General features: G+C 49.1%; 1 protein-coding gene across 4 annotated transcripts; it reads right to left on the reverse strand.

Annotated features, from left to right (window-relative positions):
• Nucleotides 1-3,663: 3,663 nt before the first annotated feature.
• MAMLD1 (mastermind like domain containing 1) lies at nucleotides 3,664-59,454 on the reverse strand. Of its 4 annotated transcripts, XM_064482575.1 has the most exons (6): nucleotides 59,257-59,454; nucleotides 40,201-41,913; nucleotides 38,173-38,295; nucleotides 12,027-12,270; nucleotides 6,046-6,130; nucleotides 4,970-5,057 (listed from the first exon to the last, which is right to left on the reverse strand). In XM_064482575.1, the coding sequence occupies exons 1-5, from the start codon at nucleotides 59,350-59,352 to the stop codon at nucleotides 6,090-6,092; spliced, it is 2,217 nt and encodes a 738-aa protein (XP_064338645.1). In that variant the 5' UTR covers nucleotides 59,353-59,454; the 3' UTR covers nucleotides 4,970-5,057; nucleotides 6,046-6,089. The 4 variants fall into 4 exon arrangements, with proteins under 4 accessions (XP_064338643.1, XP_064338644.1, XP_064338645.1 ...); XM_064482576.1 differs by lacking the exon at nucleotides 38,173-38,295; XM_064482573.1 differs by lacking the exons at nucleotides 12,027-12,270; nucleotides 38,173-38,295 and having other exon boundaries at nucleotides 3,664-5,057.
• Between the last annotated feature and the right edge of the window lie 11,809 nt (nucleotides 59,455-71,263).

Here is a 71,263-nt window from a genome sequence, read left to right on the forward strand (position 1 = left end):
CGGGCAGCCACTGGCAAGCTCCTCTGGAGTGTCGGCAGCTGAGCGCCTCCAGCCTCCCAGGCCTCCCAGGGAAGGACCCATGCAGGCTGGGGGCCTGGGAGGGACTCCGGTCAAGGCTGTTGTCTGAAGCAGGCTGAGGGTGAGCCCTCTCTGTCGGGGGCATCCAGCAACCTCCAAACTCTTTCACTCTTTCAACAAGGGGCCTAGAAGGCTTAAACCCAACGTGCAGACTGGTCCAGCAGCATTCCCCTGGGGCCTGAAACTTAGGGCCCCAAAGCTTAAGGCCCTGCTCAGACACACCATGCTCTTTGTGACTGGGCTGTCAAGATGCTGAGATGCTGGATGCCGGGATGCAGCCTCATGAACCCACATATCTCCCCGGGGAAGAAACTGGAAGCGAGGGAAAGGGGGAGGGGGAAGAAGTCCTAGTCGAGTGAGAAGAAGCAATGGAAGGAGCAACGCCTCCTGGGAGAGGACAGGAGAGAATGGACCTCAGAGGGGAGGGGAGTCCCAGGGGACTGGGGCTCCCAGGAGCCAAGGGGCAGTGCTGTTCCGGAAGAGGGGAGAGTCCAGTGCTACTGAAGGGGCAAGTCCACTCAGGACTGAGAAACCTCCATTGAGTTTATGGCCGGGAGGGAGTTAGTACTTTGGCCAGCGTACTTGGGAAGGAGCGGGGTGGGAGCCAGGTGGCTCTGGGCTGAGGAGTGAGTGGGGGAAGGGGCGGCAGGGCGTCAGAGCTGGGGCTGGATGGGCTGAGGTGGTGAGGATCTGTTTTACGTGGCCCAGGTGATTGCCACTGGGAAGAATCCAGCCGAGGAGAGGCTGACGGGGCAGGGGTGCAGGAGAGAGGGGAGCTGAGCGATGGCTGGATGGTGGGAGCTAGCATCTCTGGGAAGGAGGGACGTTGAGGGAAAGGCTTGCGGGAGGGCAGTGAGGCCAGACTGGGGTTGGGTGGCAGGAAGTGCTGGGGGGGGGGCGCTGTCCACACTTCTGCCCACACTGGTTCAGCCTAGAGGTCACCACATGTTTGGGGTGGGAAGTGAACCCTCTGGGGGTGGAAGATGGAACCAGCTCAGTAGGCCAAGCTCAGCTTTTATTTTGGGACTCTGGAGGCCAGCAGGGCTGAGTGCGGTCCCCTTAAGTGACCCCTAAATCTCTCTGGCTGGCTTAGGAGGCCCCACTGGGAGGGCTGGGTTTCAGTGCCCTAACTGGCTGGCTGTGAGCAACAGTTTCTGAGCAGGTGGGCCAGCCTCTGCTGCCCCTGGGCCCACTGGGGAAGCCGGGGCCTGCCTGGGCCTGGCACCACTGGAACACTTGAGTCGACACTTGAATCACAGCAGTGATGGCTCCTGGCGAGGCATCGCCTGCCTGCAAGGGGCAGGGGGACAGAGGCAAAGCCAGCGGCACGGAGTCGTGACTGGAGTTGAGGGAAACCTGAGGCATGTATCCCTTCCCCAGACCTACAAGGAAGGCTCTGCAGGAAGCAGGAGGGGGCTGTGTGAACAGGTAAACCGAAGCCTGGGCTTTTGGATGATGACTGTTTCCACCACCCCTCTGGCCCACGGACAGGGGAGGCCTGTTTCACCCCCGGCGATCTTTGCCCTCAGTCACAGTCATTGAGAGTGGTGGGTGCGAGCATCTTCTTAGAGCATTTTAGGCTCTGCTGAACAGGACAGGCCTGCCTTAGGTACCTGCCTCCCTCAGCCCCCACAGTGTGTGCTGTTGTGTTGGAACATTGTGTACCTTGAGGATGAGGATATAAACTCTCACTGCCAGTTACGGGGATAAATGTGTGTATTCAATTTGACCACATCAGATCCCAGCTGGTGCTTCAGCTGCGCTCTTACAGCACATGGTTTGTGTGTGTGTGTGTGTGTGTGTGTGTGTGTGTGTGTCCCCAAGTGGCTTCCTCGCCATTTTTGGGGAGATGTGGTCTATCTGCAACCCCTAGCCACCAACACACCACCTGGCCACCTCGTGGGAGAGGCACAGGTCTCAGCCATCTCTTTAGTGTCCCCTTCAGAGTGAGGCCACGTTTAGATGAAGCTCTGTGGAAGCCACTTTCTTGCTTGGGGGGGTGGCCCTAGGGTAAGGAGACAGGAGTCCCCGTTGTTTTCCTGCACTTTAAATTGGAAACAACCTGCAGCCAAGACATTAGCGGCAACTAACAGCTGACGTGGAGGGCGGGGAGAGGAGGCCCCCCCGGCGGGGATTGGACAGCGAGTCAGGATTGACGGCCCGGAGGCGGCCCCAGAGGCGGGGCCCCAGGGGCGGGGGAGGAGCTCGACGGGGCGGGGCAGCGGGGTCCGCCTCTCTCCTCCGGCCTCTAGCGCTGGGGACGAACAGGGCTGGCTGTAGCTTAGGCTTTGGGGGAAGGAAGGGGGGATGGGGAGGCGGGAAGACCCTTCTCTCCCGGGCGGCAGTCCTGAATCAGCCCTCCCCCTAGCCCCCATCCCATTCGCCCTATGTGGGTATCCATTACATGGGAGGAGCTGGATCTTTAATTGGATCTGCCATCCTTTCAGTGGAAAGAGGACGGTGGTAGGAGAGTCTAGATTCTCAGCGCAGGCCTCCCCCTGTCCTCAGCATTCCAGTGCAGAGTCACCCTAGTGGCCTCCCCTATTTCTTCCTCTGTAAAATGAGGGGCTCAAAAATGACGTGCTTCTATGCTGTGATGCTAAAGGATCGCAGCACGTGCTGCCCAAACTTCTTATCCCTCTCCCTTCGGTGCCCAAGAATCCCAAGACACGGACTGGTCTTGGAAAGGACCAAAGCCACTGGGAGGCTTAGCTGACAGGACTCTGTAGGTCCTGAATGCTCCCTGGAAAAATGAAAACATAGAGGCACTTTTCTCCTGGCTGTTTATTACAGAACGAAGGAAAAACGCACTGGCTTGAAACAGACGCCAGATTTCAAATGTAGAGGCGAAAATACGAGATGGCGATTAAAATGTGATTACACAGAGTCTGGACACTGAGAAAAGTTTACAGGACAGTGGGTGTGGGTTTTCTATAACAGACACTTAAATATACATGACGATAATTGCAGAGAGAAACCATCAAAGACAAACCCCAAATCAACTATTAATGTTTACAGACTCATTTTCCCCCAAACCACAGAGCCTCACAATCAAAACATACTGAAAGGCTTGAAACCAGGAACATCTCACCTCCACCCTGCAAGGTGCTGCTGGAGTAGTGCAAACTGTCTGAGGGATGAAGAGGGGATACTCAACATCCTCAAGGTGGACAGCTCAGACAGTGCTCAGCCCACAGGCTAGCTCTTCGCTTCTCCCAAATCTACAGAACTCTCCAGCCTCCTGGCAAATAATTCCTTGACAGGGCACTTACGATAAAACGGCTTCTGCTATAACATGCTCATCAGGAAAGAGCTAGCAGAGACTGAAAGGTTTGCAAAAGAGATTAAGAATCACACAGGGTGATGGAAGTTTTAGTGGAAATGGAAATAAATGGCCAAGTGGCTTTCTAGTTGGCATTTGTCAGTTTATACACCGCCTCTTGGTCACCTTCACATTTCTTAAAGCATCAAAACTATACTTGACTTGGCCACCTGGCTTATAAGGTATGGCGGGCAGGTGTGGGCGACAGTCTGCATATTTGCAACAATGTGTAATAAACACAAACAATGCATAATAAACACAACTCTACTGAAACAAAAGCCGTCACTTTATTTACAAAGTCACAAAATGAAGTATAAATACTTCTGTCATTAATGTTTAGGAAAACCATTTACAAAATTTTCAGGTATGTACAGGTAGCTTGAAAAATCACCAGCTTTTCCATTTTCTCACAGGCAGACAGAGGGATGGGCGCGGGCTGACACCCCTCAAATTGTAATGAGGAAACAACCGTGTGGCCGTGTGGGGCCAGCTGTGAGTTTGCTATGGGTTCACGCCACTCCCTGGAGTGATGTCACCACGGGGGTTCCTACGGGCATTTAAAGCTCACCGGCACTCGGGGCGACGTGGCCAGTGCTCTGGGCTGCGGCGTTTCGAGCCGCAGCATGCTGCTCTAGAATGTCATCGATCAACCGCAGGTTACACACCCAGTCTTCCTCTGGGCTCCCTCTAGGGCCTTTCGAGCCAGCTTCGGTGAAATCCACCTCGCTGCAGTCAGGCGGCGAAATCAGATCGTTTAGTGGGGGCTGGGACCAAATGCCGCAGGGGGGCAGCCCAGGGGGGCTGCCCATTCTGTCAACGGGACCAGGGCACTGGCTGGTAGCAATGGTGGAGGCTGTGGCAGCAGTGGCGGCAGCGGCCATATAGATTGGCAGCTTGATGCCCCGGATGGGACTCATGGGACCAAAGCTGGCCATGCTTTCGTGGAGGGACTTGGTGGCGTTCAGCATGGGCACAGGACCCCACACTGGGCTCTGTCTGAGGTTCTGGGTGCCCAGCAGGCTGAAGCTGGGCTTGGCTGGGGCAGCACTCACCTTCGGGCCAGGCCTGCCTCCTGGGGCCACCTGACTGGGGGGCACACCTGCCTGATGCGACGGAAATGCTGGGGCTCCCAGGGGGGCTCTCATGGGGGCCTTGGCAAAGATGGAGTTGTTATCAAAATGCTGATGGATGCCATTAGCTGCTTGGCTTGGGGGTGGTGCCCTCAAGACTGCTGGGGTGGCAGCTGCTGCCGCTGCCACCCAGGCAGCATTGTTGAACACAGTGGGCATTCTTGGCACAGAGGGCTGTCTGAGCTGGTGGGGACTCAGGGGCTGGCTGCCCAGGGGGCTGGGACAGAACCCCGGCACGGCCTCAGGAATCTGCCTATGCTGGCAGATGGAGCCGAGGCTGCCCAGGGGGGTGTGGCCCGAGGGGGAGGGTATGGGAAACGGGGGGCTAGAGTTGAAAATTCCTTGCTGCTTGCCCAGAGTGGGTGAGATCATGCCCACGCTCTCACGGCTCTGGTGCCTGGTGGGCGGGATCATTTCTGGACTCGGATGGTTCTGAAGGAGCCCAGCTCTGGGTGGCATCAGGTACTGGCTGGAGGGGGAGCTTGCCTTGGTCCGGCTACACTTGGAGGTGACTTGATCTTGGACGGCTACAGAAAGAGACAAGTGGGGGTCAGTTCCAAAGGTGTCTTCACCTTGGGCTCCAGCTGCTGGTGGGGAGCCACTGGCCCACCACTGACCTCTCACCTTCTGCCCCCGGCTCCTACTGAACATCCCCCGCTCCCTCTGTTCCTCCATCCTCAGCCTGGACCGCGGTTCTTGTGGGAAGCCTGCCTAGACGTGCTGGGTCTGTAGTCTCAGCTCCCCCTCCATCCGAGAGCAGACCACGTTGGACTGAAAATGCCAGCTTATCTGTCTGTCTTTTCAAGTAGATTGTAAACTCCATGAGGCCAGGGTCTAGGGCTGCTTTTGTACTCAGCCTCTGTCACTGCTCATACCCTTGACACTGGCTTTCCTGGAACTTGTCTGCCCTGCCCCTAAAGCCTGCCTGACATGCTGCTCCGGCCTGGATGGCTGGACATTCAGCTGGTACCAGGCCCAAAGGAACAGGGGTTTTTGCAAGAGAAAGGAGGACCAATAGTATGATGGCGGCACTGGGCTCAAATGAAGATGCCACACATCTCCTGGCGGGGAAGCAGCCTCCCCTGAGCCCCAGGCAAGAATGCCCTTGGCCTGGCCCAGTGTCCTCACTGGCTGGTGACGACTGCTTTACATGTGTCTCCCCAGCTAGTCTGGAAGCTCCTTGAAGGAGAGACCATGTCTGGTTTTCTGCTAACAGCTATATCCCCAGCCCATAAATCTTGATTACAGTCCTAGCTGCCATGGTTGAATCAATCTCTTGAATAAGGCAGTGATTTCAGAGCCGTGAAGACTGGGACTTCGACTGAGATCCTACTTAAGTTTTCAATGGGACAGATCCAACCTGGGTGCTATGGAATCACCCTGCGGACCTCCTCTCTTTCCCACAATGCTTTCACAGACATCTCAGTAGCTGTTTATTCCAGGGTGAATTCTCCCCTAACCTCACATACACACCCCCAGCCCACCCCTTTGAGAACATTGACCTTAACTGCTTACCTTGAAATTGACTCATCTGTTGAGCGACATATGCACTCTGCTGTTCAGGGGTCATTGCCATAAGACCTGATCTCTGCTTCTCTTGCTAAACAGAAGATGAAAAAGAAGGGTTAGATGAGAGCTACCGAGAAATACCAGCCTTGGGATCGCTGCGTGAGGACTCAGGACTTGGCTTTGGTGTAGCAGATAGCATGAGTGAACACACCGACACACACTCACATGCATGCCCCACCCTCCCAAGCAAAACTTCACAGGTAAATAAAAGTAAGATTCTGCACCTGGGTTAAAAAACCAATTGCGGCAGCATAGGATGGGGCAGGAGACACAGAGCTTAACAGCAAGAGCACGTAGAGAAAAGGCTGAGGCATTTTTGGATGTCCTTCTGCTCAGGATGGGTCAGCAGTGAGATGTGGTCACCAAAAGAGCAAATGTAACATTAGGCTGCATTAATAGAAGCAGAGTAGAGAAGGAGGGAGGTGACAGTCCTACACTGCTCTGCCTTGGCCAGACCCTGTCTGCGGTCCTGACAGCAGTGTGGGCATCCCAGTCTCAGGGAGACCCAGACAAACTGGCCGCATTCAGAGGACAATGGAGGTAGGGCTTGGACTCTGAACCACGCAGGCAAACAACAGCTGAGCCAACCAGGGGTGTCAGGGCTGGGGCACAGCAGACTCTGGACAATGCTGTGGTGGGGTGCCCAGCCTCTCCAGGGCTGTCATGGAGGACGGGCTAAGGCTTGTTCTGGGTGGTCCTGGCATGAAGGGCAGGATGATCTCAGGGTCAGGTGGACGCACTGTATGACACCTGAACTAGTCACTCACTGCCAGCTTCCCTTCATTGTCCTGACTGGCTGCATCAAGGACAACTAGGATGAGCTCCCCAGACTCCATCTCCAAGCTGGGTGGGCAGGGGGCGGGGCTGAGCTTCCGGGCTGCAGTCCCAGCACTGAGTCTGGGAGCAGCTCAAGGGGACGCTGGGAGAGAACCAGCTGAGGGCTTGGAGAAGGCGCGACTTGCCCCCAAACCCTCAGCACTTTGTGCCAGGTTGTGACTGGGAACCAGGTCTGACTCCCAGTCCAGTGCTCACCCGCTGCCATCTCGCTCCCTTTCTCAAGAAGTCTGTTCCCTAGTGAGCCGACCACTACCGGCATCTCTGCCAGGGAGCACACCTCTCTGAGGCCACTTGGGAAACTGCATCCCCTCCAGAGGCCAGGAGACTTGACCCTACAACACAGGCTGCCTGGTGTTGGTGTGGGAAGGGGGCGGGGCAGGGCAGAGGGCTGGCGTTTGGAAGAGTGCCCGGCTCCCAGGCCTGGTGGCAGTTCCTGGCCTGGGTTCCTGCCAAGGCAGAGAGGACCAACACATGGCAGTGGGCGCACTACATCACAAGCGATTTCTCCAGCCCGCCCTTAGCCTGCTTCCTGTCAGGGCTCTTGTCCCCACTCCCCCTCCCCTGGGGCTGCTGGGATGTGGGTGGTGGGGATGCTGTTCTCCAGCCCTGGAGCTGCCCTCTTCCTGCTAAAGTGTGGGGTTGGGGGATAGGACCTGAAGAGCACAGGGGTCACGTGACCATCCAAAGCCGTGCCATCAGGAAGTGAGGGAGCTGTAGGATCTGCCTGAGACACTCAGGGTGGGCTCGTATTTCTGAAGGCAGCTTTCTCTCTTCTGTTCTTCCCTTCGACCCTTCCACCAGCCCTAGGAGGTCTGTGCAGATCCATGGTTCCCCGCTTCCCGATGTGACAACTGAGGCTCACAGAAGGGAAACGACTCGCTGAAAGCCACCTGGCTGGGAAGTGCAGGCTCTCCTAACTGCAGACCCAGTGCTTCTGCCTCTCCAGCCCGCTGCTTCTGGGGACTGGCTCCTGTGCCCTGCTGTCTCCACCGACCCTAACTCCATCCCCACCGGCTGCTCCATTCATTTCATCAAATAACATAGTTGTACAGAGTAGGGGGGTGGGCTAAAGAGTGCCACCAAAGAAAAAGCAGGGGCAGTGGGGCAGAAGAATCCAAAAGGAAGGAGGTGGAGAGGAGAGCTGCCGCCGGGGCATGGGAAACACAAGGGAAGGGTGAAGGCTGGGCTGGGGCAGGAGTCAGGTTGGAGGAAGTGGGCAGGGTCTGGCAGATGAAAGAGAACGCTTCTCAAACGGTCCTTGGTTACAGGGACAACTGGATGGTGGTGAGTGTTTATCCAAGGAAGCACCCAATCCAGAGCATCCAGAGTTTAAGGGAAGGTCTGGGCAGCGGCACGGCTACAGAAACTCCCCTGTCCAAACAGCACAGCTGCCGCCAGCCTGGGGGACAGGTCTCTGACATCCTGGGGTGCTACCATCAAGTGCGGTCTCTTCATGCCGCTGGGGCCTTGGGGAAGGGACCTCCAGCCTTCTGCTCTAGGCCTGGTCCTGTTGTTCCTGGCCCAGCAGCCAGAGCATTCTCTCTGGGCCTCCCGAGGAGGCGGCTTCCTTTGTTTTGCAGATGGAGGCCCCCATCCTTTGTTCTGAATCTCAAAATGTGCTCCAGAGATAAGCCCCAAGAAAACGGTTGTTGCCTTTTGACATCGACAATTAGAAATTGTTGGAAAATGGAGAAAACAGGAAATGACAAATGTTTTCAGTGACCAGGAGGAAGCGGTGGCTGAAAGTTGCTGCTTGGTGACAGGACACGCTGAAGGATGGCCCAGGACACGCTGAAGGATGGCCCAGGCCACCTGTGGCTTTTTGCAATCGCGGACTATGGAGTTCACCCAAGGGCTGCTTTACCCGGGGCTGCGGTTGTCACGGCGCTCGGTACTACTGTACCAGGTGACACCGATGGGCCACGTCAGGTGGGCCCTGTGTGAGCTCGGTGTACTTCCCCATGCTGGTCCCTGGAAGTCTCCTTGAGAACCATGGCCCTGGCTCTTCCCTGTCACGCCTCCTCCCACTGAGCCAAGACCACCCTCAGACAGACCTGCGCTCGGGTGGCGATCCAGAAAGTCCTGAGGCTGCCTTCCTAGAAGCTTCACGCTGATGCCCAAGAAGCTGCAAGGCCCCCCCCTCCCCGTCCCTGGGGACTCACACCAGGGCTAGCGCTTCATCTGTGTGCGCTAGGCAGGAGAGAGAGGCAAAAGGCTGGCCTGAACCCCACCACTGTCCCCCCAAGCCCAAAACAGGACCCACCGGGAGGCCAGGCCAGGCCGCCCTGTCAGTGTCACCCTTCAGCCGCCACTGGCGGATGTCTCCTGGGAGCCCGGGTATGATCACCTGGTGTGCGTGACCTCTCACCGCTGCAGGCGAAGAACAGTCCCATGAGTGATTCCACCACTTACTGAGGCTCAGGGACCCTCTAACTGGATGGGGCTGGGGCAGAGGCAGAGGGCAGAAGAGCATCAAGACTCTCACACAGGGCGGCCACACATGGTTCCTGGGTCTCAGGAGGAGAGCATTCTGACTGGGAAGCGGATTCCAAAGGAATGGCTCTGGGGGAATGAAGGCGATGGACCCGAAGCCTTATTTTCTACAGCACGTTGTGGTCGGGATGTGGAGAGAGAAGCGGAGAACAGAGAAGGGAGAGAGTGAGGGAGACAGGGAAGAAGGGGCTGGAGGGAGGGGGGGAGTAGGAGGAGGGACAAAAGGAGAGGAGGCGGCAGAGATGTGTTTTCCCACCATTAGGAAGCTCCTGCCTCCTTTCCCAGCAGACAGCCCCCCACTCCAGTGAGTGCCCTCACAGAGCCAGCCTACCTGCACCAGAAGGCACCCGGCTCTGTGTCATAGGTTCAAAGGTTAATGAGTCCTAGCGTGTGGGTTTGTTTCTTTGTTTATTACTCCACTAATAAAAGCACCTTTTTCTGGTGATTTTTGGAAGCCATATTTGGAAACAGCTCACCCACTCTTCTGACTTTTCCTTTGAAATGACAGGAAGACAGTGTTCAGCACGGAGACCATCAAATCAAGACCTGAGTTCTGCGGTCTCCCACACCTGTATGGACGCCCACTCCTCAGACCTGTGAGCTCGGGCTCCCCTTGGCCCATGGACGGACGCCACGAAGACACTGGCACCAGAAACCTTCTTTGAGGGGGTATGCATGCTCTTAGGCTAAAATTCTCCTTAGGTGTCCTTCAGTTAGCTGACAAACATCTCTCGTGGGGCTACTCCAGGCCAGGCTCTGTCCCGGGCATGGGGGTAGCATGGCGTGTCTCTACTCTTGTGAGGCTTACAATGGTGGGGGACTGACCAGGACACAAGTCATCGGTCAAAGAAACATTTCCGATGGTGCCACACCTTCTACAGACAACACAAGTGAGTGAAGGAGCGGGCAGGCAGGGCAAAAGCCTTGGCTCAGGGCATGGGGTCTTTCTTCGCCTCCTGGGGCCCCTGGAGCAGGAGCCAGAGCCTCCCCCACGGTGGTGGTGCCGCCCTTGGGTTTGAACCGGTCTGAAGCTGCCACTGGGGGCTTCACAAAATCAATGCCGTTGAAAGGGATGGCAGACAGCTGTAGGTCAACTTTTTTACTCTTCATTTCCTGTCTTTCCAGTCGACCTCCAACTCCATGAAGTCTATCCTGACTCCTCCTCCATCTCAGTGGTTTCAGGGCTGCTTGGTCCTGGAAGGGCTTGGTCTACATGCTGGGACTGATCTGGTGGCAGAGGAAGCAAACGTCTTTGCAGCTCGCCTTTCTTCTTCCCCTGTCCTCCGTCTCACACCGAGCCTGGCCTTCCTGAGTCACGGTGGAGCTGGCAAGGGCCTGTCTCTTAAGTGGGTCCCACTTCCAAAGCTTCGTAGGGAAGATCTGAGGGTCAAGCAGCTGCCCCGCCCTCCACTGCTGGATGGAAGGCCTGGTTTAGCTTCAAAGACAGATAATAAGGTGAGGATAGGAGTCCGCCAGGCAAGCTAGCTGGAACCCCTCATTTTTTGCCTTCTGAGGACAGGGAAGGGCAGGGATACCAGGGTGGCACACAAAGACATCCAGAGTGCATGATGTCTCCATCTCTTTGCTAATTCTGTTTCCCTGGCAGCTTGGTGCTGGACGACGTTTCCTGGGTTCCGGTTGCACAGCGAACAAGCCGGAGAGCATGGTGGCTCTGAGGGTACACGGAGAAAAGGGGCAAAAAAGAGAGAGAAACACTGACAGCTCTTGAATGGAAAACACTGCTTGTTCATCCAGGCGGTCCTTTCAGCTAGATGAGCATCTTCTGGTCACTATCACTCAGCAAATGCTCACTTCTCTGGTTTTCTCTGCAGATCAGGCTGACAACCCGTGCACACTGATATTTCATGCACAAGAACAACCCCACCATCCAAAGGAAATTCTCCACAAAGGCTGACTCTGGCTGGAATCCACCATCTCGTGCTCATGCCCACTCACGTGACTCTTCAGGGCAAGTCGAGCCATTCCCTCTAGAATCTGGAGGGTGATGCAGACTCTCAGCCACCTTGGACAGGCTTGGCTTGGCTTCCTTCGGCCTGCCCTCTCCGGGCTGCCAGTCTCCAGCGGGATGATCCAACTCCCCACTTCTGGGGTGCACGAGTCCTGGGTGGAGGGGGTTGAAGGGGTTGAGGAACAGCGGGGATGCGGAGTCCACAAAGGTCGCTGGAGGGAGAGGCAGTTCCAGAGCACCCACTAGGTACGGAGCAGGCAGGCACTGGAGGGGATTTTGAAGTGCAGAAGCGCAGCCCCTGTCCCCCTTGGGCTCACAGTCTGGCCGCGGGGACAGACAGGCAGGGGGGGAACTGGGGTGCTGGAAGGCGTACAGCAGGGGAGGGGCAACTGCCCCGGGGCAATCCCCACTCAGTTCCCCGGAGGTGAAGCTGAGGTGCCTGGAACGTTCTGCTTGCTCGGGCAGTCTCTCTGCCAAAGACTGGCTGGGCCACAGTAGTGAAAGCACTAGAAATCTGTCACCTCCTGTGTTCCTCCCAACAACCCTGTGCGGCAGGCGGGCAGGCTGAGCAGGGGACTGCGCCCCAGCTGACAGATGAGGAAAGCGAGGCTCAGGGGAAGTGACTTACCTACAGCGTCGCAGCTAGGCAGTAGTGGAGCGGGCACCTGCCTCCAGGCCTTCGGATCCCAGCCGCCCCAGGGCGCTGCCTCTGAGGTGCCATACGAGGAGGTGACTCGGGCCAGCTCCTGAGCAAAGGAGCTGCCGGGCAGGAAGGACTCACTCCCCACGGCCTGGCAGGATGGGGGCTGTCGCCCGAGGCTGACCTGGGGGGGCCTGGCTTCCCCAAGCTTGCAGGCTTTGTCTACATGAGTCTACAACAACCGATTGAACAGTCCATCAGCTGCTTGGCCACCACATGCTTCTGACTGCTCTCGTCACTTGCCCTGACCGCCTAGCGGGGCCGTTTGGGTGTTGTGGTTAAGACACACCAACTGGTCTGGGCCAACCAAACCCGACAGCCTTGCGGTCTTAACTGTCTTGGGTCACAGACTCCTTGGAGACTCAGTTAAAAGCTATGGTCTCTTTCCACAGAAACAGCACTTAACGGTGGTGTCTCCCCCTTCCCAGCCCACCAACATTTTACATATAATTTCAGGGATTTTCGGGACCACATACTATCCATCGGTGGAGCTCAGTTAAGGAGCCTCTGCCTTGATCAGTCACTGTCTTGTTAGAAATGGGAGTCGAGCTGGGTCAGACAGCTGGTTCATCAGCAATGACCTTGACCCATCCCACCCCTCCCCATGCCTCTACTCCCCGCCCCCGGGCCACAGAGCACACCATTCTAAACTGGATTGTGGGTATGTGTGTGGAGACACACTGAGGAATCTGCAAAACCAAGCAGTCAAGTGTAAATCTCACGACAGCCAAGCCCTGAACTGTGGCCCTCACTGCACTTGGCCTGGCCAGGACCCCCAAGGTTTCAGGACTTGAGTGATGGTGGGAACCTCCCCTTTCCATCATGCTTTAGAAGACAGGGTTGCACCAGAGTTGAACATCTGACCTGATTCTTTCAGCCAAAGGCAATGAAAAAAAACCTCACACTTGATATCCATGTCAGAGAAAGCCCCAAGACTCAAAGGAACTGCTGATAGAGCCCTGATGTCCTGCCGAGTGGCGTCCAAGAGGACCAGGGGGAGCCTGCCTTGATGAGAAGTTCCTTTTTCTACGTGAAATAGCCTCTTCACTCTTGGGCTTTTAACACCTGAGCTTCAAGGGATCCTCTGCGCCGATCAGACATTCCAGGAGAAAGGGAAATATTTATCCCCTCCAATCTAAGCTAAACAGTTGGAGTCAATTCAATTCCTTGCAATAAACACGACTTATTGCCTTCTGTGGGCGAGTCTCTGCAATGGATGATGGGCCAGTGGGGGTCTGGATACCTTATTTGAAATAAAATAACAGTAAAAACGGCCACCCCTGCATGTACCGAGCACTTGCTATGCACCAGGCACTGACCGAAGTGCGTTCAATACTCAGTCTTACTTAATCTGAAACAGCCGGATACGAGGCAGGAACTATTATTGTCCTTAATTTACAGAAGAGTACACTGAGGCCCTGAGAGGTTAATGAAGTTGCCCAAAGTCACACAGCTAATTAGTTACAGAGGAAGATGCAAATCCATGTGTGTGTGTGTGTGTGAGTCTAGCCTGTCATACGGAAAACAAGTTTGAAATGTAGAAACTATTAAAACGTGCCATTTAGAAAAGAACAGGCGAGATTTTATGGGTGGGGGGTCCAGACAAAATTTTAAGGACAACTTATAAACACTTAAAGATGGGACTAGGAAGATAATCTAACTACCTGGAGAGTTTCAGAGATGACACCCCTCTCCCCAAACAAAAACAAAACCAAAAAACCATGGGAAATATACTTAGAAAGTGAACTGAATGCACTTGGGAAAGAAAATCTCTTTGCAGCTCAGATGGTATGCCAGCTGTGGAGGGTCCGGCACCCTGCCCCTTGGGGTCACCTGTGGCTTCATTTCATCAAGCTCCAATCTGTCCTTGGATCCAGGTCATCTGGGACAGGAGCAGAAACATCGCTCTCTACAGTGGACCATTCTTTATGTCTGCATGCCTAGCTCCTTGATAACGTCAAGCACTATTTTATAGCCACACAGTTTTTACTGTTCCAATATGCACATATTACTAGCCTTCTGATTTCTTGCCCAGTCTAGGATGACACATCTTAAAAGCAATGAATGGGACTTACTGGTAGGGAACCGAAGCATTTTAAGCTTTCACTCAGGAATCCCTGGTAGCTTCATGTAACTTCTACGATATTAGTGATGGGTCAAGAAGCAGGACCTCCCTCCCCTCCACCATCAGCATCAACATACGCTTCCAGGATGCCCCGACAGTGTGGGCAGTTCTGTTTCAGCAGAATGGGAGCAGGCACTTGGCAGACTAATGTAATCCCCGATTAAAAACCGTAATAAATACAAGAGATGAGATTCAATCTTGACTCTGATTGACAAGGACCTTTACAGCTAATGCTCATGCATCTTCTTCGGTTCATTTAATTTGGAGAAGAAACTGCTATTACACACCTTCTGAGCGTGAGGCCAAGCTTCCAAGGAAAAGGTTGTGGGGGACTCTTCAACTCCTAGAGGCTTCCAAACATACGGTCAACCCATCTCTCTTTGGAATCCCTGAAAAGCTGGTATTACTTACACGGTGTGATATTTATTGTTCATGCCCTGTGTGCCGGGCACTAACTCTGTACACACACACATTTGAGACTGTCTCTAGTTTACAAGACAAAGCAAGTGGAGGTTGGTCTCCCCAGGATGCACAGCGGCAAGGTGGGGTACAGACCTGGATCTGATTTACAGAGTGACTAAACCCCAAACAACTGCTGGGTTTGGAAGAACAGAGCGCCTTCTCTGCACACGAAGAGAAGCAGCTGGGTGTCCTTTAGCCACGCTGGGGAAACTTCACATTGTTGGCTATTCTGTGCCCTCGCTGCAGTGCCAAGTGGGCTCTCAGTGCAAGGAGCTCAGATTGTGAACAACCCCCACAGACGCTCAGATGCTTTGCAAGAAGCAGATGACTGCTCTGACTTTATAAATTATTAAATGGATTAGATATTGGTCCAACCTCCACAGTGGAGCTTCAGAAGGAGATATATGTGCATCCACAAGGTTATGGTTGGATATCATAATTTTACTGGCTTCTGGGGGTTTGTAGATTTCTAAAGTTACTCATCCTGAAAATTCAGGCAGCGAATCCTAAACACCTTCCTTTCTTTCTCTGGTCTTTACTAACAATGTGCCAAGCCCTGTCCTATGAATTTTACATGGGTTAGCCTTGAGTTGACATGCTGCTCTAGGTGTGATCTGCCCAACATAGCTCAACGGAGCTATCGTTTCTCCTATCTTTTGGTAAAATAGACTAATAACAATGATAAACGTTGCTGGTGATATACTAGAAACATTTATTGAGAACTTGATCTAAGGTTCAGCCCTGTCTTGGAGTCATTTCAATTAATTAATTCTTAGAACAATCCTATGACGGAGGCACTCTTACGATCCTGTTGTAAAGATGAGGAAACGGAGGCATGAAGAGGTTAAACAACTCGGTCGACGGCGGTCACTCATTTGTGAGTGCCAGAGCCTGGACCAGAACCCAGACACTGTCTGACTACAAAGCCCATGCCCTGAGTTTCGCCGGACCAAATCGCCCAGCTGAAACCTTTGCTAATGCTATGTACAAACAGACCAGGAGCAAGAAGGTTCTCTGTGAGCCAGGTGTTCTTTCCCTTACGTAACAACGCGACCCTAAAATGAAGGGTTTCCCAAGCTGAGGGATCTCTGTTCTGCCACCCGTGGTACAGGGCGTGGGACTTTCACTAGATAAGGTTTGCTCGGTCGCTGGCTCTCCTCTATAAATGTGCATTTTGTCAAAGTTTCCTTTGAGCTTTTCCTCTATAAATGTATAGAATTGAATTTTACTATTTCAAAGTTTAAATGACTAATATTGCCGGGTCCCAAATTAAGTTCACTTAATCAATCAAGCACTCAGACTTGAAATTTAACCACGGAAGTTAAGTTCAACTGGTCAAGTTCTACTTTGCCTAAGGGAAAAAAACCCTCAAGAACACAAAAAGGTAGAAGTCAATAATGTTCAAACCAAACAAGGAATGAAGGAATAAATATCTTTTCTCCCTGCAAGGCTGATGCCAATGAATAATCCAGTGGCCTGTTATCCCCCCGGGGTAGAGGCTGTGGACGCACCTCTGTGTCTCCCAGAGTGCTAGGCACAGAGCAGGTCTGCAGTGCAGTCTGCCGTTCAGGCCGGCTGCTTTCCGTGGGGCAGGTCTGCAACGTGGCAGGGCTGCTCCTGCCGTCAGTCATGCTGGGTAATGGAGTAGGCAGAGTGTGGGTTTGGTCTGGCCAAGTGGGCCATGGGAATCATCCGAGGAGCAAGGTGCGGTCAAGAGCAGTGCTATGAGGGAACATCAGGGACTAGGTCATAGCTCTCTGGAGTCCAGATCTGCTGTAGCCGGCCTTTTGGAAGATTTCTATTGTCTCATGATGATGCGGGTGATGATGATAACAGCTACCATGTACTGAACACATACACCGTGCCAGGCACTGAGTGAAACCCTGCACAGCTTTTATCTCACTTAATCCCTGAAGCAAGCCAGAAAGATGGGTACCATTATCACCTTCATTTTATAGAAGAAGAAAATAAGGTTCAGAGAAACAAAGTAACTTGCTCAAAGTCAAAGTAAGTGCCAGAGCTGGGAGCTGAACCCGGGTCTGACTTGCTCCAAAATATGGGCTCTTAATCACAAATATGAAAAAATGCAATGTCCAAAGCATAACCCTTACGCTTTTGTGACTGACATCATTCCCCCAGCGCCTCCCAGCTGGGTATAGTCAGCACTGCTGACAGGCCCTGGGGTCCAAAGAAGCCATCCAACTAACCATCACACTCAGGCAAACGAGGAAGGGAGCGGCAGGGTTTCCTTTGGAGACTTCCGGATTTAGACAGATCCAACGCATGTATCTAAATTCACTCCCTCCCAAAGCCCCACTAAAAGTACCGCGAGGGTTCGCTTTGGCTTTTAAAGACACACTCCTGCTCGGGTAAGGAGAATGCTCCAGGAGACAACAGCATCATAATTTCCCAAGCTCAGAAGGAGCTAGACCAGGGCTGCTGACTCCATGGCACCAAGGAAGCGGAATCACAGGAGGGGAGAAGGGAAAGTGGGAAAGCAGCTCGGTCTAGATGGCAGAATCCTCGGCAGGCTCCGAAACAGCAGCCCCAGGTTGTCTCTGGCATCAGGAGGTGAGGCGGAGGGGGTGGCCAACATGAGGCAGATCCCTGGGTGGCCTCCCCGACTCCACGTCCCTGGGGATCTGCCTCTCCTCCACGCTGGCAGAGATCTGGCTTGACCACTTGCTGCTGAATTTCCTGTTCTGCCTTCCATGTCCTGCTGCCTGGTTTAGCTGAGGACACTCACTTCACCCCACAGAGGTGTTCTCTCGTGACCTACACCTGGAAGCTAGAGGTCCAGGAGGCAGACTGCGGCGAGGAAAACAAACACAAGAGAGCAGCCCAGTCCCTCAGGCTGTGTTTCTCCTGCCCGTCCTGCACCAGGCCTGCGGTTCTGCCACGAGTCCTGACGGTGGGGTCGCTACGCATTCCCGGAGCCATCGTGCCTTGAGTCACTGCCCTCCCTAAGAGGGGAGCCGGGGCAGCTTCTCTTCTGGAAGCCTTCATCCAATAGTGGCACTATGACCCTTTGCTGCTGACACACCTAGATTGTGCTTGCCCCTTAGTTTATTCAAAACTAAAAACAGACTTACCCTATGATCCAACAATCCCACTCCTGGGCATATATCTGGAAGAAACTCTAATTCAAAAAGACATGTGCACCCCAATGTTCATAGCAGCACTGTTTACAATAGCCAAGACATGGAGACAACCTAAATGTCCATTGACAGATGACTGGATAAAGAAGATGTGGTATATTTATACAATGGAATACTCCTCAGCCATAAAAGATAAAACTATGCCATTTGCAGCAACGTGGATGGACCTGGAGATTGTCATACTAAGTGAAGTACGTCAGGCAGAGAAAGATGAATATCATGATATCGCTTATATGTGGAATGTAAAAAAAAGAGACAAATGAACTTATTTACAAAACAGAAGCAGACTCACTGACATGGAAAACAAACTTATGGTTACTAGAGGGGAAAGAGGGGCTGGAGGGCTAAATTGGGAGTTCAGGATTTGCAGATACACACTACTATATATAAAATACATAAACAACAAGGTCCTACTGTACAGCACAGGGAACTGTATTCAATATCTTACAATAGCCTATAATGAAAATGAATATGAAAAGGAACATATATGTATAACTGGATCATTATGCTGTAACCAGAAATTAACACAACATTGTAAACCAACTATCCTGCAATTAAAACAACAACAACAACAAACCAATTGCTTGTTGAAGAGGTCACTGATAAGTAGTGAAACTGCACAGAAAAGCAAGAGAGCGTCGGAATCAAGATGGTGGTTACCTCTCTCAGAAGGGGCACAGGGGGGGTCGACTCGGGGGCTGACAGTGTTCCCTTTCTCAACCTAACCAGAGGTGACAAGAGTTTCACTTTACTTCTTTAAATATACACATAGGCCTTGCACACTTTTTTTGTATCTGTTATATTTCACAATGAAAGGAAAAGTCTATATACGCAGCTTGATGCCAGTAATGTGAAATATATATTTCCACATCAAAAAAGCTAATGAAGTACTGCATTTCAGCATGTTAACAGTGGTTATCCCTGACTTATTTATATACTGTAAATTTATATATTTTATTATCTCATGGGGTTTGTGTTTTCACTACACTTTCCTGCATTTTCCAAGTTTACTACAAAAAGCAATCAGATTATAGAAGACCACAAAACATACTGAAAAAACACAAGGTCCCCATCTAAGATCGAAACTAATGAGGATCAACCCAAAATAGACGGGCTGAGCCATCTGTGGGAGTCTGTGCAGAAGGTAACTTCCTAAAGAGACGGACGATGCGCCTGATCTGACTAGGATGAGCTCAGAGCTCGCCAAGCAGCCGGGGCGGATTCTTAGAGTGAGTACTTGGAAGCCAGGACAGTTGCTATCTCTGGGAAGAGGGAGAGTTTCCAAGATATTTCGAATGTGCTATGTCTTAATCTGCCTGTCCTGAAGAGTACACGGGTGTTGCTTTTATTATTGTATGTTTTATATGCTATTCTGTATTTATCATATGGATTAAAAAACACCCCAGGATTCATTGTCAAAGGAACAACTCAAGTTCATACAAAATCATCATCACCATTTAGAGGTTAAAAAAGTTGCTTTGGTACCTCCATTTAAACAAACAAACAAACAAACAAACGTAATCCCCCCCCCAATTTTTTTTAAAAAGTCACTTTGGAATTTTGATCTTTTCTTTTCTGCTACCAATTCCACTTCTTTCTGGAGATGCTCCAGTCACCAGGGATGAGGATGGGGTCAAGGCTGCAAGGACCTAGCTCAGCACACTCTTCATGAGTTTTATGGGTGGTCTGGTGTTGGCTCTCAGTTCTTTTCAGGAATGCTGACCATTCCAGAGCTTTGGATTTGGAGTCTGCCTTTTCCCCCCCAAAGATTTTGTCCATGTAGATGCACTAGAAGGTATTCTGACCACAAATGAACCTGTGCCTCCTGCTACTCTTCTCTCTCACAGCAAACTATCTGGTTTTCTTCCTTCCTTACTGGTATGGGAGGCGGGCATCATTCTCTGCTTTTCTTTTACTGAAGCCCTCACCTTCTGTCTTCTTCTGATTTGTTCTGTCTCCCTGGGGCTAACTCCTCTTCTTACGACCCTAATATTTTTTTGTATTAACTTGAGGAGAAATGAGAGATCACTTACTAAAGTCATCATTCTCAGTAGAGGAAGGAGAGGTCCAATGATTTGCTCAAGATTGCCAAGCAATGGATAAGCCTCACCTTGGGAAAACCATCTTCCTGATCCTTTTATCTCCCCTGCCAGGTAAGTATTGGTGGCTGCCAGGGGTGAGGGGACTGGGTCATGGGGAGTTCGTTTAATGGGGACAGAGTTTCAGTTGTGCACGATGACAAGAGATCTGGAGATGGATGGTGGTGATGGTTGCACAACAGTGTGAATGTACTTAATGCCGCTGAACTGTACTTTTAAAAATGGTTAAGATGGTAAATTTGATGTCATATGGATTTTACCACAATAAAAAAAAATGGGGGAAGAAAAAGATCGCCAAGCAAGTTAAAGACAGAGAATCCGGGAGTCGGAGAGATGTACAGTGAGCATCTACCTACACTGTTCTGCAGGGACTCAGTCTCTGAAAGTGGAGCCCTGCAGTGCCACCCTCTGAGAAACACTGCTTGCCACCAACTCCCACCTTGGTAAGTGTGAACCCTGAGGCTCATGGTAGGGAAGATCCTGGCCCCAAATCAGAGCAAACTGGAACTCATCACTCCCAATTCCCAGTCCAAGGTGCCTTCTAAGAGTCCTGGCCCAACTGCATCGCTCTCTCTGACTCTCTGAAATGTCTGCCTTCTGTTTCCTGTGTCATCAGGAAGGAAGAGTTCTCACTGGGACAGACTCTGCCAGAGGTCAGGCCAGCCTGGTCCTCAGTTTGTCCAGGAGCAAAAGACAGCCTCGTTCCTCTTTCCTCTGCACTGGCCTCCACCTTCTAACCATTTGGCCTCTGGTTTCCCCAGTGCCGCTTGCTTCTTTATAGTTCTTCCATCCTTGTAAAGATGTTTGAGTCATTAACATATATAAATAGCCTCTCAGCCCAGTTACAGAGGTAGGTCAACAGCTTGGGTTCTAAGCATCATGACACACTGGCATAGGAGAGGGGGCTCTTTCCCGAGAATTCTTCCTCCAACAAAAAGCCCATCTACTTGACTTGGCAGTGGTGAGCTGAGAACTGATGGAACCAGGTTCATCCGGTGGGACTGATCAATGAGGAGAGCAGTGAAGGGCAAGGGACGTGCCAAAGTGGGAGGCAGGAGACCTGAGATCTAGGCTTAGCCCCTCCATGTGCTTGACAGCTGGATGGCTTCAGGTTAAGTTGCCTGACCTCTCAGCTTCCTTATGCAGTAAGTAGGGATAACAGTGACCACTGCCAGGGGCTGTTGTCAAGACAGGATGACAGGACAAGGGGGAAGTCTTCATTATGGGGCTCAGTGCAGTGTACGCACTTGCAAGGGCTAGCTCCACCCTCCATCCTTACCCCCACTACTATTAAGAGCAGTGGCCTGGACGTCAGGGGACCTGAGTTTCGTCTGGGCTTTGCCATTCATTTTATGAGCTTAAGAAAGTCCCTTTCCCTTCGGTGCCTGTTGAGATCATCATGTGTTTTTTACATCCTTTGTTCTGTTAATATTGTTTATCACATTGATTGATGGTTATAGGTTGAACCGGCCTTGCATTCCTGGGATGAATCCCACTCGGTTATGGTGCACAATCCTTGTCGTATGTCACTGGATTCGGTTTGTTAGGGTGTTGTTGAGAATTTTTGCATCTCTGTTCATAGAAGATATTTGTCTACCTTCTCCTTTTAGGGCCTCAGTGTCCCCATCTGTAGAGTGATGTAAGAATTCTTCTTTAGCCTGGCTGAACCTTTCCTGGAGCTGCTGTCTGAGACTTTTCTTACCCAACCTTCCTGTGTCCCCCAATCTTCACAGGCCTGCATTGTGGTCTGAAGCTCTCCCCAATTTCTCTTGCTCCCTCTTCCTTTAACCTTCACAGGCTCCCATCCCTCCAATACATTTCAATACATTTCTTGCATGTCTAAGGTCATACTGGTATCTGCCTTTTGGTAGATCCAAACAGATACAAAGGAACACTTGGCTACTTAGTTCTTTTTTCTGCCAAACATATAGAGTAAACTGTCCCCCGCACTCCCCAACATTGCCCCAGTGAGCAGTGAGCAACACGAGAAGTGTTTGCCGGCCTCCTTCCTCAAGCACCTGGCTCACAGCTCAGAGAGTTCACTTCTGTCTGAGCTTCCTTATAGTTTCTGGAGATTTCTTGGGCTAGATCTTTTTTTGGTTACTTTCCTTCTTCATCCCAGTTATGAATTGGTTGTTTTGAAAAAGACAATGTAAGTCATGGGGAAATTCCGGACAAGTCTACTTTCCAGGGTTCCTGGCTAAGCTAACTTTAGTTGGGCCCTCTTGACTGTCTCCACGTGCCCAAGTCCAGCAGCCCTCAGTAAACATGGCACACTTTCCTGTGAAGAAGGTTCTGGTCTTCACCATACTGCTGTCTCTCCCTCATTAGGGACTTGCAAGCTAGTAAATGGATGGATCATGGGACCGTTTTGAAGGAAGAAGGGCTAGCTCTGGGAAGCAAAAAAGCAAGCACCAGCATGACCTACTACTGGGCCTGGGCAGACGGATGTCCTTTTTGATGGGTGACCATCTGATGAGAATGGATTCAGCAGTGACATTAAATATGGGCACAATCTTCAAAGTCAACATCTGTAGGGTATACTTTCTCAAAATAAAGTATTTTAGGGTTTGGTTTAATTTCATTATACAATTATATTGAATAGCAGATAATTACAGCAATGGTGTACGAAGTTCACATCTCATTGGAAGCCACCTGCTCACTGTAAGATACAGAATTTGTGAGCCTGGCATCTGAGCCAGGGGTCAGGAGACTTGGGCTGTTCCTCAGGGCCAGTCATTTCACGGCCTTGCTAGATTGGCACTGTGCCAGTGGGAAAATGCAGGCTTCACTCAGATCAGTTCTCTAGGCCCTGCTGGTTGGAGCCTGCTGTGAGCTGCAGGGGCCTCCACTGCCCTCATCCAAGAGCCTATCTCCAAACTGGGTGTGGGAGAGCAGGGAGCTGGGTGCTCAGGGGGCTGCTGTCTGGAGAGAGGAGGCCCAGGGTGCCTGGTAGGGAGACACCTAGTTCTGGGGCACCCAGGTTCTCCAAGAGAAGGCAGGAGGGATATGAGAGAGTTGGCTGCAGTTGCCAACCTGAGGTTCGGCACCAGTGTGTTGGTTTTTCTGAGGCCTGTCTGTTTCGTCCCTTTGGCACGCGCACCACCGTACACTGTAGGATGTACAGCATAGATTGCTCAATAGCTCTTGGCTGGAATCTGCTCAGTCTGCCTTTTACAGCATCTGTACAACACATGTTTACTGAGCACCTCCCATGATCCAGGCCCTGTGTGTGATAACTTGGGTGGACAAGGTGGAGATGGTCCTGGCCCTTTTAGAGCTGGCACACTCATATAATAGAGAAGCACTTAAACGGGATTTGTAATGAAGGTGCTAAGTGCTCTACCGGAACAATGCCGCTGCGCGCTGGAGAACAAACAGCACGGGGACCCAGCCTGGCCGGGGTGAGGGTTTGATTAGAGGAAGCTTCTTGGGGGAACTGAGCTTTAACGTGACCTGAAGGCCAAAGAGATGTTGGCCAAGTGAGGAGTCCTGGGCAGAAAACCGGCAAAGTTCTCAAATCCATGTTATCTCCATCACATGTTCACCCAGTGCCACTCCTATTCTAAGACTTGATGGATACCCAGATTATGTAAGGAGAATGCTTGCAAAGTGAGGCCTGAGGGTCTGGGTTCTCCCTGGAAAAATGGCTCTTTCTGAAGTCACAGAGTCCACCCCAAGAGCACTGTGCTGCAGTGGATGGGGGCAGGGAAGATGGATGAAGAATCTTCCTATTTCTAATCCTAACTGAATAATTTCAAGAAAGGTGTTAGTCTTCCAGAAGCTGTAAGCCCGCTTGCTGAAAATCTGACGGCAAACCAAAGCTGCGGCTCCAGCATGTTTTCAGCCGTCCACATGGTACAGCAGCGTGGGTCCCATTTACAGAACAATCTGTTGTAAATCCATGTAGAGCAGAAGCGGTGGCTAAGAAAAGTCTGAGTCCTATTGTGAGAATCAGAAGGGCCTGTGGGACTCAGCTACACCAGAGGTTCTCAAAGTGGGGTTCCTTAGGCCAACAGCAACCTGTTAGAAGTGGAAATTTCTGGTCTCCACCCAGACCTACTGAATCAGAAACCCTGGAGGTAGAAGCCAGCCATCGGTACTTAACAAACCTTCCAGGGCACACTCAAGAGAGAACTACTGGTTTAATCCAACCTCTTCATTATCCAGAAGAGGAGACTGAGGCCCAGAGAAGCAAGGAACCCCTGACCCCAGGTCAAGCTTCGCTGTCCCTGTCCAGCAAGGCGTGATGTGCATGCTGGATGCTGGGCCAGTAATCACGGTGTGCTGCTGTCCAACTCTCCCTTTCCAGATGGGAGCTGTTTTTGTTTTTTTTTTTCTTTCCTGTACTTGTGCTCTGTCCCTGCCAAGGTGAGCCCAATGGCCAGAGGTGCCTGGAACATGAGGAGCTAGGCACTGACCAAACTGAGAGGACGGCACATTACCCAGAGTTCCTAGACTGGAGCTGAACCCCTTTGGGGAGAGCATACATAGGCTTCCGGGAGGAGTGAGCATTTCGGGAGGCATATGTATGGGAAGGAGGAAGTGTATAAGTGTGGATGGCTGAAGAGGTCAATTACAGCGAATATAGTTGATTGCTCAGCAGCATCTCATCTTCCGGCTCTTGGCACCTTCTGCAGTTTCCATTCAGGCGGCCCCCTGGGCCCCATGTTGCCTGTATGCTTTGGGGAAACCGGCCTCCATCCAGGGTCGGAGAGGCGGGGCACTGAGCTCCACTTACATGAAGCAGCATAGTAGGCATATGCTCAATTCTGGCCACTCTGCCGAAAATTCCAGGGGCTTTCTGGGAAAGATGCTTCCTTGCTCTTATGACAAGACTTCTAGAATCGACTCTTTTTTCTGCTCCCCTGGATGAGGGCAGGGGGAAGCTTGTAGCCCCTGGAGGTGGGGACGGCGATCGTGTGCCCACCAGGGGGAGCCGGCCCCAGGATGACGCTGATGCTATGCGAGGTCCAATAGACAGCAGGGAAGAAACAGGGTCTTTGGGACACCACTGAGTTGTGGATGTAAAATGCCCCTGAAGTCTGCCCAAGTGCTGGACTTGCACTAACAGGGCTCAGTAAGCTCCCTTTATTGTTTCAGCCAGTGTAAACTGGCTTTTCTGCTACTTGGGACTCAATATATCCTAACTCATAAAGAATCTACCCTGACCACTTAGCCCTTCACATGGTCTGCATCACACCTCAAGACTCATGCTGGAGAACAACCTATCTTTAATGATGAAACCCGGGGCCTGCTGAACTCTGCTGAGCTTTGAGTCATGTTCCTTTAGCCATAGACCAGTTCATTTAAAGAGAATTCTGACACACCTAAACCATCTGTAAAACATGCTCCAGGAAACACATCTAGTGCGGATCCAATCCTGACATCTTGGGCTCCTCATTCAGATCTCAAGTGTGGCACTCAAGCTCTTAAATACTCTATTTTGCATTGGTTGAATGCGATGCACATTTTAGAAGCAATACTCTAGCTTAACAACATTAAGGATTCCTGGATCACATTCAATTCTGATGCAAACTCGAATATGTACTTTGTGGGTTTCTGTGAAGAAAATAATTGACAATCCAAACTGGAATTCATCTATAGAAACAGGCAGTGCGAGCTCCTAAAAGCAATTATGGGCACCAAGCTTCTAAATTTTTAAATCCCCTGATAAGTCTAAGAACATACCAGAAAGTTGAGATTTGATTTCAGAGGTCATAAAGCAAAAAAAGCAAAAAAAATTAAAAACCTGTAAGAGGTGTTGCTGAGTAGGACACTGATGGCTTTAGAAACAATCATGCGGGTTCATTCTCCTCCATCCCTAGTTCAATATTATATCAGAACTTTATCTCCCAGGAGATTTGGTGATACACACAAATCAAGTGCAGGGTTACAGAGAAATACTCAGCCTCCAGGAACCTCTGTTGGGAAGGGAGAGTTACAAGTTGGAGTTGCCTAGACAATGAACTCAGGCAGGGCAGATGGGGGCCGTGGCCACCACCAACGAAAGTGAGATGGAGGGGCAGGAACCAAGCAGTATTGTTGGGAACAAGGGGAGTGAACCTCTCACCCTCCTCTGTGCAGGGCTGATGCACCTGGAGCATTCTGGTCGTCCAGTAAAGACCTACCTATTCGGAGGGCTTCACTCCAATGCCCTGTGCTTCGCTCAGAGGCAAGCAGCCAGCCTAGGGGCAAAGGATGTGGGATGGGAGGAAAGACTCAGCAGGAATGTCACAGTTGTCTTCGAATCTCTGAAGGGCTCTGAAGTCTTGGAGAGTACACTGGACTGCAACGTTGATAAATCTCAAGATTTTTTTAAATTGTTTCAAAAATGGGGCCTGGAGAAGAATTCTAAACTTGAAACTGGATGTCAATCTAGCTCTGACAAGTCACAAGAGTCACAGGCAGATTTCCTGCTTGCAGCAGAGACTTGGCAGATTCTGGTAAGTTCCTGAGGCCACATCATCATTCTGAAATCTGACTGACATAGTTTTATCAAAGGATGGGTCTTCTGTTGCAATCCTGCATTTTGCAGTGTGGGGTGGGGTAACTATAGAGCTTAGAAGAGTGGTACTGCCCACCAGCTGCTGAGGAAAGAGCCAGGCAGAACATATCTATGTGATGCTCGATCTATAGGAGTTCAGAGGGAATCGACAAGGTCCAGGTCATTGCTGGAGGCCACCCTTTCCAATCCCATTCCGCTTTTTTCATCTGTATCAATCTTGAGCTACAACAGTTAAACAGCAGTAGGGGAAATCAGGAGATCTTTCTGGAGGGTGACAGGAAGGAATCTCTTTGTGATGTAATTATTCTGCTAAAGAAGACACTTCTAAATGAAAAGTGAATAGAGCAAATAAAAGAAGCTAACAATATAGCTGTCAAAATGACAAAAACAAACAAAACAAAACAAAATCCCCAAAAGATCATTTCTACTAAGGATATAAAAATCTGTGCTCATGAACTAGTAAAATAAACCTTTTAATTTTTTCTTAAACCAATGGTGGCAGCTTATTGAAATGCAACCAAGTGTTCTTAATAAGTTACATTTTAAGGCTGACAGGAGAGGAACATATGCTGAGCAGCCTTCAAAGTGTGCTCACTAGATACCGTGCTAGTCAAAAAGAAAGAGTGGAGTTATAAATATCCTGTGTGCAAGTGGAGACCACTCATTGCTCTCAGGACTGATTGAAAGCGATTGGGTTATGTTAAGAATATTAGAGCTGCCCCAGAGTGGTGTAAACGAATTTTAATTGGGTTGAAAAAAGCAATCGAATGAGTGGCCTGAATTTCTTGACATGAGAGAAAAAGGCTGGCTTTTTTCAGTCTTGTCTTATATCATGTGCTACTGTCACTGTGGTATGTAAAACGCCAGCCAGAGGTATTGTTTTGCCCTTCTAAAATGCGTGAAACAATCGCTACCACCACGACTGAACAACCAGCACAAATTACCACTGCAGGTGCAAAACTGTGATATTTGTCACAGGTTGCAGAAATTTCATGAATTCAGATAGCGCACTGATAGGATTGTAGGTAGGGTCTGCCCTACTGCCGTAGGCAGACAAGAGCCCCAGATGAACCCGAAAAAGCCTAACGGTCACAGTCAGGGGGTGGGGGCCCTATTTGCAGTGGCAGAGTTCTCCCTTCAGCACAACACAAGAAGCTGAGTCCATCAGTCTCCTAGGCCTTGCAGATCAGGGCTTTCTAGCAATAATTACTCCAAAACACTCAAAACAGTTTCAAGAGCTTAGTTCTCAGAGGCTGGCAGGTACAGTTCATTTCTCGGCTCATTCCTTCTTGCATTCAAAGCTTCCTTGAGCTCACTTTTACAGAGCTGGATTAAACATCTTCCTATGCCTGAGACGCCTGCTATCAAGAAGGGGCACAGGCAAGATGCAAATGACTCTGATTAAAAAATGGACATCACCAGACCCTGAATGGCAGAAGCCAAGGGTCTTGAGAGCTGGGATGTGAGTGGGGATACAGTGACCAGGGTGTTGACTTCCCAAAATTGGTCATTTGGACCAACGGTTGGAGGCCCTTGCTTCCTACTTTGTGTGCCAGTGTTGAGGCTGGTTCTCATTTTTGCTGAGATCCTCAACCTTTTCCAGAACTCTACCCCAGGGCCTAGCAGTAGTCACAGTGGGAGGCTTTGCACAGAAAGCAAGTCCCTAGCGTCGCTCTGTTGGCTCCTGCATTCATCAGCAAACTGTGAGCCATCCTGGTGTTTCCAAGCTTGCAGACGCACTAGGGAACCAATGAAGCCAGCGAGTGGGGTTTCTTACCCCATTCTGGAGCAGAGATAATGTCCCTTCCTGTCTACACTCACTCCTTTCTTCCCCCACCCACATGGTGACATTTCTTCAAAATGCCCAGAAAAGGAGAGAAATTATGATCGATTTATCAGGAAAGTTATTTCTATGCCCAGGAACCTTGCGCCGTGCGTGCTTGCATGTCCCTAGGACATCCAGGGAGCGCAGCCGGCCCACGCAGAACGAGGAAGACGGGCAGCTCAGCTTGCTGCTACCTTGACATCACACATTATTATTATTGAAAAGAAAATACTGCTTTTGACTAGGAGAGGATTAGCAAATGTTTTAAACTTTCATTTTTCTCCTCTTTTTTTTAATTGCGGTTAAACTGACCACTTTAAGTGCATAGTGCAGAGGCATTAAGTGCATTCACAGTGTTGTGCAACCATCCCCACCATCCATCTCCAGGACTTTTTCATCTTCCCAAACTGAAACGCTGTCCCTGTTAGACATTAACTTCCCCTCCCCCTCCCCCGGCCCCAGGCAAGCACCAGTATGCCTTCTGTCTCTAGGAATCTGACTCCTCTCAGTCTCTCATCCGTAATCTGTCCTTCTGTGACTGGCTTACTTCAGTCAGCACCATGTCTTCAAGGTTCATCTATACTGCAACACGTGTTAGAATTTCCTCCCCCCACCCCCGTTTTTTTTTGTTTGTTTGTTTGTTTGTTTTGGCTTTTAAGAAACCCACTTCATTTAGTTAATATAAATAGTTGCTTAAATTGAATTTCCTTCCTTTTTAAGGCTGAATGATATTCCATCGTGTGGCTAGACCGCATTTTGATTATCCATTGTTCTCTCTATGGACACAAGGGTTACTTCCACATTTTGGCCATTGTGAATAACGCTGCTATGAATATTGGTGAAGAGATACCTGTTCAAGACCCTGCTTTCAATTCTTCTGGGTATATACCCAGGAATGGAATTGCTGGGTCACATGGTAATACCACATTTAATTTTTTGAGGACTCACCATACTATTTTTCCACAGTGGCTGTACCATTTTACGTTCCTACTAACAGTGCATATGGTTTCCAATTTGTCCATGTCTCACCAACATTTGGTATTTTCTGTTTTATTTTTAATAATAGCCATCTTAATGGGTGTCAAGATTTTGTTTTTTGAGGACATGAAACTAGAAAGCCATATCTGAGGGCTTTGTCCGTTTACCTTTCCCAGGGCTCATCTTTGAAAGCGTTGCCTGATGGCGGGAAGGAGTCACGGAATCGTTCCTACTCATTCCCACTCCAGGGAGGTCAGGGGGGCCGCCCACACCTTTCAAAGCTTTGCCACATAGAAATAAATAAGCATTAATCAAAATTGCGAATAACAAAAGAATACCATATATCGCTCATACATGGAATCAAAAAAAAAAAAAAGAGGACACTAATGAACTCATCTACGAAACAGAAACAGACTCGCACACATAATAAACAATCTTATGGTTACCAGGGGAAAGGGGGTGGGAAGGGATAAATTTGGGAGTTGGAGATTTGCAAAAGTCCACCACGATATATAAAAATAGATTTAAAAACCCCCAAATCTCTTCAGTATAGCCCAGGGAACTATATTCAGTATCTTGTAATAACCTTTAATGAAAAAGAATATGAAAAGGAATATATGTGTGTATGTGCATGACTGGGACATTGTGCTGTACACCAGAAACAGGCACATTGCAACTGACTATACTTCCATTAAAAAAATTTGGGAATGAGGAGTCCGCTTTCATCTACAGGACCACTGAATCAGCTGGCTTTCGTAAATTCTCTTCACATGCCACCCAGACACGGGCCTGAAAAAAAAATCTGGGCCTCCCCACAACTATGCTCACTTCCACTGCTCAAAAATGGAAGCTGGCTGAACCTGGTGGCATGCTACAGGGGGCGGGGGCAGGGACAGTCAGGTAGAATCTGAGCATTTAGCTTCAAATCCAAAGCTCTCCAAAGCAAAGTAAGAGTTGGAATGGTTTCTGGTGAAGTAGGGCTCTGCCTCTTTCAGGCCTTCAAGGTCACATTTAGGCCAGGACTTCGAGACAATTTGTTGAATTGCCTACCTCCCCTTTCCCAAGCACCTAGCTTCAGTCTCTGAATCAGGATCTGTGGGCTCCATGCCATTCCATGCTGTACGTTCTCTAATCTAACACGCAAATCGGTTAACGTGGGGAGAAGGACCAGAGGAGGGGAGAGATGGAGAAACGCTGCCCCTTTCTTCCACTGTCTTAGAAGCTGTTACTCCACTGGGAGTCAGGAGCCAGGGAAGGCTCCGCTCGGGGCACTGCATGGGCTCTCAGGACTGCCACGCACGTGGGCCTGCAGTGGAGACGTGATAACTTTGGACCTTTACATGGCTTTTCGCTTTCAACCACCTCATTGCTTTGGATGGGAGAGGCTAACACGATAAGCCCTCATCTCACCACAACAAAACACAATCTAACAAACAAAGCAGCTCCTGTCTTTGTGGGCAAGATGCACAAGCTCAAATAAAAACGGAACCCTTTTCAACTCCTTAGGAAGAAGCAGAAACTCTTTCTCTAGGGGGTAGGGGTGGGGTGCTCTCACTGTAGGCGTCCACTGCCCCCTTCAAGCTCCCAGGCAGCCAGGCCAGAGCACACGCACACTGTTGCTCTACGCTGTGGGCCCAGGTCGTGGGAGTTGACAACCCCCAAGGGACAGAAGAGGCTAAAAGTACAAATGGGCTCAGGAGAGGTTTCCATAAATCTGTGCTATGGGGCAATTAATGGATTTAAGAGAGGAAAGCTGGGGAGGGTGCAGGAAGGAGGGGCAGGGATGCAGTCAAGGCCTCTTAGTGCAGATCCCTTGCTGGCCTGGTGGGTCACATCTCTGACCCACATCGCCGCTCTGGCGCCATCCTGCACTCAGCGACAGTGCTAGCTGTAGGCGTTTGGGCCACAGCTGAATGGAGCAGATCCACTGTGACTTTCTATCTGCCCTAGACATTTTTTACATTTTACTAACTTTTCACTTGGGGTCACAACAACTTCACTTTCAAATCTGATGTATGTCTGGAACTGGCCTGTCTCTCCATGCGGTGTTTGACATTTTGGGTTTGTAGATATTCATAAGGAGTTACAGTTTAAAGGAACACTACACAATGATTTATTTCTGTCCTCTTCGACTCTTTGAAAACTGAAATCAGATTTCTTTCCTTGCCTTACAGTGACAAATAAGCAGGTTGTTTCCATGAACTTAGCATAAAAGAATGTATACACTTGGTCTTTAAAATATCTCATTTTGGGTACCCCAACTTCAGCAAAGCTCACTGTTTCTCCAAGGATTTACTATATAGCACAGGGAACTATATTCAACTTCTTGTAATAACACATAATGGAAAAGAATCTGAAAAGAAAATATATATGTGTATATGTGTAACTGAATCGCTTTGCTGTACACATGAAACTAACATTGTAAATCAACTGCATTTCAATAAAAAAAAGTTCATTGTTTCTATTCAGGTATGTTAAGACAAAAGGAACAAACAAAAACATCAAGCAAGGAGGGGAGGGTGTAGCTCAGTGGTGGAGTGCATGCTTAACATGCAAGAGGTCCTGAGTTCAATCCCTGGTACCTCCATTTAAAAAATAAGTAATTAATTAATTAAAATAAAAAACCTAATTACCTCCCTCTTTCCTCAAAAAAATTTTTTAAAAAGTCAAGCAGATTTCTGAAAATAGTTGCCTTTCCAGCTTTCATAAGTCAAATTGTTAAGCAATTATATTCAATATTTTACAATAACCTATCACAAAAAAATGAAAAAAAATGTATAACTGAATCGTTATGCTGTATACCAGAAACTAACACAACATTGTAAATCAACTCTACTTCAATAAAAAAATATAAAGTCTTCTGATCTCTATTATTGAAGCATCTGAATTTTGGGGGGCTTTTTGCATCCGTGTAAATGTTGGTGTTGACCTCATTGAGTGATGGACGATTACTCGGTAAAAAACAATGCTGCCTCATTGCAACGCGACATCTCACCCATTCTTCAGCTTGTGACAGAGACAAAGGTTGGCGTTTAAAAGGTTAGCCTTTGATAGGCAGCTCATTCAAAATTTCCATTTTTTTTGAGAAAGGAACATAGCGTTGAGCCAGAAGATCATTAATGGTACTTAAAAACCAAACAATGACAATGAAAAAAAAAATCGGATTCTTGGTAACCTTAGTACCAAGTTCTGAGCCTATGTTTCCCAAATTCACCAGCCTATGGGGTTTCATTTCCTGGCAATTCAGAATGGTTAAAATAAAACTCGTTTTATTTTAAAAATATGGAGATGTTGGTCCCTAAATTATCAAAATGTATGTTACACTGTATTATAATTGTATTATAACTGTATTATAATTATACATATGTATTCTAATAATTATACATATGTATACTAATTATGTTTCCTCCCAAAACAGCTAAAAAGTGCTTCCCCAAACTAAATAGCTCTTTGCTGCCCAATTTAGAAAGAAAGGAAAAACTAAGCTTGTATGTCCTTCGTCCTTAAATACAAACTAAAGATGCTTATTCAGGAACATGTGGTCCATTCTGTCTGGTAGAGAAGATGCCTGCGGGGCGCAGACCCATAGGCTCTTTGAAACTTGACTCATCTGCCTCATCCTCCCTTAGTGCAGCCCGGAGCTGCCCCCAGAGGCCCCCACTCTTGCATCTCAGCTAGACTAACCTTTGAAATGAAATCTCTGACGCTTCCCACCAGAACTAGGAAAAGACAAACGCAAAGAAACTTCTCTCAGAACACGGGGGAGCGGTGCTGCTCGGCCCAGACACTTACCCTCGAAACAGCAGAAGAATTAAGGGAGCCAGATGAGAGGAGTTGGAAGTCCAAGGTCACAGGCCCTTCCTTGGCAGTTTGTGGTACATCTGGTTCCAAGGGGGTCAAGTATTTTGGCAAGATAACGGTTCTCCCGACTCTTCCTCCAATGGACAATGGAGCCCAAGTAACTTTGACAAGAACAAAGAATTCTCTCTTCCTAACTAACTCGGTTGTATCATTTTTGTTTTCAATGGGAGATCACGGTGTGAAGGGAAAGATTTTAATTTGCAGTGCTAATTGAGACAGCAGTAATGAAACATTCTGCCCTACTGGGCAGCCGAGTCCAGCCTGGGAAATCCAAACCAAAAGGAATCTTGAGTTTAGGCAGAGGTGGTTTTTGGAGGCTCTGGGGGTGGGAGTGAGTAGTGGGGAGGAGGGGGAGGAGAGAGGAGATGGCATCCGTGAAGGGTCAGTGCAGGTGCTCTGCGTGCTATGGCATCCATCTGGGGTCCAGTCTGAGCAAGGTTCCAAAAAAAACCATACAGACAGGAACGCCAATCCCCTAGTGCCAGTGACCCTGGCGGCACAAGAGCTGGGCAGACAGGAACGCCAATCCCCTAGTGCCAGTGACCTAGCCGAGCCAGCGTCCCTGGCGGCACAAGCGCTGGGCGGCCGGCAAGGCTGACCCTCACTCTCTTGCTCTCCCTCAGGTTCGTTCTCTCCGCCTGTCAGCAGCAGGCCCTCTGGATCTAGAAACCGCAGGCAGCCTTCAGCCGGCTGCAGGCGGCGGGGTTGGGGTTCAGCTGGCTGCAGACAGAATTGGGCTGCTCCCTCTGCCCTCCTCTGCCCACTTGAAGTTGTCCTGGGGCCCGTTTTCTACTCAGCATTCTCGTGGGGATGGTGCAGCCCCCACGTAGCTCCTGGCACGTCTGCTCTTTGTGCTTGCAGAACAGTCAGAGTTCTCCCCTCCCCACTGGCCAGGGCGCTCAGGAAGCTGCAGCCTGGTTCACCTGCTCTGGTCCTTTCTGGGATCACCAATTGGGGTCCACCACTTGCCCTCTCCTCGGCCACCTGGCAGAGGTCCTCCCTGACACCTCGCCTGTGGAGGGTACTCCCTGACCCTTCTCTGCAAGCCACAACCACTGCTGGGAGCTGGAGAGGAGCCTGGACACCGAGGTAGTCTCCACTGAGTGACTGGTGTTCCGAGTTTTAAGAGTCTTCCAGGAACAGTGGTAGCATTCTTGTGTGCCAGGCCCTATGCCAAGCACTTTTACCTCATCTCGTTGAAGCCTCCCAGCAACCCCATTCGATAGGTATATTAGTATCTCCACTTTATAGACGGGGAGACTGAGGCCCAGAGAGGGGAAATACCATGCCAAAGGAAAAGGTGGCATAGCTGGGATTTAAACTCAAGTAATCCAAAGCCTGGGTTCTCTCTCTCTCCTTTTTAATTGACCTATAATCAGTCTGCAATGTTGTGTCAATTTCTGGTGTACAGCATCATGTTTCAGTCATACATGTACATACACATATTCCTTTTTATTTTCCTTTTCACTATATGTTACTACAAGATATTGAATATAGTTCCCTGTGCTATACAGTATAAATTTGTTGTTTATCTGTTTTATATATAGTAGTATCTACAAATCTCAAAATTCCAATTTATAACTCCCCACCCTCTTCCCACTTCCCCTCCATAACCATAAGGTTGTTTTCTATGTCTGTGAGTCTGTTTCAGTTTTATAAATAAATTCATTTGTTTTTGGTTTTTTTTCTTTCTAAGTCCTCATATGAGTGATAGCATGTGGTATTTTTCTTTCTCTTTCTGGCTTACTTCACTTAGAATGACATTCTCCAGGGACATCCACGTTGCTGCAAATGGCATTATTTTATTCTTTTTTTATGGCTGAAAAGTATTCCATTGCATAAATAGATCACAGCTTCTTTATCAAGTCATCTGTCAATGGACATTTAGGTTGTTTCCATGTGTTGGCTATTGTAAACAGTGCTGCTATGAACATTGAGGTGCATGAATCTTTTTGAATTAGAGTTCCTTTTGGATATATACCCAGGAGTGGGATTACTGGATCATATGGTAAGTCTATTCTCAGTTTTTGAGGACTCTCCATACTGTGTTACATAATGGCTACACTAAAGTACATTCTAAAGCCTGAGCTCTCTTGAACTGAGCCTCCAGCCCAGCCCTGGGGCCCTCAGCCTACTAAGGCCCAAGGCCCAAGGGCCAAGGCCTCAGTGTCCCTTGGGTCTTGGGAATGCTGTACTTGGGAGGGTTCAGTCCCCAGGAACAAGACAAACCCGAGGGCGAAGGTGACAAGAGTGATTCCCCAAGGTCCCATTTCAGATTGAGGTGCCCAGACTCCCTGTACAGGCCCAGCCCCTCCAGGAAGGCAGATGGCAAGTGCTCCTGATTAGCCCCCGGCCTCCACAGTTGCTGGGTGTCCACCGAGGCCTAAGCAAAGGAGGCAGGAGGCTTAGCGTTAAAGGCAGAAAGCATAGCAAACCCAGGAGAGGCCTATTCCAGCCTTCCCCAAGGCAGGTTCCAGTCTCTTCTCTTGCCCCTCTCAAAATCTGTCCAAACAGTATCACAGCCCTCTTTGGTCTTATTTCTCTGCAGCTGCTCTCCTCCCCCAGCACTTGCCTCAAGGATCAACTTTCAGGCTTTTTTGTTTTTATTCCAACTGGCCATCATCCACACGTCCCTCCTCCCTAGGATGCTGCCCTCCCAGCTCTGCAACCGCACATGCGCCAAGGATGCTCTTGCTGCCTCTTGCCACCCCTACTCTTCCAGGGTACCACTCCTATCTCCTTGATGGAACCATTTTTGTCTTTGAGCAAATGTTAGTTCCATCAGCCAGGGACTGCTGGCAAAATTGAAGTCTTAACCCTGATTTGCACAATACTCTAAGGTATCTTCAACAGTCTTCCGGGAGAAGGGGCATTAAATTCTGGAAACAAAATTCATTTTGCCTCACTTTGATTAAAAACAAAGAGCAGTCACTCAGCGTTGGGAGTAGGATGGGGAATACAGTAAGGAGATTTGGGACTGCTGAAATTCAACACACCAGGGCTGGTGTCATGACTCCAGAAAGAGTCCCATAATAATTTGAGGTCCACATCCTTTATCTGTAATTTTAAGGCCAAAAAGCTCTGAAAGCCTATATATGTGCATATGTATATTTATAAATTTGGTGCCAAGATTTATTGGAGGGGCAAAACTTGACCTGGGTTTAAATATTCAGATTTCTCTGCAAAAATAATAAAAGACTGCCCCAGATGCCACTGGAGAGTTGTGTGGTGTTTGGTATACGCACCATATTACCTTTCAAAAGTCCCCAAAGTTCTGAATTTGGAAACACATCTGACCCCAGCGGTTTCAGATCCAAGGCCGGGATCCCACACTAGCCCTGGCTGAGTGTGTGGAGGGCAGGGCTCTGAGTGGTATCAGTTTAGCATCTCCTGTCTTCCAGTCCCCTAAGAGATGGGGTCCGCAGGCTCAGCTGAGGCTCAGGGAGGTTAAGTGACATTTCTCCTGGTACACTGCCTGGTCAGTGTTGGTGTCCAGACTTGAACCCTACTCTGGCTGCCTCCTGAACGGCTGACAGACTGAACGGCTGCCCTGGCACCAGATGGCATTTTATTTACCTTTGACCTTCAGTGTAAGCAAGCAGTCCACTGAAACCAGATCGTTCACTTAACGAGGAACGTGAAATTCCCCAAACTGAGACAGACTAGTCTGCAAACAAGAACTAGCTCCTATAGACAGCTGGACTGGACAGTTCTGCTCACCCAAGAGTTGGTTTCTCATGTTATATTTAGAAATTCCCCTTTAGGAAAACTAAGATCTGGATTAAAATGAATGCCCAGTCCTTCTGCGGTAACCACCACCAACCATGGAGGTGCAACGAGACAGTCCACGCCAAATAGGAGGTACTAGTGTTTTCTGAGGTTCAGCTTGGCCATCAGTAAAACTTGACAAGTTCACCCTGTTAGAAGCAAGAATCATGGACTTCATCACCACGGGGACTGCTGTCTGTCCTTCCACGGGTGACCTGACTCTTGCCTCAAACACTTACCTCTTCCTTTCTCTGGTACTCTCCTGTACAAGTGACCAGAGCTGAGTTCTTAGGCCTTAAAGTGAATGTGGAGAGGCCATGAGAAGGGCAGCGGAGCTGCTGCTGAGCCCGTGTGGAGGCCTGCTTGGTGCACTTCAGCTAGAAGAACTCCGTGCACAGAGCAGGCTGCTGGGCGGTGGGGTGGGGCCAGGGTGCAAGCACGAGGTGGGTGTCCCAGCCATCTGGCTGGGCCAAGACGGCTCTGACCCCTTTCCCACCAGGCCCGGGGATGTCTAGGCGGGACAGGTCCTAGAACAAGAAAAGCCCACAAGGCCCCACGACTCTTGTCCATCTCCCAGCAGGCATGGGGTCTGCAGAAAATGCTGCTCATACTCTGTCCCAACACTGCACTAGTTTTGAGGGCCACCTCTTAGCCCCCAGAAAACAGATCTGGAGGCTCAGGGCCAGGAGGTAGTCACAGTGATCACAAACTTGCATTGGCAAGTTTTGTGCCCTGTTTGAAGTGCTTTAGTGGCACTGGTGCATTTAATCCTCAAACAACCTAGCATCAACCCCAGTTCGGAGACAAGGCAATAGTTAGGAGGTTATGAATGTGGGCTCTGTAGCCAGACTCCCTGCCCTGGCCCTGACTTGCTGTGTGACCTTGGGCAACTCTGGTGACTTCTCTGTGCCTCAGTCTTCTCGGCTTTAAAGAGAATGATAACAGCCCCTACCTCTGAGGATTAAGATGAGAAAAGGCAGGTGAAATACTGAATTGCCCACTCAGGCCGTGGGCACCAGCCAGTGCTGGCTGGGAAGGCAGTTCTTGGCAGCAACAGCATCCCATTTGGGGAGCCTGGCCTTTTGCCTCTGTCAGCGGAGGTCACCCGAGCCTTTTCTCTCCTAGCCTCACGGAGCTTGGCTGCTTGCTCCTTCTCCTGAACATTTCCTCCAGCCCCACCTTGGGAATCGGTCGCGTGTGATTTTCACGACCCCAGTTATTAAGGATTCTCCCTGTGAGTCAGGCTACGCATGTTCCCCACTGAAGACAAAAGAAACCAAAAAGGCTCACAATGTTAGATGCTGACACGTCTCCAGGCTGAGGATCTTGCCTGCTAGGGTAAGAGTTCCAGGGCTGATGCTGGCGCTCCCCCGAGCCAGCCGCAGAAGTCCACGAAAACAGATGGCAACAAGCCTATAACAAAATCAAACCAAAGTGCTCCTGAACTGTGGACAAGGGCCTGCCGCACACCCTGGCCCCTCCCCACAGGAGCTCTGCTTGCTGTGTGCGTCCATCGAAGGACCAGTCCTTGGTGCGGAGCCCTCAGCTTGGCTATGCTGCATGAAACCTGGATGAAAAAGATATGGCCTCTCTCCTCTGGGGACTGCCACAGTCATGGTCATCCAGGGCCCTCAAAAGAGACGTGCTCCCTGTGGGCTACGTCCCCAGCCAAGCACTTGATGGAGGCAGAGCGGGAGCCAGAAGTACCGAGGATGGTTAGGGGAAAGCTTCCTGGGAAGAAGCGTGCCTAAGCCTTGGGAACTGTAAGAGTGGGACAGGGGAGGAAAGGAGGGCAGGGAAGGCCAGACACAGGCAACAGCGGGAGTCAAGGCCGAGAGCGCAGGGTGGGCCGGGAGCTGCAAGCACTTCAGGGCCCAGAGAAGAGTGCGTCTAAGGAGGTAGATGGAGCCAGCTTACGGGCCTCCAGAAACTTCTGAGCAAGTGTGAACATGATCAGGTTTGTGTTACAGAAAAGTAATGCTTAGGAGTAATGGGTGGTTTGCTGGGGAAACTAGTTTGAGTCAACTGTATGAGTTCAGATGAAGAATCAGGAGGACCTGAACTTGGGCAGACCCTGCTTCCTGGTATTCTCCTGGAGTCCCTTTCATGCGTTCGTCTAATGAACAGACTATACAGCACAGGTGACGCGATGTCACTTTCAAGACTAGGTTATAAAGACAGTGAATTCTGAGTTGCTGGCACATTCTCTCTTGCTCGCTCTGTTGAAGCCAGCTGTCATCTTGTGAGATGCTCTAAGAGGCCCACATGGCAAGGAACCAAGGGAGGCCTCTGGCCAACAGCTCATGAGGAACTGAGGCTTCAGTCCAGTAACCTGCAAGGAACTGCTTCCTGCCAACAACTACAGGAGTGAGTTTGGAAGCAAATCTTTGTGAGAGACTTGGGGCCAGAAGACACAGCTAAGTTGTGCTGGGATTCCCAACCCACAGAAACTGTGAAGTAATATATGTGTGTTGTTTTAAGCAGATGTTTTGGGGTAATTTGTTACGCAGCAACAGACAACGAATACAGGCAGGGATCTGAGCAATGAAAAGTGGGAACTGTGCTAGACACCACCCGGGGAGAAGTCACTGAACTGAGTGAATGATGAAACTGTAGGAGATGAGGGACAGGGAGAAGTCACAGGGATCCTGAGAACACGGTCTCTGGAGCAACACCTCCCGCCTTCAAGCTCCTGCTCCACCTCCTGCTAACTGTGTGACCCTGGGCAAGTCATTTCGACTCTCTGAGCCTCAGTTTCTTTGTATGTGAAATGGAGGTGGTAAGAGTCACCACCTGACACGTCTCTGTCCTTTTCATTTTGGACCTGCCTCAGCACCCAGGGCAGTGATGCCCTGCACGCTCGAGCTGCCCAGCAGACGTTCGCGGTGGCATTTCTAGAAGGCTCAGTGTGCTGCCTCACGCCAGCAGGGACAAGACTGAAGTACTTCGGTGCAATTTCCTTGCATCCTGTGAAGCCTTCACTAGTCCTGGGTGAGGGAAGAGTGCCTCGCCGCCCAGTGCAGGGGAAGGCAGTACTGGGCCTTCTGCTTTGTCTGCCCTGGTTCCTTGCCTTGGACAGCACTTTCCTCCCAGGGAAGTTAAGTGACCTGTGTGCGAACTAAGCCATCCCCTTGGCCTCACGAATACTGCTCTTCTACCATGCAGTATCAGCTGGCTTAAATCGACTTTTCTGGAGCCCAGTCCCTTCTCAGAGAGGACTCCAGCCTGGATTTGCCTCCAGAGCCAGCTGTCAGTAGCACAAGGCACGGTGCTTATTTCCAAAACAAAGGGGCGCAACTAGAGATGAAATGGGCTTACCTGTCTGGGCAGAGAAGGCATGGCCTCCGAGGCCACCGACCGCGGAAAGCGCTGCGGCTGCTGCATCATCTGCTGCAGAAGGAACGAAGACTGGTCAGGCTGCTGCGGCAGCCGCAAGGTGGCCGTGGCCGTGGATGAGGCCGTGGCTGAAGAGGCCTGGGTCAGCGTCGGCTGCTGCAGGTAGTGGAGCAGGGACGGCTGCCGGGACGCGGCAGGCACGGAGGGTGTCTTCTGGGGGCCCGGCTCAGAGAGGAAGTGGGACAAGGGCTTGGTGTTGCCAAAAGTAAATGGCTCCGGGGCTCCTGGGCCGGGGCTGGTCAGCCCCTGCTGCATGATCATGCTCAGGGTTTTGGGCGAGTGGGTGGCCATGGGCTTGAAGATGCTGTTGGCTTGCTGCTGCTGCGGCGGCGGCAGTGGCGGCGGCTGGCTGAGCGGATTGCTGGTGGGCGTGAGGCTGCGGATCAGGGAGCACTGCGGCGAGAAAGACTGCTGGGGCAGGCCTGGGCTGGACAGCTTCTCCGGCCGGTAGGGGGTGGCGGGCCCCGGGGTGCTGGTGGGCAGAGCAGACATCAGGTGCCCTTGAGGGTTTTTGATGGTGGATGACACCAGGTTGGCGAGAATGGAGCTCTGCGGGCTGAACTGCGGCTGCTGATGGAGAGCAGGGCTGGGGAGCTTCTCGGGAGCGTAGGGCAGGGTGGGCCCGAGGGCAGTGCTGCTGCTGGGCGCCACGCTGGAGAGTAAGGCATTGGGAGAGCCTTGGAGGGCGCTCCCCGGCAGGCTGCTAGACGACATGCAGGACACCATGAGGCTTGGGGAGCTGAAGGGCTGCGGCGGGTGTGGCGATGGCACAGGACGGTAAGGTGGGGAGAGGCCTGGAGGTGGCAGGCCAGGCCAGCTGGTGGTGGGGCCCGGCTGCTTTGTAGTGGATCCCTGCTTGCTGGCGGCCAGCGCCTTCAGCTGGTGGGCGTGATGCCACTGAGGCACTGGGAGCGGGGGCAGAGCAGCAGGGAGCATGGCCTGGGCCTGCTTCTTGGCCTGGGTGCCCAAAGAACTGGGTGAGACCATCTGCTTACCAGTGGCGGGAATCACATAGCTGATCCCTGCCGAGGAGGGCGGGATCTGAAGCGACACACTGGTGACCTGGCTGCAACTAGAGGCAAACTCCTTGCTGGAACCGAGGCTCTCCAAGGGTGGCATCTGAACTGAAGGCGGCTTGGGTGTCATGCCAAGGGTTGCTGGGGGGTGATCTAAGATCAGTGGTTCTTCCGGCTTGCTCCCCAGGATTTTCTCCAGATCGAGCTCACTCGGAGAAGGTTCTTGAATTCTGGTTAGCTCCTCCAGCAGATCTTGAAGCTCCTGGTCCACAGCCGGCATGCTGTTGGTTTTGTCATAGTAAGGAAGAGGGGGTCCTTTCAGGCTCATTTCTGCTGTCGGTGGCACCACAAATGGTGAACCCATGACGCTGCCGTTCATGGGATTATTTTCCAGAAGTAACGAATGGCCAGCTGCTCCCATAGCTGCAGGGCTAGGGTTCATGGCTAGCGCAGGAACCTGCAGCTCTGCACAGGAGGTGCTGGGATGGGCACCTGAGCCCATAGAAAGTGTGACATCTTCAAGGCAAGGTCTTTTGATTTTATTAGGGTAACCCCCGTCAGCCATGCCTGAAAGCTGGAAATTATCTCCTTCCTGTCTCCTCTTAATGGTTCCCTGTGGCTGGAATAGAAAAGAGAAGAGGGAAGGAGAACCAGAGAGAGAGAGAGAAAGAGAGAGAGAAACGTTTATAAAGGCTTGGCACTTTAAAGCTACTGAACAGTAAACTTGCAAGATAAAACAGATCTCTCAGTTTTAAGACTTACAGTTGTCACAACTATACAATACAGCCTATCTTTAGAACCATGATGCTTGTTTCTTTGTTGCTGTGCTTCATTTTCACTGTCTTGTTCCATTCCAAATAAAGCATGATGCTGTCTGTATACCAAACACTACAGAAAGTCACGCAAACGATCTTCTCTGCCCACTTGAAGGAGCGTTCAGTACAGTTCTGCACAAGGCATGGAATGAACTGTGCTGCTCCAGGCAGACACTGGAAAGCAAAGTAGAAGCAGCTAAGAGAGTTTCAATCCCCACTGTCTACAGAGATCCTGCTTTTTTAAAAAAAAAGCAAAAGCAGAACATAGACTTTTAGGCTGCCTCCCTGTCTTGGTTAAAGGCTGCAGTGAGAAAATGGGATACAGCAGAGACTGCCAGGGAAAGAAGTAGACCTGGGTGTGTACTTTTGGGCAGCTGTCTGAGAGACACTGTTTAGAGGATAACACAAGTTGCAAAACACTCATTGTAGCATGCTGCCATTTATCTGGACAGACACACACACACACACACACACACACACACACACACACTGTGAGCATACAAAAACACCTTGGAAGAACCTAGATGCAACTGTTTGGAGTAGTCCTCTCCTGGGGATGACTGCCAACTCCCTTTCTATTCTCTACATTTTTGTATTGCTTGTTTGTTTTGAATGAGAAGGACTTGTAATCCAAAAAAAAATGTATAAAGCTATCTAAGAAATTCCTCTGTGCAGATGCATCCTCAGCTGGGGGAGACAGGAAAAAACAGGAAAAGGTCCCAATCTGTGATCTGCACTTAGGGGAGTGGCCCACCATGTATAAAAGAGTAGCCTTCAGGAACAGAGTAAAGAAGTTAGGACGGCAGTATTTCCTACTCTTTCAAGGCTTTAGGCTGTCACCTGTGGCTGTCGTGTTAGTGACCATGACCTGCAAGTAAAGGGAAAAGGGAGTGGAGTGGAGGGATGCGTGTGGGAAGAGAGGAGCACGGATACATTTCTCTTGAAATGCTTTTTCATGTAAGAAACCTCTTTCTAGCTTTGGAAGTCTTACTGGGACATCCAGTGCTGATCTTCCAATGTCCCCTGATGTTTGGCTCGCTGGAGGGTCGGCGCGTGCATGGGGGCCACCTGCTAGCATGACAGTGGTCATGACTGATTTGCAATAGACAGCCAGGTTGAGAACTGCTGGCCCAGAGCATGGGTGGGGGCAGGGTGGCTTAGGGCCCTGGTTCCGAGGCAGATGCAAGTAGGTCTTGGTCTTGACACATCATCTCTCTGAGTCCCAGTTTCTTCACTTGTAAAATGAGCATAATTTTACTTCTCATCTCAGGATGCTGCTCAGACCATGAAGTGAAACGGGGCAGATTCCCTGACACCTAGTAGATCCTCATTAACTGGTAGCCGGCATTACAAAGGGTGGATCTGGAAGTGCTCTGGAGTCCAACTTCGTCCTTGAAAGACAGGGACCCTGAGACCCAGGGATGGGCAGGGCCTGGCCTGAGTGGCTCAGCCAGAGGGCCCCAGGGCCCAGGCAGACGCGGGGCCCACCATCACCACTCAGCTGCCTCCTGAGCCACAGCCTTCACCTGCCCTGGCGGCAGCCCACTGACTGCCCCGTCCGGGCAGGACGGGCTCCCCCACTCTAAGTTGGGGGGGCTTGGCCTACTCTGCCTTTTCTTTTGTGATGTCTGCCAACTAGGTAATGGCACTGCGAGGACCAGCTCTGCCAGCAAACTCATCTGAGGCCTGATGACCAAGTAGGGGGCAGGAATGGGTTGAGGGGGTACAGCAGGCATCAGAAGAGTCCTCTCCAGTCTCCTGCTCCACCCTCGCACCCAGGAGTGCTTGCTATGTAGTTGGCCCACAGCGGGTGCTCAGTAAACAGCAGCCGAAGGAATCAATGGACCAACGAACACAAGCGACCCAGTACACAGCAAGCTCTGCCATGTGTTTTCCCGGCAGTTCACTCCATCAATGGCGGGCCACAGACAAGTCCCAATGAGTTTGAAGAAATACAATATACTGAAAATAGGAATGTCTACAATAGATCAGTAAGGAATGACTAAGAGTAGGCTTTACGTAGGATCCCCAGCAGGGAGTCTGAGTTGGCGATGGCAGGGCCGGCTGCGCTGTTCGTGATGTCTTGGACTCAGAGCAGGTTTAATGCCAGTGAAGACTGTGTAGGACCAGCCGAGGGGGAGGATGGGGTTGTGGGGAGGGAAGGAAGGAAGAGAGGAAGGGAGGGCAGGGGCTGTGAGTTGCAATGGCTCGGAATCCCTCACAGATTTTGGGGGTTCCCAGGGCTTTCATTTAATTGTTGGTCTGCCATTAACCTGTTAGGACTAAGGTGGAAGAAGGTGAACCTGGGATGCTAAAGTTAATATTGGGAACCACTGGCAAAGGAAAGGGGTCTCCAGCTCTCTGAAATGAGAGTATGTGCACACATGACTTTTCAGGCACCCACTGAGTACCGCCAAGCCAATGTTCCCCACTCAGTTCCAATTCTGGAACCCAACTGGGCCCTCAACACCAGTGTGGACCCCGGGATGCCCTTGCGAGGTGTTGAGGTTCCGTCCCACGCTCGTGGATCGGATCTTCAGGAGTGGGGGCTGCCCAGCCTGTCCGTGGACGCCATTGGTGCTCGCTTCTGACAGCTTTGGGAGGATGCTTAATCAGGGGGCCCGGCTGGCCTTGCTGTCCCTGGGGGTGGGCTGCAGTCCCAGCAGCAGGACAGGCAGGAGCCTCTTCCTAGCTTTCGTTTTCCAACAGACCTACATGAGACTCTGCTTCACTGGAGGCCACGGCTCGACATTTCGGGTTTTACGGTGAGAATTTCCAACAGTTCACCTAAAGCACCCTGGCCGAATGGCCAGAGCCCCAGCCAAGCCTAAATGAGCTGAGGGAAGGCGGCTGTGTTTACACGGAAGTACTCAGCCTTGCTACAACAGCACCTGCTGCCAGCGGGCATCCGCGAGGTGTGGAGATCTCCTAGCTGGCTAATTTCGCCCCTGGATCCAGGCTCCGCTCAGCACCTCCTCCTGTGCAGTTCCCTGACTTATGACTCATCACAATTGTGAGAAGCCAGCCAGGGGCTTTCCCCGATGCTGGTACCACACTGGCGTCCCCGCCGGGTCACCTGGGCCTGTGGATGCTGCTGCTGAGGTCGGCCTGGGGGCATGGCATGTTTGACTGAACCTGTGGCCACCATTCTAGATCAACTGCAGCAGAGAGCTTGCTACTCTGGAATGACTTCCCCTCTCAACATCATGTTGGGGACAGTAGGTCCTCACCAAACTTCTAGAACCTTCTAAACATTTCTACCTAGGTGCCATTTTCCAGTCTCTGTGGACTCTGTGACAGCAAGCTATTGGTCCCAGTCACCAGCCAGCCCCTACTTCCTCCAGGCCTTGTATTACACAGGCCCCTGACCATTCACTGTGAGAACATTTTTTTTTTTAACAATAAGTGAATCAGTAGACACTAGCAGGATTTCTAGAGAATACATCCCAACCATCCCTGTTCACAGAAAAAAGAATGGGTTGTGATGTCATTACACAGCTAGTTAGGGGCTAACAGCAACACTAGACCCCGGGAGGCCCAGTTCCTGGCCTGAGCCTTCACAGGTCCGACCTTTGGTGGTGGGGGGGGGGGAGAAGTGAGGGACGGTGCCCTGGCGTCTTTTAGACAGGAATGACTTTATCTCCATCCACCAGTGCCTGCCGAGTCCCATTTCATAATTGGGCAGACAAAGCCACCAATGTGATCCCCACGACCTTATAAACATTCATTAAAATGCATGTCAAAGCATGTGATGCCTTCCCCACCCCCTAAATAATAAGAAAACAAAGGCAACCCTTCTGATAGGGGCCAAGTTCAGCTCTGAAGTCAACATTATTTCTGGTTCTGTCTGAACAGTGACAGATAGCAATTCTTCCCTTTCTACATTTTTTAGTTCAGAATGGCAAAAAGGGCAAAGATTTCTTGGAAAAGGTCTAGATTGTAAGAGTCCGGGCTCATAAAGTGGGCATAATGAATATAAAGAATGCAACATACATATATGTTATATAGTTATATATATACTCTTTCCAATGAAGTCTGGAAGGCTGCTCTAAACACTTAATTTTGGACACTCCAGCTGGAGGGTTAACACGGACACCTGTAAAAGACCAGCAAGAATAGGCACACGTCCCACTGGGTAAGACTGTGGGAGGCTGACAGTAGCCGGGAGAGATCAGCTCAGGGAGTTTCAGCTTCCCTCCAGAGGCCCCTGGGCAAACATTGTCAAAAAGCTGGAAATGGCCTGGGGTATAGTCCATCTCCCCCTTCCTCCTCCACTAGCGCCCCCTCTGGCCCAGATCGGGCCAGTCGGCTTGCTGATCCTCCCATTGCCTTTCTCACAAGTACATCCACACTCTGGCAACACGTCGGTCCTGTTAAATGTGCTCCCTATGAGTTTCTAAGAACCTCGTGCTGGCCAACTAGCTTGAATTTCAAGCCCTCTGACAGGAGTGTTTCCCAGTAGACTTGCTCAGGAGAAAGGGGGGAAGACTTCGTGGGGCCTGGTGGAGGGAGCCCCAGAACAGATGAGACATGACACATCAGGAAGAGAGACAAGGAGGGAAGGAGGGAGAGAGAGAATATGCCTGCATAGATACATGGCACCAGAGGAGCATCCGCAGCTACAGTATAAATACCCGTGTCTGGCCAGAGGTCTATTTGCATGTTTGTTTTGCAGAAGGATGTCCCAACAAACTGAAACTGATCTTTCCACAGAACAAACAGGATTTCCAGCATTTCTTGAATGGTAAGACCCGAGGCTCTGGAGGATCCCTGGGTGCTTGGGAATGCCAGGGAATCCTGAACACTGACTGGCTTCAAGAGGAGTCAGTTTGTCTTAGGAATGAATCTCTGCCAATTGGTGGTTTGGAGCAAGAATCTCACCCTACAGTAGGGGACGAATTGGTGTCCCGGGCTTGCCCTGAGCCGGTAGAGACTGCACGCTCAGCCCCTTATACAGGCAGAAGTGGGCTGGAGTGGAGGAAGGAGACCTGGAGGAGCCACCAAAAGACCTGATTTAAGTCCTAGCTCCTCCATTTGCTGTGTGACTATGGGCAAGTCACTCCCCCTCTCTGAGCCTCAGTCTCTCCTTCTGTGAAATGAGTACTCGGCCTGCCCTGGGTGCTCACAGCATTGTTGAGGCGTGCCCATCAGGGGCAGTCACTGTCACTGGTGTCATTCTCCAGGTCCTGGGTCCTCAGGCTGCCCCAACGCCCTCCAGGGTGGGCCTCGCCTGGCTCTCTGGCAAATAAGGACACATCCACTAGAATTGGGGCATGGGGAGGGAGCAGAGGGAGGCGAGTAGCCTGGTACTGATGGCATTGACCTGACAGCCAGCAGTGCTGTCTTTAAAATTCCACCTCACCAGCACCCCCATCCCCCAGGTTCCACCACACTCTTGGTGAACTTCAGCCATCCCAACCAGTGGGCTGTGGCTTCAACAAGCTTTAGCCAGAGCCATCTGAGCAGCAGCACCAACAAATGCAGAAACGAGCAGGCCTCGGTGGGGGATTTTCTAGAACTGGGTTCTTCCTTTCCGTAGTATAGACACACCAGTTGGAACAACTGGCAATTCTAAGACTGACCCCAAACCAACAGATGTATATGGATTTACTGGGCTCATAATTCATACTGTCCCACCTCCGAGAAGCCCCCCAGTATTCTGTCACTGAGCAAGCGTTTCTTGAGTGCTGGCTTAGCACTCCTAGGCTGTCAGAACTGCCAGGCCCTTAGTGACAGGCTGGTCCCCCCCATTCACGTTAGGGCTCATGAGGCACAGAGCCACGAAAAGATGTGCCTGTGGGCCAGCTCCTCTGACTCCCAGGTTGGCCTCTTTTCACTGAAAGAAACCCTGACCCAGTTTCCTCCAAACACCTGCCCACGTAGCATCACTAGTGGGATGAAGATGACTATTTGGGGGAGAAGAGAAGGATGGAGTTGGTGTGAAATACTTGGATGGATTTGGCGAGGTTGGCCTAGAGATCAGGCAGGTACTGCCTGTGGGGCTGGAATAGAAGCTGAAGGTCAAAGGCAAGGGTGCTGTCCCAGGCCAGATGACTCTGCAGGACTCAGGTTATCAAGCGTCATCTGCATTTCACCTGAATTAGACTGATGAGCCCGGAAACACGCAGGGCAGGGGAAAACGGGAGGCAGAGCTGAGGTTGGCAGCCACCAGGGCCACTGGGCAGACCTGGGTTTCTATAGAGGGCAGAAGGACCATTGGAGTTCATTTAAGCCCAAACTTCTCACTGCTCCCTGGGGGCTGCTTCTACGTATCTTGTGGTGCAACCTCTCATATGTTCCGATCCCACTCTGAGCCCCAGTGTCCCCATCCATAAAGTGAATGGTCCCAGCTTTGGTAAGCTGATGCTATGACTTTCTTCCTGGACTGCTCCTGCAGAGAAAGGAGGAATTCTCTTCTTCCTCACCTAAGAGGGCCTCTCTCCCTGGGGGGCAGGTAGGCGGAGGAGACCCTAATGTCTCACGAGTATCCCTGCCACGGGCAGGGTCTGTATTATTACTTCCAATCCCAGATCCTCTTCAAGGAAGCACAACTTGCCCCAGCAGATTTGGGGGCCAAATTATGGTCCTCCCCAAATCTCTATCCCTTTCTAACAAGGAATGATTTGAACATAGTGCGTGTGTGTGTGTATGTGTGTGTGTGCGCGCATGTGTGCGTGTGTATATGTGTGTGTGTGTGTGTGTGTGTGTGTGTGTGTTTAGACTAGCAGTGTTGATTCTGAGTATAGCAGGTCTGGGCTAGTTGTTGACTCAAGAATGGCGGCTCAGTGGGAAAAAAACATGGCGGCCTGCGATTTCGGTGAAATGAGCTGTGACACATTCTATTCGAGTCCTACCAGATCGCCAGTTACCAGGAAGGCTGTTACCTCTCCAACCACCTCTGAGGACCCAGTAGTTTAAAAGGGGTGAAGAGGAAATCACTTGTGGATGGATGGGTACCATCCCCACTGCACCCAGATGCAGATTTCTGCTTTGTGGGGACTGAGGTTTCTCCAGCGTGGGGAGCCCTCTTCATGAAAGAGAGTATAATGTTAAAGAACAAAAGTAGGTCCCAGGCTTTCCAAGGTTCAAAGTCCAGTCTTGAAGCTTAAGCACAAGAAGACTTGGCCCCTGCCTGTGCCCCAACAGTGGGAGGAATAAAATGGCAACAGGCTTTCGACTGATGTAGGAATTTCCCTGCCTGAGAAATCCAACAGCTGCGTAGGTGGGAGAAGAATCCAGAGACACCTGGTTAGTCCAGTGTGTTCTGGGGGTCACGGGCTTACTGAATAAGTACATTTTAGCAGCTGAGTGCCAACTTCTGGCTCTAAAATGTATCAACTGCCTGCAGATGTCCGCACCCAAGTTAGTAGATTTTAGAGCCAGGCTGTTTGAGCTCTGAGGCCATAGAAGCAGAGGCTGGGAGGGGACATGGGATAAGGAGCATCGGGTCAGTCCACAGACCCTCCCCATGGTCTAGGTCCTCTATGTTTTCCAGCTTTATTGAGGTATGATCAACAAATAATAATGATATGTATTGAGGTTGTACAATGTGGTTTTTTAGGATGAGTACAATGTGATGATTTAGTATCTGTAAACGTTGTGAGATGACGTAGGTCCTCTTTTTTCTAAATTGAGGCCAAATTCGCAGAGTATGAAATTAAGCTTTTTAAGTGTACAGTTCAGTGGCCTTTGTTCACAATGCTGTGCAATCAAAAGCAGGAGAGCGAGGCCACTTCCTAAATCTGTTATAGGAACCCCATGAGCCTAGAGGTGCCAAGTATGCACGCACCCAGCATGGGGTACCTACCAAATAAATATTCTCTCCCTTTCCACTCTTGAAAATGCAAGCACATTCTTGGTGGTCCTAAAGTGGTTTGTAACATAGTTACCCAGCAGCATCTACCATTCAAGGCAGCTCTGCCTTTACTCACTGGCTGCCCTCCTGAACAGCTGTGTGCGAGGCGAACTTTTGTAACTCAATCATAATAAAATGCAACAAGAATTTGCCATTGAAAGCAAACCCTCAGTAAATCCCTTTTATGAAGTGGAAGATCCCTCTTCCAAACTTACTTTTTTTAAAGGTGTAGTGTTTGGAGCTATTAGCCTTTCTTGTAATGAATCCTAATTTAATTTTGACCATAAATACATGCTGATGTTCCAGAGCCCCAAAGCCCACAGTGACAAGAGTAGGTATCCTATTGAAAATAATGTCAACCTAAAAAGGTTTCTTTCTTTCACTCTGTATGCAGAGTGTCTGTGAGTGCATCATGGAACATGTCATATCGCCTGACAACCTTCCCCTGCCTCCGTGTGTGTGATGGTGGTGGTAGTTCTGGAACAGATGATGGTGATAATCATGGTGGTGGTAGAGGTGGAGGTGACACTGATGGTGATGGTGGTGATGGTGATGACGGAAGTCAGGGGGATGGTGGTCATGGGGGTGGTGGTGCTGGTGGCGGTCTAGGTGGAGGTGGAGATGGTGGTGGTGGGGGTGGTGGAGGTGGTGATGGTGGCAGTGGATGAAGTTGCAGAGGTGGAAGAGATGATGGTGGAGATGGTGGCAGTGAGGAGGTGGTAGTGGTGATGGTGTTGGTGGTGGTGAGGTGATGGTGGAGCAGGCAGTGAAGGTGGTGCTGATGGTTGGGGTGTTCCTCCAGAGTACCTCCTTCCCACTCTCCCTCTCTGTAAGAAGCTCCATTGCCTGGGCCAGAGGAAGAAGACTCACTCCTAATGTGTTATTAACAGAAACCCAAAACTGTCTCCTTGTCATCATTCATAATTACCTTTTTCTCACTTAGAAAATTGAAGCTGAATTACCAGCAAAAACACAGGAGATTTTTGTTTGTTAAAATGCTGCCAATAAAGTAATTTTATGTCAGATTTAACTACAGGAAAGGGCAAGGCATTTCTAAGTTCCTTAGCTGTCATGTGACTTAAAAAAATCGGATGGACAGCAGTTAGCTACTGTACACCGAGCTCTTTGAAGCCATATACTCAGAAAGCAGATGTTAGATGCTGGTGTTTGGGCGACTGGCTTCCTGGAGGTATTTTATATCGGCCAAGTTCATTGTTCTAAACCCCAAAGGCTTCTAACTGTACAAAGCAGGGCTGTCTAGAGCGCCCAGAACAGAAATCCCCTAGGAATGAGCGCACGCCAGGGAGAGAAGTGGGGAACTACACCGGAAAGGAGCTGGGATTCTAGTGGGACAGACGGCAAGCAAACAGCAGAACGGAGCGTGAGCCGCACCCCTCAGAGGACTGAGGGGCAGCGATGTGGCAGAGTGGCCAGGTGGCTCCCAGAAGGAGAAGACATCTAAGTGGCCAACTAAATGCAGGCCAGGAGAAGGATCAGGAGCAGAACGCTCTAGATTGTAGGGCAGAAGGGAGAGGCCCTGGGGGCAAGCTCCTCACGAGGTCCAGGCACGGGCAGGTGGCCAGGGTGCTGGGTGCACAGCCATGGCTCTCCAAGGGCCTTGCAGGCCCTGGGAAAGGGGTAGATGTAAGATGTTTGCAGTGGGAAGTCTTTTGCCGGGGGTTTTATACAGAGGACAGATTGGCTCGAGCTATTTGTATAACATCTGTCCGGATGTCGCTGGGAGAGAGAAATAGGTGTTGCCAGAAGAACAAGGAACAGTTACAGAGGCAAGGCCTCTGGAGAAGAGATAGGTCAGAGTGAGGGCATCTGGCCAGCTTTGGCAGAGCAGCAAAGCAGAACACTTGGAAAGACACAAGGATCTGTGATGGTTCCTCAAGTGGCAGAGAAGGGAGTACCCACCTCTTAGAGGAAACTCCAGCCTTGGGGAAAAAATGAACCAAAAGCCCAGCAACCTAGATCAGGGGAGGGGCAACTTTCTGGAAAGGCCCAAAGAGTAACTATCCTGGGCTTTGCAGCCCTGTGGTCCCTGTTGCGATGTTACAGTAGACAGGATGGTCATGCCTGGTGGTGGGGGGCTTGTGCTAATACAACTTTATTTACAAAAACAAGCTCTGGGCCAGATTTAGCCCAGCCCTGACCTACCGCACAGGTTAAGCATCTTCCCCTAGGGACGTGGGTTGTTTCCAAATTGTCCTCCTCACACTGCAGGGGGCCACTTAGGTCTAGTATTCACGACAGTGGCAGGCAACATCTTTGGGGCTGAAAAGCTTCAAGCTTTCCATCATTGTACAAGTTAGGTGACCACTTCTGAACTGGGCAAGGCAGGTGGCAGCCCCCAGTGCCACGGGTAACCTTCACTAATGACAGTTATTATTATTGCAGGTTCCAGGAGAGAGAACACCGCCTTGTCCCGAAGGCCCATCTGCCTGGCTATTCCAGCCTCTGTATCCTCCTTCAACTATTCACATCTTGTCCAGGAGACAAAAGCACACCCTCCTCCCTCGCCTTCCACTCCCAGCCTGCAGGCTTTGGCCCAGCTCAAGGCTGCGCCCTGTTAGGCCTGTGAGGTTCCCATCTCCTCAGAGCAGCTCCCTGAAGTCCGGGGCTGCTTCCTCCTAATCTCTGGACCCCCAGAGCGCCTAGTCTCGTGACCAGGCTCAGCTGGCATCTGCAGATTTGAATCAGCACCAGAGCAAAAGGTTTCCTGCCAATTATCCTGTTCTCTCCTATTTCCAGCACACGACCAAGAGGCAACCACTTTTCAAAAACTGGGATGAATTCGCTAACTGGCCCAAGGACCTTGGACATCCCTTCCCCTTTGTGTGTCATTGGCCTCTTGTGTTCAACAAAGGGGGTGACCTGGACAATTCTGAAGGGAACTTCTGGCCGAGAGGAAGAGCGGCCACTGCTTACTGAGCATTTACTATGTGCCGGGTACTGAGCCAGGAGGTCTCAGGGTCCCGGGAGCGCCTGTGCCAGCTGACAGCCTTGGGGAGCAGCCGACCTGGAGAAGCAGCTTGGGACAGGGAGCCAGGAGAGGGACAGAGGCAAGTTTGTGTGCACGGGTGCAGGCGGGGGGTCAGGCAGGAGGGAGGGCGTGGCACTGCCGCCATGCTGGAGTCTTGGGTCTGGACCCCTCAGTGGTCAAGTCTGGCAGCCAGAGGCTCCTGCCTGCCTTTCTAACTTTGGTACTTTGGGGTTGGGGATTTGCTGAGAGGGGAGGAGGAAGAGGATGAAGAGAAAGGAAAGGCAAAGGAGGAGGAGGCAGGGTTCTGATAAATTCATCCATGTCGACTGCAGAAATCAAAATCTGTAGCCCAAACCTCAGAAGTGCATGGTTCTGAACGAGGCACCCCAGGGGCAGCTTAGGACCTGACGATCTGTCTGCCATGAGAGCCACACTGCGTTCTCAAGCTGAGGGTTTTCAACAAAAGCAGGAGGGCTTCACCAGCACAGGCCAGCCCAGAGTTTGGGGAGCCCCAGGACCGCATCCCCAGAGCTGCCCCACTACGGTGGTGGTGCCTGAGCATTGGCTCAGCAGGCTCTCCTGCCACCTCGACCCGGGGTCCCAGTGCCCACCCTCCTCTGCAGGGAGCTCAAGCTTCAGATACCTGTCACCTTGGGCCTAATGTCAAGGAAGCTGGCGGCAGGAGCCGGGCAGGAACGCAGGCAAGGACAGCGTGGGCTCCTGAAAGTTCAGAAAGAGGCAGGGCCTAGCTCCCAGATGCCAATGGAAGCCAGCTGCCAATCAGAACTTCCCCGCCCAGAATCCTCCCCTTCAAACAGACTGAGATTTTCAGGTCACTGCTTTGCCACATTGTGGCAGGACCCGGATGCAGAGCCCAGTGGTGTCCTGCAGGCTGGGCAGCGTGCAGCCCCTGTAGAAGAGCCTGGCTGAAGGCGAGGCCTCTGCCTGGCGGGGTGTCTGGAACAGGGAAGGGCTCTCACTGCGGGAGGAGGAGGAGGGAGGAACGGGAGCGAACAGCTGCGTGCTCCATGGGGAGGATCCCCAAATAGAACGGCGTAGATGCACTGCAGGCCTTGACCCAGAAGGCTCAGAGCTCCACCATCAATCCAGTGCTCCCCGGGCGGCGGGGCTGTTGATGGGACTGAGATATCCTCAGGGGCCCTGTGTTTCTACCTGAGCTCCAAGGACACACGTCTCCCATCGCCCTTCTGAGCCAATGCCAATCTCTGATCATTTTTAAAAAAGTGTTAACAGTGGTAACACCCTGGGTGGTTTCCACCATGTTCATGTTCCCTGAACCACACCTTGTTCAGTGTCTTTCCAGAAGCCCTGACATGGGCAAAGGGGAGTCTCATGCAGGATCCCAGTATATGTCGGGGACAGCTGCCTCCCTGAGGAGCTGGTTTCTAGAAGCAGGGCTAGACACGTCGCTCCCCTCCCCTGGGGCCAGACCTGCACCTGCACCAGGCCCACAGCCTGCGTGAAGCAGGGGACACTGGGCTGCCTCTCCAAGGCTTCCAAGAGAGCTGATTAGACAACTCAGCGCAGGTCCTGTCCGGTGGTCCCTACCTCCCTGCAGGGTTCTGATTATCCTGGCTCTCGGCTCCCAGGCTGGGCAGTGGACAATGCTGGTCAGAAGGTTCTAGGGAGCCACAAGGAGGAAGCAAAGATGACTCCACTCTTTCTCTGTGGATGGGCTGTCTGCTCTCGGAGTGAAATGTCCAGGCAATCTGGGGCTCTGTTTCGTTCGCTGCTTTAGCGCGAGCCACTGAGCCGTGCCGGCCTGTAGAAGGCTCTGAGCTCCCAACCTGGGGATGGGACACAGCAAAGGAGGAGGGGCTTTGGGGCCCCGGCACCTGGGTTTGAGATCTGAATTTCCAACCTACTGAGGGTGTAACCCTGGCAAAGTCCCTCAGTCTCCGCAGTGGTGAAGTGGAAATACTAATCCTTGTGTCTCAGGCATAGATGAGTGAATGTCTACAAAGGAGCCTGCAGCAGAGAGCCACTCTGCCATTCTCTCCTCATGGTTTCCGCGGAGGACGAGCAGAACTAGAATAGGATGCATCTGTTCCCAGGGGAGGAAGACTGGGCATAGTTTTTTCCTTGACTGGGAACTGCCGTAGCCCAGGGTCTAGCACGGGGCTAGGCACACCAGAGGGACCCTGGAAATGAGGCAGGAGGCCGGAGATAGGTCCTCTGACCTCAAGAGGGAAGGAGTTTGCTTACGGTCTCCCAAAGTGCTACTTACAGCTCTGGGATCACATTGGAGGACTCCTTATTGAGTCCTGTGCTTTTTTTGCGAGGAAACACATGTGCTTCCAAGGATGCTGGGTACAAATCCTAAACCTGGTCCCACACCACAGCAACAGGTGAACGGACCTCCTCCTACTGGGTATATCTAAGGTCGCCAGTCTAAAGAAGAGGGACAGAGAGAATGGGGACGGTATTTCTGTAGCTTTCCAAATCATCCCTTGTTACACTCAGGGCTCCTTCTCCCCCTTCCTCAGCCCCATCTGCATTTAGAGGTGAGAAGAAGAGGGGAGGGGGTGGTTTAGGTGGTGCCATGGATTAAAAGCAGGCTGCACTTGGGACCATCCAAACGGGGACCCTTGATATAGCTCCCCACCTTCTCGATGAGCCTATTTGTGCAAGTCACTGGATTGCTCAGCTCTCAGTGCCCTCATCCTTAAAGAGGGAGAATGGCTGAGAAGCTCAGAAGGAAGACTGGGCAGGCCAACTCATTGTAACCTATACAGTCGGTCATTTAGTATCATTCAATGATGAAACACAGAAAATGGGCAGTGAGCTCAGAGTCTCCGTCCTCGTTTGACTGTACGTCTAATGCCCATAACGCCTCCATTTTGTCTGGAGCTGCCTTATGAATGAACTAGGTGGCTGCTCTGAGATGGAGAATCTTTGCAACTTGTAGTGGGAATGTAGACAGAGATAGAGATGACATGTGACATGTAGACTGAGTTCCAATTCCCCGCAGGTTCCAAAGCGCTCCCATCTGGAGCGCACTGGTAAATGATCGACACAGCATGCTGGGGGAAGAATGGCCATCTTAATTTCAAAAAGAGGAATCAGATGTTCTGCCTCCTGTTAAAGCTCCATACACTAACTGCAGAGACTGGATGCCTTATGAACCTGGGCTGGATGCTGGGAGGGCACTGAGCTTTCTCATGATGACCCCTCCTGCCTGATACGTGCTTGGAGCTTCATAGGTTTCAACATGCTTCAGATCTAAGAGGCAGCAGAGCACAGTGGTGAAGAAAGCAGACTCTGAGCTCTGCCACGTCTTACCGCTGTGTCTTTGTCAAATTGCTTAGCCTCTCTGATAACGTGCCCCAAATGCTTAGCAAGTGCCTGGCATCTAGTCAAGGTGCTAGTCATACTCCTGGTTCATTTCACATTTGTCCTCAGGGTGGGCAAAGGATGGACAAAGCCCCCTAGCTACTTAAGAGCAAAAGCAAGACTAGGGTCTCAGGCCAAGAGCAATCATCCCATCAGATGCATATTTTCCTGCAAGGGGACTCTCAATTATTCCCATGGAAATCCCAGGACTCTTTAAAAGAACTCTCCTCTGGGATTGATACAATTTGATTAATAGATCTTGACTTGAAATTCGTTTTTGTTGTTGTTGTTGGTCTGTTTCTTGGGAAAGGGCAAGAGAACCAGGTAAACTGAATGTCTGAGTCAGATCTCCATGTTGAGGATGCTTGCAGGAGGAGGGAGAGTGGTACAAGGGAAGTGTTTCCAGAGGTACACAGTTTCCTGGGACTGGGGTGCAGGGTGTCGTCCCTGGATGTCACAAAGCATCTGAGGGACAGCAAGCACTGGGGACAGCCGAGGTCCAGTTCAGGCCCCACCTGGAAGTGCCAGCCCAGCAGCCACACAGGACCTCCTTCTGCTGCTCCCATTCCAAGTCCTGCCATAACTGGTTCTACAGCGTACCTGACAGGTGTGCCAAAGGAATGGGCTCCCTCAGCAGCACGGCCTTCAGAGACCAGGTGCCTCTTCCAAGAAGCCAGATGTGGTTTTTACCGCAAAGAGAACTCATCTGAGAGACTTGCCTTCGGAACCTGAGGCATAGTTGTCAGATTGCCTCGACTGAGGAAAATCTTTGGTCTTCTAGGACAGCTTGGAATTTCGGAAACAGCTTGTTCAGAGCCATGGGTGGAGAACAATGTGTGCCACGGAGGGGGGAGAGGGGCTGATTTTGATCAAGTCCAAGGTGTGACTCTAAAGCAGTGAATGTGAATTTTTGGCAAGGCTTATGAAGGGCTCTGAAGGCCACCTGCCAAGAGAAGCCACTCCTGGAAATGGCATAATCGAGGGCAGCTTCTCTAGTGTGAGGGCATGGACGCGCGCTCCAAGGACCTGTTCTAGGAAAAACCCTTCTAGCATTGAGATCTATACTGATCAAAACCAAAGCAATTACTACCTAGTCACACATTTTACAAGGGTGTTGGTGGGGCACATGGGCAGAAGGGGACGAGATTCCCTGCACTTACAACCCAGCCCTCTTTTCTCCTAGGAATGGAAACAAGTGTGAAAACAATGGGCAAACTGAAAACCATACTGAAACTGACCATGGACTCTGGAGGCACTGCCAAGAGGTTTCCCTTCACTGACTCAGTTGTTGACCGCTGAGAGGCAAGAACTACAAAGGGTAATTAGGATGGAGGGTAGAGATCGCCTTTGAGAGATGACTGATGGAAGGGCTGGCAATTTAGAGGACAGGCTGTTGGCCAACTAATTTCTCCCACTCTGCCATCCCATCTGACCGCTGTCTCTGTGCAAGCTGGAACTTCAGTAAACAAAGTTTTGTAAATGTCTACATACTCAACTAGATCCCACATTCTCAATACATTGTTGGTGGTAGACAATCAAGGGAAAAAACAGAAACAAGATTTCAACAAATCCCCCCCATCACCTGGGCAGGTATCAAGATTCTCAACTCAACAGAAAGCTGACTTACTGAAAGCGGATTGCCCGTGGAATGGGAGAAGCCAAGCCCTTTAGTTGTGTGAAATGACATCACCTCAGAGCCCCAAGCTCCTAGTTCTCTGAACAGGAAGGAAGCAGACCCACGGCTCTATAAGAGCTATTTCCTCTCTGCTCTCTTAATTTCAGAGATTAAGCCAGCCACTCCTCTGTGGACCTAATACACCGAGATAACAGCCATTGTGTTTGCTGCAACTCCTACTAACGGAGCTAATCTTAGCAGATTGGCGATGTTGTAGGCGTTCACTGTCAGATTCATCCAACCAATGGCTCTCATGGCCCCTTCTAGCATCCTGGCTCCTAGACTCCCACTGGAATCCCTAACTCTGAGTTTCTGACACATAGATGATCTCTAGGTTCCAAGGGAGGACAGGAGAAATTTGTCAGATGAGTTTTTAAAGGGACATGAGGACTAGAGAGTCAAATGGGAATCTCTTGCTGTGCCTTATTCACTGGCTTCCTGTTCTCAGTGGTACTGGGAAGCTAACACAATACATCTAGTGCCTGTCATTCCCACATTCCTGGTTTCTATTAAGAAAAAAAAGAGGCTTCCCCCCCCCTTTCATCTTTCCTCTCTAGTTGAAGGGGTGCAGTGCAGAGATAGCCGGACTGGAAACCCAGATGGAGCCTTGGATGCTATCTCCTGCTATTCCAGAAACTCATCAAGGGCCAAGGTCAGCTCATCGCCTAGATCTTTTCTAGGTCAGATTACAGTTCCTTACATTTTGGGTTGGTTCCTTGCCATCAAGTTTGCACAGAGAATTTCAATAACACTTTGTGAATGAAAAATGTTGCTCGCCATATCAGTAAACAAAGGAGGTTGCAGCCATCAAGCCACTACACAGCCATCTCTGACAGTGAGCCCTGAGGGGACTCAGGTTGGCAAAGGACAGGACACTGGCCCTAGAGAGCTAAGGTGCATGTGAAAGGAGTGATTTCAATGAGCCCGCCCATTAAATTTGCACATTCCCAAACATAGAAAAGTGCTAAATTCCTTGACTTGAGATATCTGGTTTTCTTTAATTAACAGTCATCTTTTGATGGTCTAACTACCTGGTCTTTGTTGCCAAAACTCCTATATGTCCTGGCTTCTCCCTTACCTCTTCGGAGCAGTCCCTCAAAGCGATCTGAGAGGCTGTCTCCCGAGCTTGAAGTCCTCAGAAAGTCCGCAGAATAACACATCATTCTCAACTTTTAGGCTGTGCATTTTTTTTTTCAGTCGACAACATTTTACGTTCAAGTTTAAGATAAGAAGCATTCAAACCCCCCCCCCTCCCCCATCGCCCATTGTCTGACCGATTCCTGGAGCTTTCTGGGCTCCTGACGATCTCCCACCATGGTGAAATGGGGAAGCATGCTCTTGACTACAAGCCGACTTTTCCAGTCGTCCATGGTTTGACCTGCAATTTTATTCTTGACTCTCCAAGGCGCTTCCCAAACGACCTAGACACAGGGCTTTGGGAGACAAAAAGTACACTGTCTTTCAGATACGAAGATGAGACCATTGACCCCATGAATCATCGACTTTCACTCTGAGGACAGGTTTGGGTGGAGTGAGCCACATCCCATTTCCTGTCTCTCTCTCCATCCCACCACCCTCATCGAGCCCCTCCCATCTCCAGGGATGACTTCTATGAGGCAGTTGGCTGGGATGAGACAGCAGTCCTTGGCCATGGGGCAGAGCAAAGTTCAATGGAGAGCTGAGGGATGGGTGGAGAAGCAGTCTGATGTAACTAAAATAACAGTGGGCTTAAAAGCAGGGAATGTGGGTCCGAAGTCTGGCTTTGCTTTTGTGTGGTATGCAGTGAGATCTGGGGAAAGGCTCTTCTGTTCTCTGACACAGGGTTTTTTATATGAACATCATGGTGGTTGGATCTGGTGATGGCTGACTGCCCCTTCAGCTCTGCTGAAGCCGTATGGCCCAGAGAAGTAGCAGCTCCCAACTCTGCCCCTGTTAGTACCCAGCCAAGTCAGCTAACAGTTCATGACCTGTCAGTGGAAGAAAGCGATGCATGTTGGAAGGGGCTCATGGAGCTCCGGTGCACTGATTTATAAAAAAACGACCCAAGCAGGTTGTGATCGTGGCTGCCCCAATTCACGCCCTCCATGACAGATAAGCAGATTTTTTAAAATTTTGCTTTATTTCATTTCTTTTTGTTGTTCACGATGCACACATGAAATAATAGCTCTTCTAAGGCCTTCATACGTGAGTGAAGCTCTCCTTCCCATAGATCGCCTTGGAAGGACAGAAAAAGGTCTACAATTTCAATGTCCAGATGCCTACCTCTGGAAAAATGGAGGGGCACTTTTCTCATTCTCCCATTGAGTACAACTAAGACCTCTGGACATTATATATTAAACAACCATAAGAAGACCCTGAAAGGTGGAGAGAAGAAAGCAGACTGGATAGGGACCTTGGGACCTAAAGAACGATGCGGTGGTGAGCTCCCAGTTTTTTTTTCCTCATAGATCTTAGATCCTGGATCTGAAGAAGCTGGCAACCCCAAATGCCAATGAATACAGACAAAAAGGCCCCCAAAAGCCTGTTCTCTTTAGCCAAAGGACCAGGAAAGGGGCAACCTACCAAGACAGAAAACTTTTGTGTAAGAACCATTCTAATTCCACTAAACACAACAGCAAAAGTGTGGTTCCATCACCCCATCAGCAAAGGCCAAGTGAGGACCTAGACTCCATTCCCAACTAGCAATCAGCGGTCATTTCTCCCTGTCCCTGCTAGGGTGGTGGTAGAGGGAGCCTCACAGAGAGCCAGGACCTTTGCCCCTGCACAGTGGTAATCAGTCCGCATCCCATCCTTCCCAATGTCAGTGGATAACACATGAAGAACAGTAATGAGGCACTCCTACCCAGCCCAACCAGGGTGGTATTAGCGGAAGCCCAGAGGGGAGCTGGAACTACTACCACTGCCTAGCAGTAACGAGAAGCCCCGACCTCCCTGGTGGCAATGAAGGCTTACAGGGGAACCTAGGTTTCCATGCCCATGTGGCAGAAATGAGACAGTGCCCCCCTTCTCAACCAGAGCATTGTCAGAGGATGCCAGCTAAAACAGAAGAACTAAATGAGTGCTGAAAAATATGTTTCAGGTAGGGGAAGGGGAATCAAAGCATCTTCAGATGAAAGAAAACTAAAAGACTTTTTTATATCAGACCTCTCCTACGAGAATGGCTAAAGGAAGTTCTCTAAACAGAAAAGAAATGATAAAAGAAGAAATTTTGGACATCACCAAGGAAGAAAGAACAATGAAATGAGAAAACAATATGGGTTAATGTAATAGAGTTTTGTTTTTCCTTTCAAGTGTTCTAGATTATGTTTGGTGGTTGAAGCACCAGTTATAGTATTGCATGCTGTGGTTCCAAATGTGTGTGGAAGAAATATTTAACCCAATTACATTATAAACAGAGGATGGTGGTAAAGGGGTGGAAAGAGAGGAAGGTTTCTATACTTCACTTGAACTGGTAAAATGCTGAGATTAGTAGGCCCTTATAAGTTATGTATATATGATGTAATACCTAAAGCAACCATGAAAAGTGGGCTAGGAAAAGATACATGCAAGAAATATCACATGATACCACTAAAAATACCATATGATATCATTTATATGTGGAATCTTAAAAAGATGACACAAATGAACTTATTTACAAAACAGAAACAAACTCATAGACTTAGAAAACAAACCTATGGTTACCAGGGGGAAAGGGGAGGGTGGAGAGACAAACTGGGAGTTCGAGATTTGCAGATACTAACCACTATATATAAAATTGATAAGGGGGAGGGTATAGCTCAGTGGTGGAGAGCATGCCTAGCATGCACAAGGTCCTGGGTTCAATTCCCAGTACCTCTGTTTAAAAAAAAAAAAACCTAAAATTAGCTTCCCCCCTTAAGAAAAAAAGAATTTTAAAAAAGTAAAATAAAATAGGTAAACAAGATCTTGCTATATAGCACAGAGAACTATATTCAATACCTTGTAATAGCCTATAATGAAAAAGAATATGAAAAGGAATATATATATATATTCCGATATATAACTGAATCACTATTCTGTACATCAGAAATCAACACAACATTGTGAACTGACTATACTTTAATATAAGAAAAGATACATGCAAAGACACTATACATGAATCATCAAATGGAATTCTAAAAAATATTCAAGTCACCCACAGGAAGTCAGGAAAAACAAAAGAGAGACACAAAAATAGGGAACAAGCAGAAAACAAAAATAAATTGGCAGAATTAATCACTAACTTATCAATAGGTTCATTAAGTGAAACTGATCTAAATACACCAATTAAAAGACAGAAATTGGTAGAGTTGATTTAAAAAACATAACCCAACTATATGCTCTCTACAAGATGCTTACCTCAAATATAATGATATGGGCAGGTTGAAAGTAAAATGATGAAAATATTAATTTAAAGAAAAATGAGCAGCAGTGGCTCTAGTAATATCAGATAAAGTAACTTCAGAACAAAGAACATTAGCAGGCAAAGACAGGGGCATTGTATTATGGGAAAAGGGTCAATCTGCCAAGAACACAAAGTAATCCTAAATGTGTATGCACCAAACAACAGAGCTCCATGGTTTATGAAGCAAAAATTAAAATAAATGAAAGGAAAAACAGAAAAATTTATATTTGCAGTGGAGACTTCAACATCCTTTCTCAACAACTGAGAGAACAATTAGACAGAAAATCAGCAAGATATAGATGAATTCAACAACACCACCATCGAATAGGATCTAATTGACATTTATAGAACATTCCCCCAAAACCCAGCAAAATTTACATTCTTTTCAAGCACCCAAGAAATATATACCAAGATAGACATATTCTGGACTATAAAGCAATCCACAAAAATTTAAGAGTTGGAGTAATACACTGTGTTTTCTGACTACAATGGAATCAAATTAGGAAACAAAACCAGAAAGACAATAGGAAAATTTCCAAACACTTAGAAAATAAGCAACACACTTTTAAAAAAGTTTATGAGTCAAAGAGAAAATCAGGAGAAATTTTTAAAATTCATTGAACTAAATGAAAATAAAAATATAATATACCAAAACTTATGGGACACAGGTAATGCTGTCTTGAGATGGAAATTTGTAGCACTAAAATGCTTATAAAATAGATGAGAAAAAGTCTAAAATCAATAATATAAGTTTCCACCTAAGAAACCAAGATAAAGAAGAATAAAATAAACCCAAATCAAACAGAAGTAAGAGAATATAAAGAATATATATTAATATTGAAATGAAATTAAAAACAACAACAAAAAATAGTGAAAACCCAATCAGAAAAAGGTAGTTCTTGGACAAAATAATAAAACTGACAAGCCTATGGCAAGACACAGATTACCAATATTGGTATGAAAAAGGGGACATTACTACTGACCCTGTAGACACGTAAAGGATAATAAAGGATTAATACAAGCAACTCTACACACATAAATCTGGAAATTAGATAAAATGGACCAATTATTCTAAAAGGTCAAACTACCAAAACTTGCTCAATATGAAATAATCTGACTAGCCTTATAATTATTAAAGAAATTAAATTCATAATTAAAAAAACCCTCAGAGACCGATAACTCCAGGCTCAGATGACTTCACTAAAGAATGATACCAAGTGTTTAAAGAAGAATTAGCACCAAATCTACATAACTTCTTTATAAAATAGAAGAGGAGGAAACACTTTCCAACTCACTGTGCTTCTCTTGACAGCAAAGGCAAAGACTATACAAAAAAAGAAAAAAAAAGAGAACTACAGACTAATATTTCTCATTCATATAGACACAAAAATGTTTAACAAAGTCTTAGAAATTTGTGAGAAGAATTGTATGCTATCATTTAGTTGATTTTATTCTAGAGATGCAAGGCTGGCTCAATATTCAAAAGTCAATCCATATTATCCAACATCTTAACAGGTAAAATAATAAAAATCACATGATCACCTCAAAACAATGTTGAAAGAGAAGAACAAAGTTGAATTAACACTTTCCAATTTAAATCTTACTACAAAGCTACAGTAATCAAAACAGTGTGGCACTGGCATAAGGACAGATATATAGGCCAATGGAATAGACTTTAGAATCCAGAAATAAACCCATAAATCTATGGCTAACTGATTTTTGAAAAAGGCGTCAAGATCATTTAATGGAGGAAAGAATAGTCTCTTTAACAAATGGTGCTGGGACAATTGGATAGCCCCAGGCAAAAAAATGAAGTGGGATTCCCCACCTCACACCACATACAAAAATCAACTCAAAATGAATCAATCGTCTAAACATAGGAGCTAAAACTATAAAATGTGTAGAAGAAAACATAAGGAAAAATCTTCATGACATTGGATTTGGCATTGGGTTCTTAGATATGACAGCAAAAGCACAAGCAACAAAAGAAAAAAAATAGATAAATTAGACTCCATCAAAGCTTAAAACTTTTGTACATTAAAGGGCATTATTAAAAAAGTGAAAAGACATCCCACAGAACGGGAGAAAACATTTGCAAAGCATATGTCAGGCAAGGATCTAGTATCCAGAATGTATAAAGAACTCTTACAACTTAACAGTAAAAAGATGAATGATACAATAAATAAAACGGGCAAAGGACTTAAATAGACATTTCTCCAAAGAGGATATGCTTATGTCCGTTGAGCACAGGTAAAGATGCTGAGTATTATTAGGTGTTAGAGAAATGCAAATGAAAACAATGACATATCACTTCCTACCTACTAGGATGACATAATAAAAAAGGAAAATAATAAGAGTTGGCAAGAATGTGGAGAAATTGGAACATTCATACATTGCTGGTGGGAATTTAAATGTTACGGCTGCTGGGGAAAATAGTTTGGCAATTCCTCAAAAAATTAAAACGTAAAATTACCATCAGACCCTGCAATCCCACTCCTATGCATATACCCCCAAAGAACTGAAAATAGGTATTCAAATATTTCTACACAAATGTTCACAGTAGCACTATTCATAATAACCAAAAGATGGAAACAACCCAAATGTCCATCCATGGATAGAGAAACAAATTTTGGTATATCCATACCAATAACTGTTATTCAGCCTTTCAAAGGAATGAAGCACTGACACCTGCTACAACCTGGATGAACTTTAAAAGCATTATGCTAAGTGAAAGAAGCCAGTCACAAAAGGTCACATATATGATTCCATTTATATGGAATATCCAGAAGAGGTAAGTCCATAGAGACAGATTGGTGGTTGCCAGGGAATGGGGGGTAAGGGAGAATGGGGAATAACTGCTTACCAAGTATGAGGTTTTACTTTGGGGTGATTTAAATGTTTAGAAACTAGATAGCGATGATGGTTTAACACATTGTGAATGTACTAAATGCCACTGAATTGTTACACGAATTTCATCTGTATTAAAAAAATATCAACAACACGAAATTCTGGCAACAGTGGAAGAAATTGGATTACTCATACATTGTTGGAGGGAATAAAAAATGGTACAGCCACTCTGAAACACTGTTTGGCAGTTTCTTAAAAACTGAACATGCAACTACTGTATGACCCAGCCATTGAACTCCTGGGTATTTCCCTCAGAGGGATGAAGACTTGTATTCATACAAAAATCTGCAAACAAGTGCTTATAGTAGCTTTATTCAAAATAGCCCCAAACTGGAAACTACCCAGACATCTTTCAATGGATGAATGGTTAAACAAACTGGTACATGTATACCATGACATATTACTCAGCGACAAAAAGACACGCTTGTTGACATATACAGTGACCTGGGTGAATGAGCAGAAAATTATGCTGAGTGGAAAAAGAAAAAAATACGCCAATCCCCAAAACTTACTTACTGTGTGATTCCATTTATATAACATTCTTAAAATGACAAAACTATAGAAATGGACTCATTAGACGTTGTCAAGGTGCAAGTAGAGGGTTGGCGTGGGAAGGAACTGGATATGTCCATAAATAGGCAAAATAAGGGATGTATGTGGAGATGGAAAAGTTCTGTACCTTGACTGTAGCAATGTCAGCACCCCAGTTGTGATATTGTACTATAGTTTTGCAAGATGTTATCATTAGGCGAAGCTGGCTAAAGGATACGTGGGACCTATTTGCAGTATTTCTTACAGCTACATGTGAATCTACAATTATCTCAAAACAAAAAATCCAATTAAAATCATATGATTGTGCTCTTTGATGCAGAAAAATCACTTCACAAAATTTGACACCCATTCATGGAAACAGCGATAAATTTGACCTTATCAAAAGTAGAATTTCTTCCTCTGTGGAAGACTTTGTGAATAGGATGAAAAACAAGACTGGGAGAAAATATTTGTAAACCTTCTTCTATCTGATAAAGGACTAGTATCTAGAATATATAAAGAATCTCAAAACCTCAACGGTAGGAAAACCAAGTATCCAATTAGAAAACGGGCAAAAGGCATGAAAAGACATTCCACTGAAGAGTTTCTACAGACGGCAAGGAAACACGTACAAAGATCTTCAATAGCATTAACCCTTAGAAAATTGCAAATTAAAAGCACAATGAGATTCCACTACCTACGTATCAGAATCACAACGCCAAAAGCTGCTGAGAACGTGGAGAGACTGGATGACTCAGGCATTGCTGGTAGGAATGTGAAAATGACCATGCAACTGTCGTATGACCCAACAGTCGTACTCTAGGGCCTTCGTTCCAGAGAAGCGGAAATTTACGTCCACACAAAAACCTGCAGCGACATCAGGTTCCTGGTTTTGATACTGTACAACTGTTATATAAGACGTAACCCGCGGGGGCCTCTCTGCACGCTGTTTGCAGCTTCCGCTGAATCTATCCTTATTTCAACGTGAGAAGCTAACTGCTATTCAAAAAAGATTTCAGTGGCCAGATCCAGGGGGACAATGGTTCTTCTTCTTGCTTCTGGGACATGTCCTAAGCAGCATTCTTTTTTTCCAGCAACCTACAGAAGCTGATAGAGACCTTTTTATTCTTTAAAGAACAATTCTCACCCAAACCTTCCTCAGGAGTTTCAGGGACCAAGCCCAAGGCCTCAGCTGTGACCTCACTCAAGTACTAGTGTTTAGAGACACCCCAGCGAGGACACTCCAATTAAAATGGACAAGAAGAGACCTTACCGCTGAAGCCACCCCTAACTCCCTGCCCAGTATCTCAAGCCTGCATGGGGGATGGAGGCCCAGATCTCATTTCAGGGCTGGCAACACAAAACCTATTGATAACAGACGAGCTACCCATTCATTCAGCTCTAAAGAAAGAAGGCAAAATTTAAAAAAACATGAAAAAGCTGCTTTAGCTTTTAAAGACCCCACTCTACTTTTTACCCTGCCCCTTTGTGGCTCCTGTAGCCGTGGGAAGAGTCACCTCCTGGCGTCTGTGTTGCTGGCCCGTCATAAAGATTAGCTCCAATAATTATTACTATGGAAGGAAGGAAGAGGAAGCAATGGGAAGGAGTCGCCGCCAGTGAAGAGTCATGTGACTTGATGGCTGGGAAGCTAAAGGCCACTCCTACCATCCGGAGCTCCAGCCTGGGCGCTGGGAAGAAGAGCGAGGCTGTGGACAAGGCAGAGAGCCGAGCGGCGTTAGGAAAAGATCCATCAGCCCACTGCCATCAACCACGGCCACTTTGGGCTCTCATTGCTCAGATGACCCTGCTCTAAAAGGGACTGGCTGTCACTAATTACTACCTGCCACTAGTAATCTTGGTGTTAAGGTGTAACTAGTCAGGTGAGAGGCCCAGCTTCCACAGGAGCCAGTCCCAGGAGAGGCAGGCAGAGCCCAGGCTGGAGACAGGCAGGTCAAGGGTTAAGAAGGCAGGGCTTCTGGATGTTACTAGAGTCAGGGCTTCAGAGCCCAATGACAGACCCTCCCGCAGGATGGCTGGCTTCTCAGTCCTGAGTTAGGGGTCCCTGGGAAGGCGGTTGAGGCTTAAAGATGCATTTTCCTCACATGGAAAATGCAAAGTTCTGTACAGACATCAAACAGCCAGAATTGGATGTCAGCTAAGAGCCAGGCATCAGGCTTGCCAATTTACAGAGAATGTTTTTCTGGCTCTCGGCAGCATTCCTATTAGGTCCATATGAACAGCATCCTTTGTGTTTCCATTGCCCTCAGCCGGAAGTACTTGTCCAGCATTTGGCTCTCCTCTAGACTGTAAGCTCCACGAGGGAAGGGAGCACGTACGCCTTACATGTGGTTGCAGCTCCACAGTGTTTCGAGCACACGGCAGGAGTCGGGAACTATCTGCTGAACAGATCTGCAGAGTGGATTCAAGCTTGGGTGGAGGCTGGATGAGAATCCTCTGTAGGAGTCCCTGAGCCTAGAGCCTTGATGACTCATTGCGCTGGAGCCCACGTGACCTTAGGAATGCCTACATGTTGTTCAGAATTTCCGCGTGTTTGAAAGAACGGCTTTGACAGTACACAAGAGCTACAAGGCCTGTCATTATAGCCTTGTGTTAATAAATATCTCAGTATTCTAAAACACCACGTTTCCTTTTTAAAAGTTGACTTTTAATAAGCCCAAAGTGATGTGGAGAAATTGGAACCCTCACATGTTGCTGGTGGGAATGTAAACGGGTGCAGACGCTCTGGAAAACAGTTTGGCAGTTGCGGAGTAAGTTAAACAGAGAGGAGCTCACAAGCCTGCAGTTCCAGTCTTGGGTATCCATCCAAGTGAATGGAAAACACGTCTCCACAAAAGCTTGTACAGGAACGTTCACAGCAACACTACTCACAGTAGCCAAGAGGTGGAAACAACCCAAACACCCATCAACTGGTGAGTGGAGAAGCAAAATGTACTCTCTGTACAATGGAATATTATTCAGCCATTAAAAGGCATGAAACACTGGTAGAGGTTACAACACGGACGAACCTTGAAAACATTATACCAAGTGAAAGATGCCAGGCACCAAAGACCACACAATGTATGATTCCATTTACATAAAATGACCAGAATAGACAAGTCCACAGAGACAGAAAGGAGACTTGTGGTTGCTTAGGACTCGGGGCAGGGGGAGGGAGGGGGAAGTGGAATCTCTACTAATGGATAGAGGGTTTCTTTTGAGGGTGATGAAAATGTTCTAGAATTAATTGTGGTGATGGTGGCACATCTCTATGAACACAGTAAAACACAATGAATTGTATACTTTCAAAGAGTGAATTACATGGTCTGTAAATGATATCCTAATTAAGCTTTTCTTATAAAGCCCAAATTATTATCACTCCTTCATCTAACTTGGGGTTTTAGAAAGTTGTTCCTTTTAAAGAAAGGATGAGGCAACATCTTTTAAGTTTTTGGAGAAAAAGATAATTTCTATTGTCCACTCTTAGCCAGACTAGCTCCTTAATGACACAGTGTGGCTGGTGACCTTCCCCTGGCGACCCACATAATCAACCACTTACAAAGTGGGTTTGGAAACAGTATCTCAAGATCCAGTTGATCCTAATTTTAACGCCGTTGCTGCTGCTGGGGAACTCCTCAGTCTCCCTGCTTTTGGATTTGGGATATCACAGCACTGACGTTACCAATGCCTGTCCTCCGCACACACACACACACCTGAGCGTCACATGCCACTCACTGATACATCAGTTTGGGGCCAGGGCTTCCTGGCAAGTACAAATGTCTGCTGTCCCCACATGGTGGGCTTAGATGGCAGAATCCGCTTCAAGGAGCCAAGACTTGTACAAACCAACCAGTCAGCTGAGATCACTGTGTCTCTCGCTGGCCCTGCTCTGAAACAGATTTGACCCTAAGATCGAGCGACACACAGTATCCATCCATTACAGCAAGCAGTTTTTGGGAACTTGGGACACCCAGAAATGAGGGCAGACCAAGACGGTCTTAGAGCAGGGATAACAATGCTGCTCTTGTCACGTGATGGACTGCAGAACCACCCTGCAAGGTGGCATGAGGCCAAGTTTTGTCAAGACCTCATTTCTTACTGGACTTGTTCAGCACCATCTTTTTCTGTTCCACAGACATCATGCGTTTTAACAATGGAAAGAGCCCTGGGATTTAAAGTGGTAGTGCAGACAGAGGCTGGGCCCTCTACCTGCTGACTGTCTCTGAATGCCCACAAGGTGAGTCCCTTAAGCTTTCCCACAGCTGATCACTGTGGTTGTGGTTGTGCTGAGGGATGCCAGGAAATTGTCAAACCCAGGCAGGGCCAAACCCTCTATTCATATGTTGGTACACGCACCGACACAGGTACACAGTCACACACACACAGAGCGACACACAGACACACAGCTATATGCACACAGTCACACATGCACACACAAACACACATACAAATACGCACACAGATGCACACAGGCACACATACACAGACATGCAAAGACATGCACAGACACACAGGCATACTGACACACACAGACACACACATACACAGGTACACACAGACAGACACAGACTTCTCTCTTTATCTCTCTCTCTGTCCTGGAAAGTACTCTGGGGAAAAGGCCCCCTTCTAAGCGGAAGTGTCCCCATCAGTACCAGTGGGCGCCTCGCCCCCCTCCCTTGCGGGAAGAGGACAGCAGCTGCTGGGCTCCTTTCCGGCCCTGATCACCACTCAGCTGTGGCCCTGAAGGCAGACATGCAAGCAAGATTCTTTTCTCCTGGAAATGATTTTTTAAACATTCTGTCCCTAGACTTATGGTACAGCAGTAACCAGAGATGCTGGGCTAGGGAGGAGGACGACATCGTAAGGGGTTGGGCTGCGTAGCAATTTCCGCAGGCAATAGCTTCGGTGTGTAGAAACAGCTTGTAAACATGTGCCCCGTGGGCCCAGATGCCAGCTGTAACAGCAGGCCGAAGCAGGCAAGGAAAAGTTTGCCAAGTGCTTTTAGCTGGCGGTCTAGGAGAAATCAGGGGCGGAACATGGGAGTCAGGAGACCGGGGTTCCACTTCAATCTCAAACCAGTCACTTGACCTCTTGGAGCCTCAGATTCCTCATCTGCAAAGTGGAGCGGATGCTCTTCGCCTTTCACATGGACCGTGTGAGTGTCAGATGAGAACTTGAACCTGAGAGTCCCTAGGACAGAGGTGCAGGGGGAAAGCAGTCCCTTTCTGCATCACAGAAAATGGAGCCAGCAACTGAGCTGAAAAGAAGCCCTTTTGGTCCTCCCCTCCTTTATAGTAACGCTTGGAGAGAGTCTTAGAATGTTAGTATTCGGAGGAAAACTAGTGGTTAGAAGGTAACCTCCTTCTGGAACAGATAGGGAAATCAAGGCAGAGGCTTGTCCGGCGTCGCAAGGAACAATGTGCAGGGAGAGCTGACACTAGAAG

Source organism: Camelus dromedarius, chromosome X, assembly GCF_036321535.1.
Source record: "Camelus dromedarius isolate mCamDro1 chromosome X, mCamDro1.pat, whole genome shotgun sequence".
Taxonomy (NCBI): domain Eukaryota; kingdom Metazoa; phylum Chordata; class Mammalia; order Artiodactyla; family Camelidae; genus Camelus; species Camelus dromedarius.

Coding starts and splice junctions, on each gene's coding strand:
- MAMLD1 (XM_064482573.1), bottom strand. CDS start 59,352: ATGGACGACTGGAAAAGTCGGCTTGTAGTCAAGAGCATGCTTCCCCAT. Junction 6,131..40,200: donor TGCCTTCTCTGCCCAGACAG/GTAAGCCCATTT, acceptor TCTTCTGTTTAG/CAAGAGAAGCAGAGATCAGG. Junction 5,058..6,045: donor ACAGATGAGTCAATTTCAAG/GTAAGCAGTTAA, acceptor CTCTTTCTGTAG/CCGTCCAAGATCAAGTCACC.